At 43.1% G+C, this 72,089-nt stretch overlaps 1 protein-coding gene across 6 annotated transcripts; it reads left to right on the top strand.

Moving 5' to 3' along the window:
* Positions 1-13,038: 13,038 nt before the first annotated feature.
* Positions 13,039-47,352, top strand: LOC121576746 (kelch-like protein 25). Of its 6 annotated transcripts, XR_006002519.2 has the most exons (5): positions 13,039-13,376; positions 16,251-16,362; positions 17,962-19,813; positions 46,384-46,461; positions 46,839-47,352. XR_006002519.2 is itself a non-coding variant. In XM_041890152.2 (4 exons), exons 1-3 carry the CDS (start codon positions 13,371-13,373, stop codon positions 19,773-19,775), a joined length of 1,932 nt encoding a protein of 643 aa, XP_041746086.2. In that variant the 5' UTR covers positions 13,039-13,370; the 3' UTR covers positions 19,776-19,813; positions 22,594-22,623. The 6 variants fall into 6 exon arrangements, 2 of the variants coding, with proteins under 2 accessions (XP_041746086.2, XP_041746085.2); XR_006002520.2 differs by lacking the exon at positions 16,251-16,362; XR_006002521.2 differs by lacking the exon at positions 16,251-16,362 and having other exon boundaries at positions 13,039-13,368.
* Positions 47,353-72,089: the final 24,737 nt, after the last annotated feature.

Raw genomic sequence — 72,089 nt, forward strand, 5'->3', positions numbered from 1 at the left:
AAATGCCCTGTCCGCCTCAGCTGACCACTGCAAGCGAACGGACCCCCTTTAGCAGGGGACGTAATGGGAGCTGCAACCTGTCCAAAGCCCCGGATAAACCTCCGGTAGTAATTAGCAAAACCCAAAAACTGCTGCACCTCTTTTACAGTGGTTGGAGTTTGCCAATTACGCACGGCCGACACACGGTCAACCTCTATCTTCACACCAGACGCGGACAACCGATAACCCAAAAAGGAGATGGACTCCTGGAAGAACAAGCATTTCTCTGCCTTGACATACAAGTCATGCCCCAACAGTCTCCTCAACACTCGGCGCACCAGGGCTACATGCTCGGCTCGTGTAGAAGAGTACACTAGGATGTCGTCGATGTATACTACCACACCCTGCCCATGCATGTCCCGGGAAAATCTCGTCAACAAAGGATTGGAAGACTGAAGGAGCATTCATTAACCCGTATGGCATGACGATATACTCGTAATGACCCGAGGTGGTGCTAAATGCTGTTTTCCATTCATCCCCCTCCCTAATGCGCACCAGATTGTACGCGCTCCTGAGATCCAACTTTGTGAAGAACCGCGCTCCGCGTAATGATTCTGTCATAGTCGCAATCAGTGGAAGAGGGTAACTGTACTTAACCGTGATCTGATTGAGACTACGGTAATCAATACACGGGCGCAAACCCCCGTCCTTCTTCTTCACAAAGAAGAAACTCGAGGAAACCGGGAAGTGGAGGACCGTATGTATCCCTGTGCCAAGGGACTCGGCTATGTAAGTCTCCATAGCCGCTGTCTCCTCTTGAGACAGGGGGATACACACGGCTCCGTGGAAGTGCCGCTCCTGTTTGGAGATCTATCGCACAATCCCCCTGTCTATGAGGTGGTAGCCGTGTTGCCCTCGTTTTGCTGAACACAAGTGCTAAATCCTCATATTCAGGGGGAATGCGCATTGCGGGCACTTGGTTCGGACTCTCTACCGAGGTCGCCCCTAAGGAAACACCTAGACATCTCCCTACACACTGGGCAGACCACTCCATAAGAGCCCTCTGTTGCCACGCAATGGTAGGATCATGGGTGCTTAACCAGGGAAGCCCCAGCACCACGGGATACGCAGGAGAGTCCATCAGATAAAACTGAATGATCTCCTCATGACCCCCCTGCGTCGTCATCTTAAGTGGTGCTGTGACTTCTCTGATCAACCCCGACCCCAACGGCCGGCTGTCTAGGGCATGAACAGGAAAGGGGGCTTCTACCGGCCGAAGGGGAATGCCTAACCTATAACAAAATGCACGATCAACAAAATTCCCAGCTGCGCCTGAATCTACTAGCGCCTTATGCTGGGAATGAGGTGCCACCTGTGGAAATCTCACAGGTATACTCATGTGACCAACAGAGAGCTCTGGGTAAGTGGGGCGCCTACTCACCTGAAATGACTCCCCAGTGCGTGACCTGTTGTCTCCTCTCCCAGGAGACCCTCCCCAGCACCTGGCCGCGGTGTGTCCTCCACGGCCACAGTTGGTGCAGGGATGGCCCCCTCTCGGGTTCTCTCTCCTCCTCTCTCTAGCGCCAGCACCTCCGAGCTCCATGGGAATCGGCTCGGAGGTGCTGGAGGGTGGAATGGACGACCCCCACTCGGGACGTCCGCGGGTAGCCAGCAGGGTGTCGAGACGGATGGAGATGTCCACCAACTGGTCGAAGGATAGGTTGGTGTCCCTGCAGGCCAGCTCACGACGAACGTCCTCTCGTAGGCTACACCGGTAATGGTCGATGAGGGCCCTCTCATTCCACCCCGCATCCGCCGCTAGAGTCCCGGAACTCCAGGGCGAACTCCTGTGCGCTCCTCTTCCCCTGTCGGAGGTGGAACAGATGCTCCCCGCCGCCCCTCCCCCTCAGGTGGATGATCGAAGACAGCCCTGAAGCGGCGGGAGAACTCCGCGTAGGTGATGGTAGCGGCGTCTATTCCCCTCCATTCGGCGTTGGCCCACTCCAACGCCTTGCCGGATAGACAGGAGATGAGGGCGGAGACGCTCTCGTATCCCGAGGGCGCTGGGTGTATGGTGGCCAGGTAGAGTTCCACCTGCAGGAGGAACCCCTGACACCCGGCTGCAGAACCATCATATGCCCTCGGGAGCGAGAGCTGAATGCCACTGGGCTCCGGTGCTGGGAGAGGAGGACTGGCCGTTGGTGATGGTATGGTGTGGGAAGGCGTGGGCACCTCTCCTGTAACCAACCGGCGCAGAGTGTTGGACACCTCGTTCATGGCGGCCCCAAGTTGCCGGATCATGGTGTCTTGGTCGCTGATCCGATCCTCCAGCGACTTGGGTGCCGCCGCTGCTCCTGCTGACTCCATACTGGTGTGTTGTTCTGTCAAGGCTGAGGTGTATGTGGTGTGGGAGTCAGGCGCAGGACACCGAAGCTTAGTCCAACAAAGTTTACTTGTGAACTACAAGGCAAAGATACAACGATCGGCCTCAAAACAAAACAGAGGCGAGCTATTACGCAAACCATGCGTAAAACAATAAAACAACAAAACAGAGAAAAAACACGCAGCACTACGGACAGGCGAAAACAACACACAACCTAACCAGTACAACACAGGCAACTTATAGAACACGTAATCAGACACAAACGGACACAGGTGTAACAGACAGACAAAAGCAATCAAATATAGAAACATTCAACGGTGGCAGCTAGTACTCCGGGGACGACGAACGCCGAAGCCTGCCCGAACTAGGAGGAGGAGCAGCCTCGGCAGAATCCGTGACAACGTGGTACCTTCAGGCGTTTGGAAATTGCTCCCAAGGATGAACCAGACTTGTGGAGGTCTACAATTTTCCCCAAGCTATTTAAAGGCATAGTCAACTTATTGTATGTAAACTTCTGACCCACTGGAATTGTGATACAGTGAATAATAAGTGAAATCTGTCTGTAAACAATTGTTGGAAAAATTACTTGTGTCATGCACAAAGTAGATGTCCTAACTGACTTGCCAAAACTATAGTTTGTTAACAAGACATTTGTGGAGTCGTTGAAAAACGAGTTAATGACTCCAACCTAAGTGTATGTAAACTTCCGACTTCAACTGTATGTATGTATGTATGTACAGTGGGGAGAACAAGTATTTCATACACTGCCGATTTTGCAGGTTTTCCAACTTACAAAGCATATAGAGGTCTGTAATTTTTATCATAGGTACACTTCAACTGTAAGAGATGGAATCTAAAACAAAAATCCAGAAAATCACAATGTATGATTTTTAAATAACTAATTTGCATTTTATTGCATGACATAAGTATTTGATACATCAGAATAGCAGAACTTAATATTTGGTACAGAAACATTTGTTTGCAATTACAGAGATCATACGTTTCCTGTAGGTCTTGACCAGGTTTGCACACACTGCAGCAGGGATTTTGGCCCACTCCTCCATACAGACCTTCTCCAGATCCTTCAGGTTTCGGGGCTGTCACTGGGCAATACGGACTTTCAGCTCCCTCCAAAGATTTTCTATTGGGTTCAGGTCTGGAGACTGGCTAGGCCACTCCAGGACCTTGAGATGCTTCTTACGGAGCCACTCCTTAGTTGCCCTGGATGTGTGTTTCGGGTCGTTGTCATGCTGGAAGACCAGCCACAACCCATCTTCAATGCTCTTACTGAGGGAAGGAGGTTGTTGGCCAAGATCTCGCGATACATGGCCCCATCCATCCTCCCCTCAATACGGTGCAGTCATCCTGTCCCCTTTGCAGAAAAGCATCCCCAAAGAAAGATGTTTCCACCTCCATGCTTCACGGTTGGGATGGTGTTCTTGGGGTTGTACTCATCCTTCTTCTTCCTCCAAACACGGCGAGTGGAGTTTACACCAAAAAGCTATATTTTTGTCTCATCAGACCACATGACCTTCTCCCATTCCTCCTCTGGATCATCCAGATGGTCATTAGCAAACTTCAGACGGGCCTGGACATGCGCTGGCTTGAGAGGTGGACCTTGCGTGCGCTGCAGGATTTTAATCCATGACGGCGTAGTGTGTTACTAATGGTTTTCTTTGAGACTGTGGTCCCAGCTCTCTTCAGGTCATTGACCAGGTCCTGCCATGTAGTTCTGGGCTGATCCCTCACCTTCCTCATGATCATTGATGCCCCACGAGGTGAGATCTTGCATGGAGCCCCAGACCGAGGGTGATTCACCGTCATCTTGAACTTTTCTAATAATTGCGCCAACAGTTGTTGCCTTCTCACCAAGCTGCTTGCCTATTGTCCTGTAGCCCATCCCAGCCTTGTGCAGGTCTACACTTTTATCTCTGATGTCCTTACACAGCTCTCTGGTCTTGGCCATTGTGGAGAGGTTGGAGTCTGTTTGATTGAGTGTGTGGACAGGTGTCTTTTATACAGGTAACGAGTTCAAACAGGTGCAGTTAATACAGGTAATGAGTGGAGAACAGGAGGGCTTCTTAAAGAAAAACTAACAGGTCTGTGAGTGCCGGAATTCTTACTGGTTGGTAGGTGATCAAATACTTATGTCATGCAATAAAATGCAAATTAATTATTTAAAAATTATACAATGTAATTTTCTGGATTTTTGTTTTAGATTCCTCCGTCTCTCACAGTTGAAGTGTACCTATGATAAAAATTACAGACCTCTACATGCTTTGTAAGTAGGAAAACCTGCAAAATCGGCAGTGTATCAAATACTTGTTCTCCCCACTGTATATGGGGCATACAACAATCTCAGCTCTGTAGATTTTGCTGCGAAGAGAAAGAATCACTACATAATTTGTTCTGGTATTGCCCCATGTTGCTTGTTTCTGGTCACAGGTTCAGGAATTGTAAAAAAAAATATACACTCCTTTCTTGAAACATTATCTTGACAGCCTTTATAGCTATTATAGACTTGTATGTGCAGTTGCAAACCTATAGGCCTTCAGTGTGTGACAGTTTCACGATTCCGAAGGACAGCAACCATAATACCAGCACACTCATGTAGGAGGGAGTACACTTTTTGTAAAACACAAAAGGCCAGTGGTTTAGTGGAGGGTATACGCAGGTATAAACCGTATACCCACTTGTTTTTCAGTGGGCATTGCGTATACTCACTTCGTAATCCCTACTGATTCGTATCAAAGTACTGTAGTGGAGGTATACGACTTATCAATTATGTAGTACAATAGAGAAATCATGCACAAAGTAGCCTACACAATCGCAAAGCACGTGAAATATATTCACATGCGCCGCACACAGCCTAATTTCAGAGGAATATCATTTGCAGGCAGCAAGAGCGTGCAGCTCTCAAATGGTTTTGGCATGGAGCAGCTCTCAAATGGTTTTAGCATGGAGCAGCTCACAGAAGAATGACATCAGTAGCCGGTAGGGTAGGAAAGACGTTTCAATTTATGATATCTACCAGTAAATGCTAACTAAAGGCAACAATGGGTATGTAAACCAGGTATTGAAAATGTTTAGTCTCGAAGTGTTAGTTAGTAGGCTATTTGTGATGCACAATTGTCGTCATGAGCTGTTTGCATCAGGGGCGTAGACATGGATGGGCCTGGTTGGACAGAGGCCCACCCACTGGGGAGTCAGCCCTGACAGACCCACCCAATCAGATTGATGTGGTTTAAGCATTGTTGTGGACTTAGACCATCACTTTTTTATTTTTTTATGTGTGATTTTGAGAGTGAAAATCAGAAAAATCTATAGAAAAACTTGTTTAAAAAACCATAGCAAAACATAGGATTTTTCACACAGGGGGTGCCTTTCCTTCGCTGGACGGGCCATTAGCTAACTTTTTGGCAAAATTAGAGACAGCAGTCACAGACAGCATGATTTTAAAGGATAAGCAATCCATAAACTAGGACATAATGAGCCAGTAGGTCCCAATCGTAAGAATACAAAAACACAACCATTAAGCATTTCCCAATTGAAATGTACAACTATTACTTCCCATTGCGAAAAGTATTTCACGTTTAGCACACAAAGTAACCGGTGACCTAAAGTTTAAAGTGGAACTGACAGCGTTTTAACTACTTTGCAGATATGAAACAAACAGACAGTCATAATATCAGTAAAAAATATCAAATTCCCAGTTTATGCTACAAAACCAAATTTATAAGAGGTTTAGAAAATAGGTTATATTTGACTTAATGTTCCATGACGTACACTAAGGCATTGTTGGCAGAATAGATGGACGCAGTTCAATGCATGATTAATATAATTCACCAATACATTTCTTGGTAGTCCAAACAATATTGCTATCAGGTTGTAAATCACAGCTGGCCTGGTACATTGTTTGCTGCCTCCATTGGGGATGCACTGTTTCAGTTTCAATTACTCAATATTCTGGACAAAAACAGACTAATCTAACTAACGCTGGGAATGTCAATACAATCAAACTAGCGAGGGCAATGATCACAAGTCAGTTATAAGGTGGCTAATAGGCTAGTGTATCTATTTATATAGCAAGCTAAAAACACAGAGCCTAACGTTAGCTAGATAGCTAGCTAGGAGGATGTCATTCCATTGGAGGAGTGGGTGAGTGACTGACTTTTTCCCCTCATATCGTTTTTCGGTGGCTATACACAGCTAGAGATGCAGGTGTCATTTGGTTAGCTAGCAAGAACTTGAACGACTGTTATCCAGTTAGCATATCTCTTGCGTTCGCAAATTCACTCTGGCTATGTACTCCGATTTCAGAGCACTCTCGTCTGAGTGTGCCAGAGCGCAGAATAACTGATGAATTACGAACGCGCAACACCCGCTGAACATGACCGGTGTCAGTAAACGTAGACAGAAAATACTATAGTTAGTCAAGAACGCGCTAGATAACATGTAAACAGCATAACCAGCTCTGCTACAGCGAGTTAAATGGTCAGAGTGAGGTGTTCTCTCATGTATGTCTGGAAGTAGCTAGCTAGCAAACTAGCCAACTTTAGCCAATTAGCTTGGGTGCTTGGGTTGGGACAAGCATGCATTGGCAGGCAAGCTGCAGAAGAACGAGGAGGCTACAATTCCCCATCGTTTATAAGTGCAATTTTGAAGGCCAACTTGCTGAAAAAGTTTGCGAGGGTATATCTAATGTTCCTATCATTAGATTTTAGCTCATCTTGCTCTGGCTAGCATTAGTTGTTGATCTTGTTGTTGTTGATGTGCATAACTTAGGGAGAGAGAGCCTACCTTTTCATGGCTGTTTGATCAATAGGACTGTATAGTTTCCAAATATAAGAGGACTCCTGTGGTGTTTAAATATTTTCAAAAATCCATTCAGGTGTATTTTGTGGCTTTTTGCGAATGCGTTCTAATGCCTGTAAACACACAGTAAGGTTCAAAGTGAATGACGGCAGGCCCATGTGGCAAATTACTTGTTTGTATAAAGGCCTACTGTAGCTCTGATTGGCTAAAGCCCACCAAGACAGATGTTTTTATTCGTTTTTATTTACTGCAGTGTCTATTCATTGTCCAAACGCACAGCCGCTTTCCCACTCTATATTGCTATAGAATGTTCACAAATGCCTTAGTATAATTCCCAAACATTCTAAGAATTTATGAAAATTACCTTATCTAAGTGTTTACGTGTCAGAAAATGTTTGTTTTTTAAGTGTCATATTCTTTCTGTGGGTGTATATGAACAGATTTGAATACAATTTCATGTTGCTAAACTGCTGTCAGTTCCACTTTAAATGCAACAATGTTTCACACACAAGTTATTTTCAAAGAGATGGCTCACAACAGCAAGTGCGCTGCATAAAAAAAAAAGTTCCACTCACCAGATGATGATCATTTGAAATGTAGCTTCTTGTGAAAGTTATTCTTGAAAAGGGAGAAGCTAACAAATTAGCAACAACATCCTCTTTGATAACACCTGCTGCAGCTGCTGCAAACTAGCCGGCAACAAAAGCTAGCTAGCTAGACCGTGGGAAACTACTGCTCGCTATTGCGCAGTGACCTACCTGTTGGCCTTCAAGAAGGCAGAAGTTTCCATACGCTTTTGTAAAAACAGTCCCTCCCATTAAGTCAAAATGTGATTGGTTGATTCTACTTTCACTCCAAAATGTTGCCCTAATACAGTTGAACGGCAGATTACTTTATCTAGCTTCTGATGGCCTAGCCCATGGCTGATTTAGCTAGCTAGATTTATCTCCCCAGAGACCAGCAAAGAAAAATCCTGATTGGACCTTTTTTTTTCTTCAGCGTTAACCTTTTCCTTTCCAACAAAAACTGAAGAGATTACATCAGAACATCATTGACAATAATATCATTATCATTATATTATCATCATTATTTTATTAATCCTTCGCTCTTCTCTGAAGGCATAGAAGGCCCCCATGCAATTCTGAATGTCTAAAGAATCCATGTTGTTCTGAAATATGACCACAGACCTAATGGACATTTTGAAATCTTATTATGGTGGTGATTTGACAAAATTACAATCATGATCTTGAATTGGACTTGCATTTTTCTGGTCTCGGTCTTGTCCCCCTTCCGGTCTTGGTCTTGACTCGGACTCGATTTTCTCCAGTCTTGGTCTTGAATCGGTCTCGCCTTTAAGTGGTCTCGAACACAACACTGGTTTATACCAATCTAAAACGATGCAAAAATCTGCGATGCTTTAGGCTAGAAACAAGCTGTAAAAACGCCAGAGGAAGACTTGACTGATGCACATGGGAATATCGTTGGTTTGTCTCCATGACATTCAGAGGCTGAGCTACGACCTTCTAAAGTTGAGATGTCAAAGAAATTGGACTTTGCTTGGAAAGTAATCTTATACAATGTATGACTGTCACTATCAATTGATCTATTCACTTTCTGTAGAAGAGAATATGTAAAATGAAATTGAGGGTTCATTTAAATTATCATAAAACATATTTGGTAGCGGAATAACATTTGGGGAAACGGGTCATTACTTTATTTTCCTTATCCATTATTATTATGATTATTATTATTATTATTATTATTATTATTATTAAATAGCCTAACTAATCTAAAATATATAATGAGTCTTGTAGAATTGCAGGAAATGAGCTTCAAAATAACAGCATTTTCCTAGGTCCTCAAATTAAACAAAATCAAGCTGGTGGTGTATTTAATATAGGCTATCTCAATAAACAATGATAAAAATTTGAAAAAGGAGACCCTGGGGAAAAAAGGTTGGGAACCCCTGCTCTAGTCTACTGAATCAAATGAAACGACCTTGGGATAACTGCCCTCTAGTCTACTGAATCAAATGGAACGACCTTGGGATAACTGCCCTCTAGTCTACTGAATCAAATGGAACGACCCTGGGATAACTGCCCTCTAGTCTACTGAATCAAATGGAACGACCCTGGGATAACTGCCCTCTAGTCTACTGAATCAAATGGTAAGGGTTATTGTCCCTGTCTGGATTAAACTAAATACCAAATACTGGCAAGCAAATGTGTCTGTAAGGCAGAGTCAACATATTGTACATAATTATCATGGATAACCAGAACACCATTGTCAATCACAAATATGAGAATCTGTTCACAAACTATGAGCCACGCAATGAAGCCTTTATGGAATAAACATTCGTTCTGGAAAAAAAGGACCATTGGTGCCAAATCGGCTGTATAATATGGCAATCATGCAACTGAAGGTGCAAATACCCCTCCCAGCTGTTCAAATCTCGCCTACTTCCATAGATTTATTTTGATAATCCATCTGGTGCCAGATCACAGGCTGTTCTCAACACATTATTCAGTTTCACTGATAGGTATCAGACATCTAAATATGGGACTGCTGCAAAACCACAACGAGCTCAATGACCTGAAATGTGCTACTTTACTATCAGCTGTGAGAAATACCCCACTCAGTATCTCTAACCTAACCTGATCCAGTATGGCTCTAAGAAGACTGCTGGGGCCATATAATGACCAACAACTTACTGCACTATTTGGGAGCACACCTCGGTCTGCTACTACAGCACATATCAAGCGTTGTTGTGTTATGGGGGTCACTGTGCTGCTAACAGCTTAGCTTCCTCCGCTGTCCGACTGCCCCATACTGGGCTCGAACCACTGATCCTCTGCTTCGCAACACACGTGACCGCGCTCCTTGACAACATGTAAACGAATTGAGCCAAACAAAAGGTATCTTGTGGATGGCTGCATCAGCGACATTTCAAGCTAGCTGTGGAGTGAATTTACAGTATGTTCTTAACTCTTACAGTTGCTCACCTCCCATTAGCAGTTTCATTCGGTCTACTAACAACGAAGAGTTAGGGGGCCAAAGGGAAGGGTTGGTGTTTGTCGCCATGTCCTCAAATGTATCCTCCATCATCATCCTCCCCCCTTCTGTTTTTTTTCATGCTATTATGGCCAACCACTGAGGTTTGAAAATGGCTTGGTTGTGTCCCACTGGACACACCACGTCATTTCAACGTTGGATTTTGGGTGATTACATTAAATTGAGATTACAATAAAAGTACATAGTGCAAGTGATCAATACTGTTCGAGATTCTGCACAGATTATTATAGCAATTGCGAAGATCTCCACAGACCTACGACTTGCTATCTTGAACATGCAGGCTTTCTATGATTACATAAGAAGACATTTATAGTAACAGTAACCTCAAATTGTGGCCATGGATGTGTTACTCATTTTGAGGTTGAATAAATACTCTTACATTAGTTTGCAATATAGCCTTAACTTTAGGGTTTCTACTGTATTATGAAATTTCAAAAGTAATAATGAATTGTGTTTGGTTGACAACGCAACCAAATATCAACATTTAAATAATTGATTTAAAGTGCATTTAAAGTTTGATTTGATTTAGTTGAGGAGCAGGAGCAGTGAATCCAACATATAAATTATTACTTTGTAGACAAACTGGAAATAAAGCCAGCCTAAGTCAGTGGCATAGATGGCACTATCCAAGCAGTAGATACAGTGCATTCAAAAAATATTCAGACCCCAGACTGAAGCCACTCATCAGTAAAAGGCACTTGACAGCCCGCTTGGAGTTTGCAAAAAAGGCACCTAAAGACGCTTGTAGCTTCATACCCAAGAAGACTTGAGGCTGTAATCACTGCCAAAGGTGCTTCAACAAAGGACAGAGTAAAGGGTCTGAATACTTATGTAAATGTCATATTTCTGTTTTTTATTTTTAATACATTTGCAAAAATTTCTAAAAACCTGGTTTTGCTTTGTCATTATGGTGTATTGTGTGTAGATTGATGAGGGGAAAAAATAATTTTATCAATTTTAGAATAAGGCTGTAATGTAACAAAATGTTGAAAAAGTCAAGGGATCTGAATACTTTTCAAATGCACTGTAGATACATCTCCTTCAAATGTTGACATTTGGTTGCATTGGCAACCAAACACAATTCAATATCCAGTTTGTTTACAAATGAATAATTTATATGTTGGATTCACATCTCCATCTGAACCAAAAATCTAAGTTAAAGAATAGAACCAAATCAAATCAAACTTTAAAGGCACTTTAAATAAAGTTGGATTTGATTTAATCCTATTCTTTAACTTAGATTTTTGGTTGAGATGGAGACGTAAATCCAACATATTAATTTTTAACGTGAAGATTACATTTGAAATCAACCAAAGCTTGAAACCCTAGGCCTATATGTATTGTGTATTTTTAGTTGAACTCTGGGTTGAGCTGTTAATTACTTTGCAAATGCTATATAGGCCTAGTATCATTAAGCAATAAGGCACGAGGAGGTGTGGTATATGGCCAATATACCACGGCTAAGGGCTGTTCTTACGCACGACGCAACTTGGAGTGCCTGGATACAGCCCTTAGCCATGGTATATTGGCCATATACCACAAACTCCAGAGGTACCTTATTGCTTTTATAAACTGGTAATGTAAAATAAGTGTTTTGTCATACTCGTGGTATACGGTCTCATATACCACGGTTTTCAGCCAATCAGCATTCAGAGCTTGAACCATCCAGTTTATAATTGATGATATATGACTTATAAAGTATAGTTACGTTTCATTTGCTCTGTTAAATCTACCCTTTGAAATGACTTCAATAGCAGTGAATCTATTTAGCTTTTAAGGGATCTCTCAATAATCATTCTCACAATAACACATTGGTACTAGTCAGTGACAAATATCAAAGCTAAGCAGGGCTGGCCTTAGTTAAAACCCTGGATGGGATACCAAATGGATAGCTGTAGATAGATTAACTCTCTCAGCTTATAATTTTTTTCTGATAGTGGATATAACGTTGAAGATCTGACCTTGTTTCAAAGGTACAAATTAAACATATTTTATACAAAGTTTGTGTTGAAAAATTGGTAACCATGATGACATTATCCTGTGGTTAAAATGTTACCTTCAAAACAACAGCTTACATTGATTACTTGATCTCCAGTGTCCCTAATTAGCAAGTACCAGTATTAGGGATGTTTCTCTGCTGCGCTCTGGCATTCAAGGGATTTCATTGCAGTTCTATACTAATTCCTCCTAAAACTGCATTTGACTCTATTCTTCTGTAGGCCTATCTCTATTGGACTGCATAATGTACCTTGCTTGCTTACCTCCTTCTGAAGTGCTTTATTAATTCCCTTGAAGATGGCTTTTCTGTGAACAAAGTTAAGTTATATTTACTCTAGGCTATATGCAGTGGTGTACAGTTGTAGACCTACTTCCACTAGAGGGAACTCTACACTAGACAAAGGCAAAATTATAGACATGAAGCTACACCAAGTAAAAAAAAAAGTAAATGTAGTGCAAAACATGAACCGAATGAAAATACCTACCAGTCTCGCATGTATTTTTCCTTGTTCAATGGTTGAACTTCAATGTTCATTTTCATTGTTGAGTTGATGTGGCATATTTTAAAATACTTGTCTTTAGAGTAAAATCATGGCTAGGGAGAGAGGGAGTGCCCTAACCTTTGTGAGAAGACTTGAGGAAAACAATAATTTAAGACTACAATTATGAAAGAGGTTGAGGCGAGAGGGGAAGGGTTAAATGCAGAAGACACATTCATTGTGCAACTGACTAGGTCTCCCCTTTCCCTTACAAATTATCTCTGTACTGTAATTGTCAGCGGGCGTGCTATTGTTTTGCTGTTCAAGTCAAGAGGAGGAGGGCGGATCCCACTTCGTCGTTTAATCCGATTGGTCTATTAGTTGTCAAAATCGCACCCAAATGTCTACTTTTATTGGTTGTTGTGCAAATTTGCATGAAATAGATACACGGAATTGGGTAAAGAGACACCAATCACTTGCAAGAGAGACACCACTGGATACGCATTTTTTCTGATTTCCCACCTCCGACCGAACCCAGTTGCAGACAAAGTGGCTTGAAAGGACCTCAAATACTCAGAGTAAAATCATGGTTTAATCAATCAACCAGAAACAGTACACATTTTGGATTCCCGTTAAACAACCGTATGTATGTGAGTATACAGTCAAGTGTTATTAGGCTACTTTGCAAATGTTTATCTGGATAATGTTTGCTAGCTTGTCATCTGAAGTCTTGACAGAGGGGTAGCTAGGTACGTCGTTACTTCATCTAAAGTTGGTTTGTTTGTTTGCTACTTAGTTAGCTAGCTGGCTGGCTGGGTAAATTAGCTGTTAAAGTTATTTGCATATATAGAATAACTAGCTAAAATAGGGTTAAACGGGTTTCTTTGATACCACTTTGTGGTACTATAGAAATCGTTTATTTTCTAACTCATCTAACGAGCTAGCTAGTTAGCTAGCTGGTTAGCTAGTCCTTTGGCGAAACCATCGATAATTAGTTAGCTAGATAGCGCTAACGTGCAAGGCCTGACCAGATCAGTCTGAAAATATAAAGTTTTGGCTATGGCTGTCAGCAGTCAGGTTAACTTGCCTTAACAATGTGAGCGTTTCAATTCATTTCGCAATCGTCATAATCGGACTGTTCATTAGCTAGCCTTCAGTGCAACATGTATTGGTATGCCAGTTTTGATGTCATGGCCTGATGGCCACATGTGGCTTGTGTTCGATTGTCTGAAGGAAATCGATGGCACTCTCCAGTGGCTACTCGCTACAGTTCTGCCAGATTTGAAGCTATCTAACCACACCACCTTTGGATGTATTGAATTCACCTTATTGTACTTTTATAGGAGTTTTAAAATGGAAATTGATTCACTCAACAGCTGTTGTAGCCTAGGTGATACTTTTAACTTGATAATTATTTCACAGATATTTGTTTGGGTGGAAGTGGCTAGCCGCCCACCACCCAGTGTTTCAAGATGATTTATCAGTGTAGCTACATCTTGCTGGCTGGCACATGTCTCTGTTTAATAATATTCATAACACACTAAACAGGATTGTTTTCTATACATAAATAGGTTGGTCTACTGAGACGTTGAAAGCAAAATGCATAATTCCAGGGCTACAGCAAAATAGGCTATAAGCAAACTGGAACCTTGGTGACTCAGAAAATAAAGCTAAAGTTAGTGCTGCAGTAAAACGAAATAGCTTTATTAGACTTAGTTGTGGAAAATGGGTTCATTTACAATGACCATTGACAACACAACTTTTACAATTAAAATCTTCCTTTTCCAAGTCACACCAGACCAGACACATTATTAAATTCATCCCACTTTAGATAGGCGATTCGGTCCAAAATATAATTGTTATTTCTGTTTTAGATGTGCTAAATGGTCCATTGGGAACAGGAGGGCAAAGTGGCCTCCATAACCATTGTTTCTCATCCATGAAGGATTAAGTCCCTCCTAACTCCTCACACCCCCACCCCCCCAAAGACACACATCTATTCTACTAAGAGGAGAATCTCATCTTTGAAAGCTCCTGGCTTGAATGTCCCTGACTCCCTGGAGCTGTTCTTTCAAACACTTTTTCATTACTCACTCACTGGCTTGTCAAAGTAGTGTGAGGGTTTGAACCCACATGCCCTCAGTTGCACAGACACCAGCCATTTCCCAATGTGCCGTTGGGTCTGTGTCGAGTCCCTGCGGATTGATAGAAGCTCTTGGTTATTAGGACAGACTGCAAACCAGCTGGTGATCCAGTCAGCATCACAAATGCAGAGAAGTTCCTTGCTTCAGACTCCTGAAAAAGCCCCCCGTCCTCCTCCATCCTCCCTGTGTCTGACATAGAGGAGTAGCACTGGAATGCCAACACTATGTGAAAAGATCCTGGAAAGGCTTTTAGACAGAAGGGCTGAGATGTTTACGGAGGGAAGAAACAAGATGGAAAATGGGGACCTTTTGTTTCCGAGTTGCCTGGTGGCAATCAAATTAAGAGGTCCCATTCATATGTGAATGTCCTGGAAGTTTGGTAGTTAGTCTCACAGAGAATGATTCAGCATCGTCTCGATCACTCTTGGCATGACTGGCAGTAATAGCTGATAAACAGGTTCTATCCCCAGGCCATCAGACTGCTAAACAGTCATCACTAGCTGGCCTCCGCCCAGTACCTTGCCCTGAACCTTAGACTGTCACTAACCGGCTACCAGCTAGCACTCTACCCTGCACCTTAGAGACTGCTGCCCTATGTACATAGTCAACACTGCTCACTTTAATAATGTTTACATACTGTTTTACCCACTTTATATGTATTTACTGTATTCTAGTCATTGCTCATCCTATATGACTACTGCTGTACACACCTTTTCTATTCATATACTGTCTATACACACCATTCACATGCATATATATTTATATTCCAGACTCTGATATTGCTTGTTCTGATATGTCTTAATGTTTTTTTTTTTTTTTTTTTGGGGGTTATGTGTGTTATTGTTTTGCTATATATTACTGCACTATAGGAGCTAGAAACACAACCATTTTGCTGCACCTGCAATAACATCTTCAAAACTGTGTGCGACCAATAAACATTTTATTTGAATAACATAAACCACCACACTAACTATTTTGGCCATTTTGTGGTTCCCCGGTCTAATTAATGTCCGAGCTCAAAAGCTGCAAAGCATTTTTCCTCTGACTTAAAACGCTTTGTGTTGACTGTCTATGCTACAACTGGACGATATGGCCATAAATATATATATCACAATGAAACTGCCGCTGTGTTGGAAGCATGCTGAAATCTGACAATATACACATCTGTATTGCACTTATCCTTATCGTAATATTGATGAATTTTGGCTACATGAAATATTCCCCAGCCCTAATCCATTTGATCAATAATTGTTGGGTGAACCTTCTGTTAGAAAACAACTTTCCTGAGGCTGAATAGACAGATGAGAAGCGAGTCAGGCAACCCCACACAGGAAAGGCACAAATGGAAATCATGTGTTTTTTTATTCCATCGTCCCTCAGACTTCACAGCAGCTCTATCAGCCCGGCCTCTACACTTTTTGGGACCTGATGCAGACCCCCCCTCAGATCCTCACAGTCAGTGCCTGCGCCTGGGTCAGCAGTTTTTGCCGGCGTAAGTGGTACAGGACAATTGGCCACCAACCCCCCCTCTGCATTTGCTCAATTGCATGGCCTGCTGTGTGCCCCATCTTTTGTGACTGATCTGCTGCATTGTGTTCCCTGTCAGCCCGACATTGACATTCTAAACACCCTGCTGATGTGTGTTTGCCTGCCTGTGACCCCCCCCCCCAAACCTGCCACAACTGACCCCAAACCTCTGTCTGCTATGGACCCCAAACTGCATGTCAGCGCACACACACACACAGAGAGACACTTGAGCTGCTACTATAAAATTCAGTTGCTGAAACTGGGCTTTTATATACTCTTAGTTGTCTGTCTGTTTCCAGGCCATGTAGTTAAAAGAAGACTTGATCCTTTTGGGATTTGAGTGTTGCTATGCGGTAGAAATACTAACAGTGAGTGAGCAGTAGTGATTGAGCAGCAGTGTACACCTCACAAGATTCCCCTCTGTTAGGCTACAGGATTAAAAGAAACACATTCTAATGGATATGATTGGAATGACTTCACTAAGCGAATGCTCTGTGGTATAATAATAGTTTGAAAGCTCTGAAGAGGTTTGTATGAATTACTGTTATACTACTTTGAGGGCACGTGGGAGAGACAGTTTTAAAAGGGATGCCCTGTGTTGACTGACCATTAATAAACCGGCTCACAACTGTAGATTTGCAGATATGCTATGAAATAAGTGCATGGGAGTCCGCTTAATATGATTTAAAATGCATGTAGGCCATATATAATACAGTATCTAGCCTATGTAATGTCTCCTCTACTACAATTCAATAAATAGGATTTGGTTACTTTGAAGTATGGTTGATTTTTGAAAGGCTTTTCCACAAACTCTTAACAATTAGGTGTGCTTTACTCAGGAGATTAATTAAGTGGATTGATGGTGCAATATAGCTGAGGATCACATTCTGCCCACATTACTCAGTGGGCCTTCTCTGCAGTATGATATGAGCTCTGTTAATAAAGAATGCTGAGACTGCTGAATAATTTCAGACATCAAGCGATAAATCTCATCTTAATGTTGTACCTACTAAGCACAGTTCATTTAAATGAGAGAAATAGTGTTGACTTTGATTTTTTTTTTAATACAGTAATTGGATTGATTTAGAATAGGCCTATGATTTTGCAAGTGCCAAGGCTAACTTGTTTTGATTTAAATAGGCATATGCACTTTAGGATGATCCATTTTCTGTAATTAGGCTTAGAGCGGTGTTGTAATAATAGGCCTTATTCCAATGTAGGAATGGCATTCAAATAAGCAGCATGTTATCACATGATCTAGATGTAGCCTAGAAATTTAAGTTATACAATGAATACATTTCCCCCATTTGGTTGTTTACGATCAAAGTTGTATCAGTAATACATAAATAATATTTTGTTTTTATCTGAATGATGTTATTTTAAGTCCGCTCTTAACTTTTGGAGAATGAGTAGATGTAAAGAATCCGACGAAAGTTGTTTCTTTGATTAACAATAAATCCCTATTGAGATCAGCTTTAGAAGTAAATTGTATCTTGGGAAAAACATATCCACCAGTTTGTTCCGTATCTCATTTTCTTTTTCTGTTTTTGTTGTTTTTCCGTAGTTGGAGAAATTAGGACAAGCGACTCCCTGGAGGTCTCTGAAACCATGTCAGTCAGCGTCCACGAAAACCGCAAGTCCCGGACCAGCACGGGCTCCATGAACATCTCTCTGTTCCATAAGCCCTCGCATCCAGACAGTGTGCTCACCCATCTCAACACCCTCCGCAAGCAGTGCATGTTCACTGATGTGACGCTGTTGGCGGGGGACCGCTCCTTCCCCTGCCATCGGGCGGTACTGGCCGCATGCAGCCGCTACTTTGAGGCCATGTTCAGTGGCGGGCTCCGTGAGAGCCTGGACAGTGAGGTGAACTTCAGAGACAGTGTGCATCCAGAGGTGTTGGAGCTGCTGCTGGACTTTGCCTACTCGTCACGTGTCATCATCAACGAGGAGAACGCAGAGTCGTTGCTGGAGGCGGGAGACATGCTGCAGTTCCACGACATCAGAGACGCAGCCGCAGAGTTCCTGGAGAAGAACCTGCACTCGTCCAACTGCCTGGGCATGATGCTGCTGTCTGATGCCCACCAGTGCAAACAGCTGTATGAGCTCTCCTGGAGGATGTGCCTGGTGCACTTTGAGGCGTTGCGGGACACAGAGGACTTCTACGGCCTCAACAAAGACAAGCTGCTGGACCTGATCCTCAGCGACGAGCTGGAGATCGAGGACGAGCATATCGTGTTCAACGCTGTGATGCGCTGGGTGCGCTACGACCTGGACGGCCGCAGGGACTACCTCCCTGAGCTGCTGGGTGGCATCCGCCTGGCCCTGCTGCCCTCTGAGTGTCTGATCGAGGCGGTGGCCTGCGAGGAGCTGGTGATGTCAGACAAGAGGAGCCGGCAGATAGTGGAGGAAGCCATGCAGTGCAAGAAGAAGATCCTGCAGAACGATGGGGTGGTCACCAGCCCCTGTGCTCGGCCCCGCAAGGCAGGCCACACGCTGCTCATCCTGGGAGGACAGACCTTCATGTGTGATAAGATCTACCAGGTGGACCACAAAGCCAAGGAGATCATCCCCAAGTCAGATCTGCCGAGTCCCAGGAAGGAGTTCAGTGCCTGTGCCATCGGCTGTAAGGTCTACGTGACTGGGGGAAGGGGTTCTGAGAACGGGGTGTCCAAGGATGTTTGGATCTATGACACGATCCACGAGGAGTGGTCTAAAGGCGCTCCCATGTTGATAGCACGGTTCGGCCATGGTTCGGCTGAACTGGAGAACTGGCTGTATGTGGTGGGTGGCCACACTGCCATAGCAGGCGTCTTCCCTGCCTCCCCCTCAGTCTCCCTCAAACAGGTAGAGCGGTATGACCCGCTCACCAACAAATGGACCATGATGGCGCCGCTCAGAGATGGTGTTAGCAATGCGGCTGTGGTCAGCGCCAAGCTGAAGCTGTTTGTGTTTGGTGGCACCACCATCCACAGAGACAAGGCCTCCAAGGTGCAGTGCTACGACCCTCTAGAGAACCGCTGGGCCATCGCAGCAGAGTGTCCACAGCCGTGGAGATACACGGCCGCTGCTGTTCTGGGCAGCCAGATCTTCATAATGGGCGGAGACACGGAGTTCACCGCCGCCTCCGCCTACCGCTTTGACTGTGAGACCAACCAGTGGTCTCGTGTTGGGGACATGACTTCTAAAAGAATGAGCTGCCATGCGGTGGCCTCTGGGAACAAACTGTACGTGGTGGGGGGCTACTTTGGGACGCAGCGCTGCAAGACTCTAGACTGTTATGACCCCACGTCTGATAGCTGGAACAGTATAACCACAGTGCCTTACTCGCTAATTCCCACTGCGTTCGTAAGCACCTGGAAACATCTACCTGCCTAGCAGCCTCGACATGAAAAAAGAGAGGTCTCCAGAACTGGGTAAGCAATAAGAATATTGTTTTGTAATAGTACAAAAAAATTAATATATATATTCAGCAAAAAAAGAAACGTCCTCACTGTCAACTGCGTTTATTTTCAGCAAACTTAACATGTGTAAATATTTGGATGAACATAACAAGATTCAACAACTGAGACATAACCTGAACAAGTTCCACAGACGTGACTAACAGAAATTGAATAATGTGTCCCTGAACAAGGGGGGGTCAAAATCAAAAGTAACAGTCAGTATCTGGTGTGGCCACCAGCTGCATTAAGTACTGCAGTGCATCTCCTCCTCATGGACTGCACCAGATTTGCCAGTTCTTGCTGTAAGATGTTACCCCACTCTTCCACCAAGGCACCTGCAATTTCCCGGACATTTCTGGGGGGGAATGGCCCTAGCCCTCACCCTCCGATCCAACAGGTCCCAGACGTGCTCAATGGGATTGAGATCCGGGCTCTTCGCTGGCCATGGCAGAACACTAACATTCCTGTCTTGTACGAAATCACGCACAGAACGAGCAGTGTGGCATTGTCATGCTGGAGGGTCATGTCAGGATGAGCCTGCAGGAAGGGTACCAGATGATGGAGGAGGATGTCTTCCCTGTAACGCACAGCGTTGAGATTGCCTGTAATGACAACAAGCTCAGTCCGATGATGCTGTGACACACTGCCCCAGACCATGACGGACCCTCCAGCTCCAAATCGATCCCGCTCCAGAGTACAGGCCTCGGTGTAACGCTTATTCCTTCGATGATAAACGCGAATCCGACCATCACCCCTGGTGAGACAAAACCGCGACTCGTCAGTGAAAATCACTTTTTGCCAATCTTATCTGGTCCAGCGACGGTGGGTTTGTGCCCATAGAAAACGTTGTTGCCGGTGATGTCTGGTGAAGACCTGCCTTACAACAGGCCTACAAGCCCTCAGTCCAGCCTCTCTCAGCCTATTGCGGACAGTCTGAGCACTGATGGAGGGATTGTGCGTTCCTGGTGTAACTCTGGCAGTTGTTTTTGCCATCGTGTACCTGTCCCGCAGATGTGATGTTCGGATGTACCGATCATGTGCAGGTGTTGTTACACATGGTCTGCCACTGCGAGGGCGATCAGCTGTCCGTCATGTCTCCCTGTAGCACTGTCTTAGGCGTCTCACAGTACGGACATTGTATTTTATTGCCCTGGCCACATCTCTAGTCCTCATGCCTGCTTGCAGCATGCCTAAGGCACATTCACGCAGTTGAGCAGGGAGCCTGGGCATCTTTTTTTAGGTGTTTTTCAGAGTCAGTAGAAAGGCCTCTAGTGTCCTAAGTTTTCATAACTGTGACCTTAATTGCCTACCGTCTGTAAGCTATTAGTGTCTTAACGACCGTTCCACAGGTGCATGTTCATTAATTGTTTATGGTTCATTGAACAAGCATGGGAAACAGTGTTTAAACCCTTTACAATGAAGATCTGTGAAGTTATTCTGATTTTTACGAATTATCTTTTGAAAGACAGGGTCCTGAAAAAGGGATGTTTTCTTTTTTTTTACTGTGTGTGTGTATATATTACACACACACACACACACACAACCATTCAAAAGTTTGGGGTCACTTAGAAATGTCCCTGTTTTCCATGAAAACATACATGAAATGAGTGTGTGTATAAATAATAACAACACACACACACACACACACACAGTACCAGTCAAGTTTGGACACCTACTCATTCCAGGGTTTTTATTTTATTTTGAATATTTTCTACATTGTGGAATAATAGTGAAATCATCAAAACTATGAAATAACACATATGGAGTCATGTAGTAACCAAAAAAAGTGTTAAGCAAATCAAAATATATTTTATATTTGAGATTCTTCAAAGTAGCAACCCTTTTCCTTGATGACAGCTTTGCACACTCTTGGCATTCTCTCAATCAGCTTCATGAGGTAGTCACCTGTAATGCATTTCAATTAACAGGTGTGCCTTGTTAAAAGTTAATTTATGGAATTTATTTCCTTCTTAATGCGTTTGAGCCAATCGGTTGTGTTGTGACAAGGTAGGGGTGGTATACAGAAGATGGCCCTATTTGGTAAAAGACTAAGTTCATATTATGGTTAGAACAGCTAAAATAAGCAAAGAGAAATGACAGTCCATCATTACTTTAAGACATGAAGGTCAGTCAATCTGGAACATTTCAAGAACTTTTAAAGTTTCTTCAAGTGCAGTCGCAAAAACCATTATGATGAAACTGGCTCTCATCAGGACCGCCACAGGAAAGGAAGACCCAGAGTTACCTCTGCTGCAGAGGATAAGTCCATTAGAGTTACCAGCCTGAGAAATTGCAGATCAAATTAAATGCTTCACAGAGTTCAAGTAACAGACACATCTCAACATCAACTGTTCAGAGGAGACTGTGTGAATCAGGCCTTCATGTTCGAATTGCTGCAAAGAAACCACTACTAAAGGACACCAATAAGAAGAAGATACTTGCTTGGGCCAAGAAACACGATCAATGGACATTGTTCTTTGGTCTGGAGTCCAAATTTGAGATTTTTGGTTCCAACCGCCGTGTCTTTGTGAGACACGGTGTGGGTGAACGGATTATCTACGCCTGTGTAGTTCCAACCGTAAAGCAAGGAGGAGGTGGTTTTATGGTGTTGTGGTGCTTTGCTGGTGACACGGTCTGTGATTTTATTTAGAATTCAAGTCACAATTAACCAGCATGGCTACCACAGCATTCTGAAGTGATATGCCATCCCATCTGGTTTGGCCTTAGTCCCACTATCATTTGTTTTTCAACAGGACAATGACCCAACACACCTCCAGGCTGTGTAAGGGCTATTTGACTAAGGAGAGTGATGGAGTGCTGCATCAGATGACCTGGCCTCCACAATCATATGTGGGAACTCCTTCAAGACTGTTGGAAAAGCGTTCCAGGTGAAGCTGGTTGAGAGAATGCCAAGAGTTGAAGAATCTCAAATATAACATGTATTTTGATTTGCTTAACACTTTTTGAGGTTACTACATGACTCCATATGTGTTATTTCATAGTTTTGATATCTTCACTATTATTCTACAATGTAGAAAATATTAAAAATATAAAGAAAAACCCTTGAATGAGTAGGTGTGTCCAAACTTTTGGCTGGTGTGTGTACTACGCTTCAAAAGTATGGGGTCACTTAGAAATGTCCTTGTTTTAGTAAGAAAAGCACAATTTTATGTCCATTAAAATAACATCAAATTGATCAGAAATACAGTGTAGAGATTGTTAATGTTGTAAATGGCTATTGTGGCTGGAAACGGCTGATTATTAATGGGATATCTACATAGGCGTACAGAGGCCCATTATCAGCAACCATCAGTCCTGTGTTCCAATGGCACGTTGTGTTTGCTAATCCAAGTTTATCCTTTTAAAAGGCTAATTGATCATTAGAAAACCCTTTTGCAATTGTTAGCACAGCTGAAAACTGTTGTGCTGATTAAAGATGCAATAAAACTGGCCTTCCTGAGAATAGTTGAGTATCTGGAGCATCCGCAATTGTGGGTTCTATTACAGGCTCAAACTGGCCAGAAACAAATAACTTTCTTCTGAAACGCGTCAGTCTATTCTTGTTCTGAGAAATGAAGGCTATTCCATGCGAGAAATTGCCAAGAAACTGAAGATCTCGTACAACGCTGTGTACTACTCCCTTCACAGAACAGCGTAAACTGGCTCTAACCAGAATAGAAAGAGTGTGAGGCCCCGGTGCACAACTGAGCAAGATGGCAAATACATAAGGGTATCTAGTTTGAGAAACAGACGCCTTACAGGTCCTCAACTGGCAGCTTCATTAAATAGTACCCGCAAAACACCAGTCTCAACGTCAACAGGGATGCTGACCTTCTAGGCAGAGTTGCAAAGAAAAAGCCATATCTCAGACTGGCCAATAAAAAGAAAAGATTAAGATGGGCAAGAGAATACAGACACTGGACAGAGGAAGGTTGGGAAAAAAGTGTTATGGACAGATGAATCGAACTTTGAGGTGTTCGGATCACATTTGTGAGACTCAAACCAAATGAAAAGATTCTGGAGGAGTGCTTGATGCCATCTGTCAAGCATGGTGGAGACAATGTGATGGTCTGGGGGTGCTTTGGTGGTGGTAAAGTGGGAGATTTTGTACAGGGTAAAAGGGATCTTGAAGAAGGAAGGCTATCACTCCATTTTGCAACGCCATGCCATACCCTGTGGACGGCGCTTGATTGGAGCCAATTTCCTCCTACAACAGGACAATGACCCAAAGCACAGCTCCAAACTATGCAAGATCTATTTAGGGAAGAAGCAGTCAGCTGGTATTCTGTCTATAATGGAGTGGCCAGCACAGTCACTGGATCTCAACAGGCCAGTACATCAGGAGACGTGGAGGAGGCCGTAGGAGGGCAACAACCCAGCAGCAGGACCACTACCTCCGCCTTTGTGCAAGGAGGAGCACTGCCAGAGCCCTGCAAAATGACCTCCAGCAGGCCACAAATGTGCATGTGTCTGCTCAAACGGTCAGAAACAGACTCCATGAGGGTGGTATGAGGGCCCGACGTCCACAGGTGGGGGTTGTGCTTACAGCCCAACACCGTGCAGGACGTTTGGCATTTGCCAGAGAACACCAAGATTGGCAAATTCGCCACTGGCGCCCTGTGCTCTTCACAGATGAAAGCAGGTTCACACTGAGCACATGTGACAGACGTGACAGAGTCTGGAGATGCCGTGGAGAACGTTCTGCTGCCTGCAACATCCTCCAGCATGACCGGTTTGGTGGTGGGTCAGTCATGGTGTGGGGTGGCATTTCTTTGGGGGGCCGCACAGCCCTCCATGTGCTCACCAGAGGTAGCCTGACTGCCATTAGGTACCGAGATGAGATCCTCAGACCCCTTGTGAGACCATATGCTGGTGAGGTTGGCCCTGGGTTCCTCCTAATGCAAGACAATGCTAGACCTCATGTGGCTGGAGTGTGTCAGCAGTTCCTGCAAGAGGAAGGCATTGATGCTATGGACTGGCCCGCCCGTTCCCCAGACCTGAATCCAATTGAGCACATCTGGGACATCATGTCTCGCTCCATCCACCAATGCCACGTTGCACCACAGACTGTCCAGGAGTTGGCGGATGCTTTAGTCCAGGTCTGGGAGGAGATCCCTCAGGAGACCATCCGCCACCTCATCAGGAGCATGACCAGGCGTTGTAGGGAGGTCATACAGGCACGTGGAGGCCACACACACTACTGAGCCTCATTTTGACTTGTTTTAAGGACATTACATCAAAGTTGGATCAGCCTGTAGTGTGGTTTTCCACTTTAATTTTGAGTGTGACTCCAAATCCAGACCTCCATGGGTTGATACATTTGATTTCCATTGATACTTGTTGTGTGATTTTGTTGTCAGCACATTAAACTATGTAAAGAAAAAATATTTTTTATAAGATTATTTCATTCATTCAGATCTAGGATGTGTTGTTTAAGTGTTCCCTTTATTTTTTTGAGCAGTGTGTGTGTGTGTATGTATGTGTATGTATGTATGTGTGTGTATATATATATATATATATATATATATATATATATATATATATATATATATATATATATATATAAAAACACTACCGTTCAAAAGTTTGGGGTCACTTAGAAATGTCCTTGTTTTCCATGAAAACATAGATGAAATTAGTTTGAATAGGAAACATAGCAAAATACAATATGTATGATATATATATATATATATATATATATATGTGTGTATATATATGTGTGTTTGTACATACATACATACATACATACATACATAGTGAGGGGGAAAAAGTATTTGATCCCCTGTTGATTTTGTACGTTTGCCCACTGACAAATAAATGATCAGTCTATAATTTTAATGGTAGGTTTATTTGAACAGTGAGAGACAGAATAACAACAAAAAAATCCAGAAAAACACATGTCAAAAATGTTATAAATTGATTTGCATTTTAATGAGGGGAAATAAGTATTTGCCCTCTCAATCAGAAAGATTTCTGGCTCCCAGGTGTCTTTTATACAGGTAACGAGCTGAGATTAGGAGCACACTCTTAAAGGGAGTGCTCCTAATCTCAGCTCGTTACCTGTATAAAAGACACCTGTCCACAGAAGCAATCAATCAGATTCCAAACTCTCCACCATGGCCAAGACCAAAGAGCTCTCCAAGGATATCAGGGACAAGATTGTAGACCTACACAAGGCTGGAATGGGCTACAAGACCATCGCCAAGCAGCTTGGTTAGAAGGTGACAACAGTTGGTGCTATTATTCGCAAATGGAAGAAACACAAAATAACTGTCAATCTCCCTCGGCCTGGGGCTCCATGCAAGATCTCACCTCGTGGAGTTGCAATGATCATGAGAACGGTGAGGAATCAGCCTAGAACTACACGGGAGGATCTTGTCAATGATCTCAAGGCAGCTGGGACCATAGTCACCAAGAAAACAATTGGTAACACACTACGCCGTGAAGGACTGAAATCCTGCAGCACCCGCAAGGTCCCCCTGCTCAAGAAAGCACATATACAGGCCCGTCTGAAGTTTGCCAATGAACATCTGAATAATTCAGAGGAGAACTGGGTGAAAGTGTTGTGGTCAGATGAGACCAAAATCGAGCTCTTTGGCATCAACTCAACTCGCTGTGTTTGGAGGAGGAATGCTGCCCATGACCCCAAGAACACCATCCCCACCGTCAAACATGGAGGTGGAAACATTATGCTTTGTGGGTGTTTTTCTGGTAAGGGGACAGGACAACTTCACTGCATCAAAGGGATGATGGACGGGGCCATGTACCGTCAAATCTTGGGTGAGAACCTCCTTCCCTCAGCCAGGGCATTGAAAATGGGTCGTGGATGGGTATTCCAGCATGACAATGACCCAAAACACACGGCCAAGGCAACAAATGAGTGGCTCAAGAAGAAGCACATTAAGGTCCTGGATTGGCCTAGCCAGTCTCCAGACCTTAATCCCATAGAAAATCTGTGGAGGGAGCTGAAGGTTCGAGTTGCAGAACAGAAACCATATGGAAGTATGTATGAAAATGTATGCACTCACTAACTGTAAGTCGCTCTGGATAAGAGCGTCTGCTAATTGACTAAAATGTTTTTTTTTTAATGAAGTGGGAACAAGGAAAAGTACAAACTGCAGGACCTGGATGATGATGATGTTGATGATGATGGCTTCTGGGAGTGGTAGCTTGTACTATAGTAGCAGTAAAGGCTAGAAGGTTTATCCAGGGGGAAATCCCTGTGCCTCTTAGTCAGGATCAGCAGAGCAGTGGGAGCAGTAAGCCACTCAGACATTGATTTGTGAGCTGCATTACAGAGGTTTTCCAGTCAATTGGCTATTAGCCTAGCTGACAAGCTGGAGAACACGCTGGGGCTCAATCAGTTACAGAGAGACCAGAGAGAGCTACTCTAATGGGGGCGGGTGCTGATCAGTTGTGAAAGCCAGTAGGTCCCAAATGTACCTTTACCCCATTTTTAAATATAGTCTAAAGTACAACACTAATGGTTTCCTAAACTGACATGATGTCCTTTTTTTATCATGAATAAATGAGACCATCGCAGGTATTTACGGTTATGCGTGTGCCTGAATTGTGCAGTGTTATTGAACATAGCATTGGGTTTCCTATAGTCTATGGTTATCTTATCTGAGAGGTATCTTATCTGTGTGTTTGCTGGTGCTGAGCTGCTATAGTGGGGTTGGGGACCGGGGTATTGCTAAAAAGACCATCAAACCCAATAACCCCTGTAGTCTTGTTGGATGATGTTGGGACAGGGGGGCTCAAGTCAGTGTCTAGTCATCTGCCAGGCTGGTGAGAACAGCAGCAACTATCTCTAACTTAGTTCAGAGACCTTACCCCTGTGTTGTGAGCTGAGGTTTAGCCTGTTTCGCTATGAAGGGTTAATGGCTGCTCCTTCCTTCTTCAAGATCCCTATCACTCCATTTTGCAATGCCATGCCATACCCTGTGGACGGCGCTTGATTGGAGCCAATTTCCTCCTACAACAAGCCAATGACCCGAAGCACAGCTCCAAACTATGCAATAACTATTTAGGGAAGAAGCAGTCAGCTGGTATTCTGTCTATAATTGAGTAGCCAGCACAGTCACCGGATCTCAACCCTATTGAGCTGTTGTGGGAACAGCTTGACCGTATGGTACGTAAGAAGTGCCCATCAAGCCAATCCAACTTGTGGGAGGTGCTTCAGGAAGCATGGGGTGAAATCTCTTCAGATTACATCAACAAATTGACAACTAGAATGCCAAAGGTCTGCAAGGCTGTAATTGCTGCAAATTGAGGATTCTTTGATGAAAACAAAGTTTGAAGGACACAATTATTATTTCAATTCAAAATCATTATTTCTAACCTTGTCAATGACTACATTTCCTATGCATTTTGCTATATTTCCTATTCAAACTCATTTCTTGTATGTTTTCATGGAAAACAAGGAAATGTCTAAGTGACCCCAAACTTTTGAACGGTAGTGTATTACCTCAATAACCTCAACTAACCGGTGCCCCCGCACATTGACTCTGTACCGGTACACGCTGTATATAGCCTCCCTACTGTTATTTTGCTGCTGCTCTTTAATTATTTGTTATTTTAATTTTTTACTTAACACTACTTTTTCTTAAAACTGCATTGTTGGTTAAGGGCATGTAAGTATTTCACTGTGAGGTCTACACCTGTTGTATTCGGCGGATGTGGCAAATACAATTTTATTTGAAGTCAGTACTCATTAGGCACATTTTATGCCAGGAGTGCGTATACTAATCATTTTAGACTGACTGGAGCCTCTTATCAGAGACATATTTTAGTACCCCAAGCTCAAATCTGACCATGAGCTTAAAGCTGGCCATTAGCCTCTTACACTTAATTAGATCTCAGGGCTTGAAGCTCACATATTTAATGGGGACTTAGCAATAACCTTATCTGACCTTGTTTGTTCCGCTGACTACAAGCCAGCCCGCGAGGAGGACTAGGGTTACACTGTGGATGGTTATGGGTGGTCGAATAGTCACGCTTATTAATCCAATCCGAGGAATTTTTCGATATAATTTAGGAAATGTAGAATCATTGGTCCATAATATAAATAAAAAAAAGTAAAGCCTTTGATACCAACATGGTAGAAACACTGTATGGAAAATGTTTCTGGCGTACTGATATGATTAATTTCGCCAGCCAGCGTGAATGTGTCTGCGTGAAGAATGCTGTAAAGCGCTCTTCACACCGATACATTCACCCTAGCTGGCCAAATTAATCATATCAGTACGCCAGATACATTTTCCATATGGTGTTTCTACCATGTTGGTATCAAAGGCTTTGCCCTCCCAGTACTCAGTGTCGTTTTGGCTCTTAATGAATGTCAATAGGGAGGTGTAGGCCTATTAGAAAACTCTCTTGGCACAGGGATGATGCCTCTTTCTGCTCAGCTGTGTCCCAGGGCTGACTCTTCTCCTCAGAGCTCAACACGGTGGCTGTACAAAGGCCTGTATCCTCTCCTCATTCCTGACATTTGTTTGTGGAAAACACAGTCACCCAAAGGGCCTTGAGCTGATGTTTTTTATTGCCTTGAGTGTGGCTTACAGCTGACTCCTGTACAATGTGATACAGGACAGTGGTTGGTTGTGGGAGGAAGAGAAAAAATAGAAGAGTGGAAAAGTGTCAAAGCTATGAAGAGGTGTCTGTCTGTGGCTTGTCTGTCTGTGGCTTGACTTGCTTGGAGATGGGCGATTTCCCACTCAGTGGTTAGGCTACACAGTGAGTTCAGGTTTAATTGAATTACGCCCGAGCAGAAAATAATGGGATACTATAACATTGTGATTGCTTTCACTCTCAGCAAACTAAAGTAGCCTAGTTACAGTACTGTATGAATCAAGGCACTGCACTAAAGGTCTTCTGCTCCCACCTTATGCTATTATATTTTAACGTCTGTTTTTATGAACCTATCAGACCCAGAGGCGACTATATAATGATGGTTGACCATAACATTCTGAACAGAAATACAGGAATGGTGTCTTTCTATAATGAATCAATCTGTGAGTTTACCACCAATACCCTGGGCAATTTGACAAAGTGGCAGCAGAGATGTATGACTGACTGGGTGCCGGGGATCTGTCCTATCACAGACATCTGAGCTCCACTACAGTCTATGGTCCTCAGAGAGAGAGCCTGCCAGGCTGCTACACACCTCAGGCTACAGTCTGCCTGTTCTTTCACCAGAACTTTCCATCCCAAGCATCCACACTGTAGAGAAGACTTAATGGCTGTACTAAATGGGGAACATTAAAGACATGGCTATTTCCTCTGCTTTAGTTTTACTGTTAGTGCTGAACGATTAGTGCTTTTTGAGGTCTGTTCGGTTTCTATCTACAGTACCAGTCAAAAGTTTGGACACACCTACAGTGGCTTGCGAAGATATTCACCCCCCCTTGGCATTTTTCCATTTTTTTTTGCCTTACACCCTGGAATTAAAATGGATTTTTTGGGTGTTTTGTATCATTTGATTTACACAACATGCCTACCACTTTGAAGATGCAAAATATGTTTTATTGTGAAACAAACAAGAAATAAGACATAAGAACAGAGAACTTGAGCGTGCATAACTATTCACCCCCCCAAGAAATTGGCCACCTTTTGCAGCAATTACAGCTGCAAGTCTCTTGGGGTATGTCTCTATAAGCTTGGCACATCTAGCCACTGGGATTTTTGCCCATTCTTCAAGGCAAAACTGCTCCAGGTCCTTCAAGTTGGATGGGTTCCGCTTGTGTACAGCAATCTTTAAGTCATACCACAGATTCTCAATTGGATTGTGGTCTGGGCTTTGACTAGGCTATTCCAATACATTTAAATGTTTCCCCTTAAACCACTCAAGTGTTGCTTTAGCAGTATGCTTAGGATCATTGTCCTGCTGGAAGGGGAACCTCCGTCCCAGTCTCAAATCTCTGGAAGACTGAAACAGGTTTCCCTCAAGAATTTCCCTGTATTTAGCGCCATCATTCCTTCAATTCTGACCAGTTTCCCAGTCCCTGCCAATGAAAAACATACCCACAGCATGATGCTGCCACCACCATGCTTCACTGTGGGAATGGTGTTCTCGGGGTGATGAGAGGTGTTGGGTTTGCGCAAGACATAGCGTTTTCCTTGATGGCCAAAAAGCTCAATTTTAGTCTCATCTGAGCAGAGTACCTTCTTCCATATGTTTGGGGAGTCTCCCACATGCCTTTTGGTGAACACCAAACATGTTTGCTTATTTTTTTCTTAAAGCAATGGCTTTTTTCTGGCCACTCTTCCGTAAAGCCCAGCTCTGTGGAGTGTACGGCTTAAAGTGGTCCTATGGACAGATACTCCGCTGTGGAGCTTTGCTGCTCCTTCAGGGTTATCTATGGTCTCTTTGTTGCCTCTCTGATTAATGATCTCCTTGCCTGGTCTGTGAGGTTTGGTGCTTTTCTACTACATATAAGGTGTATGTAAACTTCCGACTTCAATTGTATGTGTGTGTGTGTGTGTGTGTGTGTGTGTGTGTGTATATATATATATATATATATATATATGTGTGTATGTACAGTGAGGGGAAATAAGTATTTGACCCCTCTGCAAAACATGACTTAGTACTTGGTGGCAAAACCCTTGTTGGCAATCACAGAGGTCAGACGTTTCTTGTAGTTGGCCACCAGGTTTGCACACATCTCAGGAGGGATTTTGTTACACTCCTCTTTGCAGATCTTCTCAAAGTCATTAAGGTTTTGAGGCTGACGTTTGGCAACTCGAACCTTCAGCTCCCTCCACATATTTTCTATGGGATTAAGGTCTGGAGACTGGCTAGGCCACTCCAGGACCTTAATGTGCTTCTTCTTGAGCCACTCCTTTGTTGCCTTGGCCGTGTGTTTTGGGTCATTGTCATGCTGGAATATCCATCCACGACCCATTTTCAATGCCCTGGCTGAGGGAAGGAGGTTCTCACCCAAGATTTGACGGTACATGGCCCCCTCCATAGTCCCTTTGATGCAGTGAAGTTGTCCTGTCCCCTTAGCAGAAAAACACCCCCAAAGCATAATGTTTCCACCTCCATGTTTGACGGTGGGGATGGTGTTCTTGGGGTCATAGGCAGCATTCCTCCTCCAAACACGGCGAGTTGAGTTGATGCCAAAGAGCTCGATTTTGGTCTCATCTGACCACAACACTTTCACCCAGTTCTCCTCTGAATCATTCAGATGTTCATTGGCAAACTTCAGATGGCCCTGTATATGTGCCTTCTTGAGCAGCGGGACCTTGCGGGCGCTGTAGGATTTCAGTCCTTCACGGCGTAGTGTGTTACCAATTGTTTTCTTGGTGACTATGGTCCCAGCTGCCTTGAGATCATTGACAAGATCCTCCCATGTAGTTATGGGCTGATTCCTCACCGTTCTCATGATCATTGCAACTCCACGAGGTGAGATCTTGCATGGAGCCCCAGGCCGAGGGAGATTGACAGTTCTTTTGTGTTTCTTCCATTTGCGAATAATAGCACCAACTGTTGTCACCTTCTCACCAATCTGCTTGGCGATGGTCTTGTAGCCCATTCCACCCTTGTGTAGGTCTACAATCTTGTCCCTGACATCCTTGGAGAGCTCTTTGGTCTTGGCCATGGTGGAGAGTTTGGAATCTGATTGATTGCTTCTGTGGACAGGTGTCTTTTATACAGGTATGTCACGCCCTGACTCAGGGGACTCTTATATGTTGAGTCAGGGTGTGTGTATTCTTTGTTTGTGCATATTCTATGTGGGTGTTCTAGGATGTGAATTTCTATGTTGGCCGGTGTGGTTCCCAATCAGAGGCAGCTGTCGCTCGTTGTATCTAATTGAGGGACCATACTTAGGCAGCCTTTTGGCACTAGTGGGTTGTGGGATCTTGTTCTGTATGAGGTTTGTTGTGTGTTACCTTAGGACTTCACGTGTCGTTAGTTTATTGTTTTGTCGTGTGTTTATTCGTGTTAATAAACATGTTTGCATATCACGCTGCGCCTTGGTCCGTCCCGTCCGTCAACGAACTTGACAAGGTAACAAGCTGCGATTAGGAGCACTCCCTTTAAGAGTGTGCTCCTAATCTCAGCTCGTTACCTGTATAAAAGACACCTGGGAGCCAGAAATCTTTCTGATTGAGAGGGGGTCAAATACTTATTTCCCTCATTAAAATGCAAATCAATTTATAACATTCTTGACATGCGTTTTTCAGGATTTTTTTGTTGTTATTCTGTCTCTCACTGTTCAAATAAACCTACCATTAAAATTATAGACTGATCATTTCTTTGTCAGTGGGCAAACGTACAAAATCAGCAGGGGATCAAATACTTTTTTCCCTCACTGTATGTATGAGTGAAGCTTTTATTGAGAGGTTTAATGCTTTAATATTTACAGGGTAAAAATCTGTCGTTCTGCCTCTGAGCAAGGCAGTTAACCCACTGTTCCCCGGGCGCAGATGACGTGGATGTCGATTTAAGGCAGCCCCCCGCACCCCTCTGATTCAGAGGGTTAAATGCGGAAGACACATTTCAGTTGAATGCATTCAGTTGTACAACTGACTAGGTATCCCTCTTTCCCTTTCCATTCCCTTTAATCATTTTAGCCCCCCAAACTCATTCATTATATAAATAGGCACGTTTATTTTTGTCTGGCTTAGCATTCCAAATAAAGTGACATTTTTTGCTCATATGATTTTAAAAATGAGTCGTCTGGGATAGGCAGCACCATTAGTAAGTAGGGTAACTGTGATAGGACCAAAGAGTTAATCAATGTGATTTTTCCATAAATAGACATGTATTTACCTCTCCATGGTGACAGAATCTTCTCTATTTTTGCAAACTTTCTATTGAAATTGTGGTAAGTATGTCTACTTCACCCTATTACAAGGTATTGTGAACATTCTTTTAACGATCCAATATGTACAGTGCATTCAAAGTATTCAGACCCCTTGACTTTTTCCACATTTAATGTTACAGCCTTATTCTAAAATTGATTAAATTGTTTTTTTTCCTCATCAACACACAATACCCCATAATGACAAAGCAAAAACAGGTTTAGAAATGTTTGCAAATTAATGAACTGAAATATCACATTTACGTAAGGATTCAGACCCTTTACTCAGTACTTTGTTGAAGCACCTTTGGCAGCGATTACAGCCTCAAGTCTTCTTGGGTATGACGCTACAAGCTTGGCACACATGTATTTGGGGAGTTTCTCCCATTCTTCTATGCAGATCCTCTCAAGCTCTGTCAGGTTGGATGGGGAGCGTTGCTGCACAGCTATTTTCAGGTCTCACTAGATATGTTCTATCGGGTTCAAGTCCGGGCTCTGGCTGGGCCACTCAAGGACATTCAGAGACTTGTTCCGAAGCCACTCCTGCGTTGTCTTGGCTGTGTGCTTAGGGTCGTTGTCCTGTTGGAAGGTGAACCTTCACCCCAGTCTGAGGTCCTGAGCGCTCTGGAGCAGGTTTTCATCAAGGATCTCTCTGTACTTTGCTCAGTTCATCTTTCCCTCGATCCTGACTAGTCTCCCAGTCCCTACCGCACCACCATCCTTCACCGTAGGGATGGTGCCAGGTTTCCTCCAGATGTGACGCTTGGCATTCAAGCCAAAGAGTTCAATCTTGGTTTCATCAGACCAGAGGATCTTGTTTCTCATGGTCTGAGTCTTTAGGTGCCTTTTGGCAAACTCCAAGTGGGCTGTCAGGTGCCATTTACTGAGGAGTGGCTTCCGTCTGGGCACAAGGTCTGATTGGTGGAGTGCTGCAGAGATGGTTGTCCTTCTGGAAGGTTCTCCCATCTCCACAGAGGAACTCTGGAGCTCTGTCAGAGTGACCATTTGGTTCTTGGTCACCTCCCTGACCAAGGCCCTTCTCCCCCGATTGCTCAGTTTGGCCGGACGGCCAACTCTAGGAAGAGTATTGGTGGTTCCAAACTTCTTCCATTTAAGAATGATGGAGGCCACCGTGTTCTTGGGGACCTTCAATGCTGCAGAAATGTTTTGATACCCTTCCCTAGATCTGTGCCTCGACACAATCCTGTCTCTGAGCTCTACGGACAATTGCTTCTACCTCATGGCTTGGTTTTTGCTCTGACATATACTGTCAACTGTGGGACCTTATATAGACAGGTGTGTGCCTTTCCAAATCATGTCCAATCAATTGAATTTACCTCAGGTGGACTCCAATCCAGTTGTAGAAACATCTCAAGGATGATCAATGGAAACAGGATGCACCTGAGCTCAATTTCGAATCTCATAGCAAAGGGTCTGAATACTTATTTTTAATATATTTACAAAAATGTATGAACAATTTTGCTTTGTCATTATGGGGTATTGTGTGTAGATTGCTGAGGATTATAATAAAAATATAAAACATTTTAGAATAAGGTTGTTACGTAACAAAATGTGGAAAAAGTCAAGTGGTCTGAATACTTTCCGAAGGCACTGTAATATGGTACACTTGTCATAATTAGGTTTTAGTCCAGAGAGGCTAGAAAAGTGATCAAGATCTTCAATGAGACTGTGCAGGGACCCAGATTGCGGACTTAAGAAAAAACATATTTTAACCCCTGGATTTCTAACCCCTTGATGTTCTTGTTGGACTTAATTTTAATAGCTAGCATTTCGATGGCCATAATAAATAGGTATGGAGATAACTGACAGCCTTGTTTTACTCCTCTTAAATGCTCAATACTTTCTGAGAAGTAACCATTATTTACTATTTTTTCACCAATTGTATAAGAGATTCACCGAAATTAAAGTATTCCAGTCATTTATATATAAATTCTAGTCGTACTTTATCAAACGCCTTTTCGAAATCCGCTGTGAAGACCAGGCCTGATGTTTCATAATGTTCCATTGTTTCAAGTAATTGTTGTATACAGTGGGGAGAACAAGTATTTGATACACTGCCGATTTTGCAGGTTTTCCTACTTACAAAGCATGTAGAGGTCTGTAATTTTTATCATAGGTACACTTCAACTGTGAAAGACGGAATCTAAAACAAAAATCCAGAAAATCACATTTTATGATTTTTACGTAATTCATTTGCATTTTATTGCATGACATAAGTATTTGATCACCTACCAACCAGTAAGAATTCCGTCTCTCACAGACCTGTTAGTTTTTCTTTAAGAAGCCCTCCTGTTCTCCACTCATTACCTGTATTAACTGCACCTGTTTGAACTCATTACCTGTATAAAAGACACCTGTCCACACACTCAATCAAACAGACTCCAACCTCTCCACAATGGCCAAGACCAGAGAGCTGTGTAAGGACATCAGGGATAAAATTGTAGACCTGCACAAGGCTGGGATGGGCTACAGGACAATAGGCAAGCAGCTTGGTGAGAAGGCAACAACTGTTGGCACAATTATTAGAAAATGGAAGAAGTTCAAGATGACGGTCAATCACCCTCGGTCTGGGGCTCCATGCAAGATCTCACCTCGTGGGGCATCAATGATCATGAGGAAGGTGAGGGATCAGCCCAGAACTACACGGCAGGACCTGGTCAATGACCTGAAGAGAGCTGGGACCACAGTCTCAAAGAAAACCATTAGTAACACACTACGCTTCCTGCAGCGCACGCAAGGTCCCCCTGCTCAAGCCAGCGCATGTCCAGGCCCGTCTGAAGTTTGCCAATGACCATCTGGATGATCCAGAGGAGGAATGGGAGAAGGTCATGTGGTCTGATGAGACAAAAATATAGCTTTTTGGTCTAAACTCCACTCGCCGTGTTTGGAGGAAGAAGAAGGATGAGTACAACCCCAAGAACACCATCCCAGCCGTGAAGCATGGAGGTGGAAACATCATTCTTTGGGGATGCTTTTCTGCAAAGGGGACAGGACGACTGCAGCGTATTGAGGGGAGGATGGATGGGGCCATGTATCGCGAGATCTTGGCCAACAACCTCCTTCCCTCAGTAAGAGCATTGAAGATGGGTCGTGGCTGGGTCTTCCAGCATGACAATGACCCGAAACACACAGCCAGGGCAACTAAGGAGTGGCTCCGTAAGAAGCATCTCAAGGTCCTGGAGTGGCCTAGCCAGTCTCCAGACCTGAACCCAATAGAAAATCTTTGGAGGGAGCTGAAAGTCCATATTGCCCAGCGACAGCCCCGAAACCTGAAGGATCTGGAAAAGGTCTGTATGGAGGAGTGGGCCAAAATCCCTGCTGCAGTGTGTGCAAACCTGGTCAAGACATACAGGGAAACGTATGATCTCTGTAATTGCAAACGAAGGTTTCTGTACCAAATTTTAAGTTCTGCTTTTCTGATGTATCAAATACTTATGTCATGCAATAAAAATCAAATTAATTACTTAAAAATCATACAATGTGATTTTCTGGATTTTTGTTTTAGATTCCGTCTCTCACAGTTGAAGTGTACCTATGATAAAAATTACAGACCTCTACCTCATGCTTTGTAAGTAGGAAAACCTGCAAAATCGGCAGTGTATCAAATACTTGTTCTCCCCACTGTATTATCTCCAATATATCGTCCATGTAAAAAACCTGTCTGATCAGGATGAACATTATCTGGTAAAACCTTTTTTAAATTATATGTGCTATTCATTTCACCAGGATTTTCACATTACATTTAAGTGTAAGAGGCCTCCATTTTTTTTTCTAAATGGACTGGATCTTTATACTTATCACCTAGGTCCTGTTTCAGTAGCAATGAAATCAGACCTTGTTGAATACCTGAAAGTCTACAATTTTTATAGTAGTAATTAAACATGCTAATACTGGAGCTTTTGAGTACATTAAAAAAATACCTCTACTGGTATACCATCAAGCCCTGCTTTTTCCAGACTGAAAATATGTAATTGCCTCAAAGTTATTCCTGTAAGTTGGCCTTCACACAGGTCTTTCTGTCAATTGGTTAATTTTACAGTTGTTATTATTAGGAAATAAATCCTTACAGTTAGCATCGTTCAGTGGAGGAGACTGAAAAGAAAACATATGCTTAAAATATTTTGCTTCCTCTTTCAAAATATCATTTGTTGAATCATGGATGACTCCGTCATTTGTAACGAGTTTCTGTAAATTATTTTTGGTAGCATTTCTATGTTGAAGATTCAAGACAAATGTAGTGCATTTTTCACAATTTTCCATCCAATTTGCTTAATTTTTTTGTAATAAATTACACTTTGATTGTTCTTAAATAAGTTCCTCCAATTAGTTTTTCCTCTAACCTATTTTGTGCCTCTAAAGTACAGTTTCCATTACCATCTACCTGCATTATTTCCTATTTTCTTCTTTTGACCAAAACTGCTTTTGTTTTAATGAGTATTGTATTGAATGGCCTCTAAGTACATTTTTAATAGTGTCCCGTACAATAAGGGGATCTGCTGTACCTATGTTGTGCAGAAAAAGTCAATTATTAATTATTTTGTCTTAGTTAAGAACAAATTGTCATCCAGTAGGCTTTCATTATATTTCCATTATCCCCTTCCACATAGAATTCTGTAAGGGTTATGTGGAGGCCAATTAGATGGTGGTCCGATCGCATTCGGTCTCCTATTAATACTTTTAAAACTTGATGCCAGCAAGAATGAGACCAGGAAGTAGTCAAGACGGCTAGCTTGATTAAGCCTCCTCCATGTATATCTCACTAGGTCAGGGTTCTTCAGCCTCCATATATCCACTAGGGAGGGGGTGGAATAGGCTAACCAATTATTATTTATTTATTTATTTTTGTTATTTAGCAGACGCTCTTATCCAGAGCGACTTACATGAGCAATTAGGGTTAAGTGCCTTGCTCAAGGGCACATCGACAGATTTTTCACCTAGTTGGCTAGGGGATTAGAACCAGCGACCTTTCGGTTACTGGCACAACGCTCTTAACCACTAAGCTACCTGCCGCCCTCAATTATAAATGCCACTAGCAGTTTGCAAAGTAGGGTCATCAGTAACGGTACTTACCACAGTCACAAAGTCATAAACCCTGCCTGTTTCTAAAATGTTGCTTCTTAAAATCTGATTTTAAACCTAACCCTTAACCACACTGTTAACTTTATGCCTAACCTTAAGACCAAAAAGCAATTTTTTTTATTTTTATGACATAGCCAATGTTGACTTTGCGGTTGTCACTAGTTACCACAGCCAAAGTAGCCTAAGCGGAAAATGACGCAATTATTCCAAAACTGCAGCTCATTGTTGGAAGTCATATATTTCCCTTCAGTCAACCAGTCCATTTTTGAATGTGATAAAACTGCCATCAATTGACAAGGAATGTAACTTGTGTATCCCACCAGTTACATACTTTTGGCCATGAAGTGTATGTGGACACCCCTTCAAATTAGTAGATTTGGCTATTTCAGCCCCACCCGTTGCTGACGTGTATAAAATCGAGCACACAGCCATGCAATCTCCATAGACAAACATTGGCAGTAGAATGGCCCGTACTGAAGAGCTCAGTGACTTTCAATGTGGCACCGTTATAGGATGCCATCTTTCCAACAAGTCAGTTCGTCAAAACCTTTCCAAGGTGAATGATCACTGGGGCGAGAGTTCTCCTTTTTAAAAGTGCTACAATTACGAGTATCAATCAGTTGGTCAGTAAAGTCTGACCATACTGTGACAGTTCTCATAGCCATCCGTAACATTTTTATCATGGCCTTTTGAAAGGTATTACATTCAGCTTTGGGTGTGTGGAATTTTGGTAATAGCCATCATTATATATTTTAATTATATACTGAACAAAAAATATAAACACAACAATTTCAACGATTTTACTGAGTTACAGTTCATATAAGGAAATCAGTCAATTGAAATTGGGAGACTGGCCCACCCACTGGGGAGCAAGACCCAGCCAATCAGAATGTTTTTTTTTCCCCACAAAAGGGCTTTATTACAGACAGAAATACTCTTCAGTTTCATCAGCTGTCTGGGTGGCTGGTCTCAGATGATCCCGCAGATCAAGAAGCTGGATGTGGAGGTCCTAGGCTGGCGTGGTTACACATGATCTGCAGTTGTGAGGCCGGTTACACGTGATCTGCAGTTGTGAGGCCGGTTGGACGTACTGCCAAATTCTCTAAAATTACATTGGAGGCGGCTTATGGTAGAGAAATTAACATTACATTCTCTGGCAACAGCTCTGGTGGACATTCCTGCTGTCAGCATGCCAATTGCACGCTCCCTCAAATCTTTAGGCATCTGTGGCATTGTGTTGTGTTACAAAACTGCACATTTTAGTGGCCTTTTAGTGTCCCCAGCACAAGGTGCACCTGTGTAATGATCATGCTGTTTAATCAGCTTGTTGATATGCCACACCTGGCAGGTGGATGGATTATCTTGGGAAAGCAGAAATGCTCACTAACAGGGATGGAAACATTTGTGCACAAAATTTGAGAGAAATAAGCTTTTTGTGCATATGGAAAATTTCTGAGATCTTTAATTTCAGCTCATGAAACATGGGACCAACATTTTACATGATGTTGCGTTTTATATTTTTGTTCAGTATATTTTTCTCATGGCACTGGCGGAGCTTTGCCAGTTAAAGATGCGCTATGTAGAAATCGCTCCACCAATTCCTGGTTGCAAAAATTCTAATGGTTCACCTAATTTCAGTTTGACTAAACAAGCAAGTATAGTGTAGAGAAACATTGTACCATATAAACCGCTGTGAAATATATTTTCCAGCTGTTTTGAAGCTGGTGTACAAAACTAAAAGTATAAGACAAAAAAACGAGACTTAACGGGAATCATAGAAATGGCACACAGAACAGATCTTCCGCTTCTTAGAGTTGCTTTCAATGAGGATAAAAGATCTATAACACACATTTCTATGTGAATTTGGTGGGGACGCCCTAAAAGTTGCATATTGCAGCTTTAAAGCAAAATTTGAGCTCCATGTGTGTCCTAGTCCCACCACGTGACATTGTTTTTAAGAGCAGGGTACAATGTATGTTACTGCTTCTCTTACCTCCAGTCCAGAGGTATTGGGCAGCTGCATTGTGACTGTGCCTAGATCAGTAATCCAGTTAATTTGCCAGAACGAACAGTCCAGACACCATGCCAACCAGCACCCCCTGCTTCCTGAAAGACTAAACCAGCTAATTGTGTGGCTGTTGCAGCTACATTAGATTGTGTGGATATTAATCTGCTCTCTCTTTGTGGCACATTACATGTTACTGTCGCAGGAAACATGGTGTTTTGGCCCAATGTACTGGTACTCCAACTGTAACGTCATGCAGCTGGTTGCTAGACACAGTGAACAGAGGGCAGACTCTCCCTCACACACCCTGTCTACATACACATACATTAAACACAGCTTCCTCTCCCCAGAATAGTGGGGCTAAGCTTAGCTTGTTCAGCCTGCCCTATGTAAATTGGCAGGGGATTTGGGCAGTAATCTGAACAGGCTGACATGCATTGCACTGAACTTCCCTTTCCTGGAATCCACTGGCTCATTGTTATCCCTATCAGCCCTGAAATTTCAAACCTTATCATCGCATTAGGCAGCAGAGCTATGTTCATTCTGCTCTCCAGTCTAGACCGGTGTCTAGATAAGGATATCATGAGCCGTTATATAGCACAGCGGGCTCCCGAGTGCCGCAGCGGTCTAAGGCACTGCATCTCACTGCTTGAGGCGTCACTACAGACCCCCTGGATCGATTCCAGGCTGTATCACAACCGGCCGTGATTGGGAGTCCCGTAGGGCGGTGCACAATTGGCCCAGCATCGTCCGGGTTTGGCCGGTGTAGGCCGTCATACTAAATAAATATTTGTTCTTAACTGACTTGCCTAGTTAAATAAAGGTAAAATATTTTAATTTTTTTAAAACACTGTAATGGAAGGATCTCAGCCTCCTATCATACAATTACCAGGAACCGGTGATATGATATCCACTATTGTTTTTTCTATAAAGAAAGTTGCCTTTCTTCCACACTCTGAAATGTAGTTGTGGAGAGATGTTACAAACACAAAGCATTGATAGACTTGTTGATGGAGCCTTGTTGGTCTCAACTTCCAGGGCATGTTCCATATTGTCTAAGAGCCATACACAATAGTAGGCTGATGCAGAATGAGTTAAAAGATAATTAGGCGTAATTGTTTGTCTTCTTTACTCATTTTGATAGTAGACTTTGTCAGAAGCTGGACTGCATTCCTTTACAAACTTTGAAGGTTAATACTGCAGGATTATTCATGAAATATTGTCCTCTAAAGTGCTTTAACCCCTTTCATCACCAGAAAAAGCAAAACTTTCATTGTAGACATTGTAGATGCTGTTTATGTAGGGGTGGGCACGGTTATTCGAATATCCAAACGGACGAGAGTATTCATTTTTTAGATGAAAATAAATCTAGGCCTATTTTAATTAAAAGGCTTTGTCTTAAATGGTATTAAATTATCTGTGACATTGCTACATACAAGGATAGACTGATTTTATTTAAATTGAGTGCGCACCATTTATTTTTATTTTTTAACTAGCCTACACACTTTTCACGTGTGTAGCTTGTTATTGTCACTTAGTCAAAGCAGCACTACTGTCAGAGGCTCCATTTGGAGCAAGCGAAGTGGGAGATTTCTAAGCAATGCAACATTTTATTATAATTACAGAATTAATTTGGCTAAATGAGAAGGAGTATGCTACAATGATCAACCAACAGGTAGGCAGCAGTTTAATATGAATGGAGTTGTTGTAGACAGGGACTGGAAGCGCAGCAAAATAGCCTCAATTAGCCTTGCTAGCTAGCATCGATTTGATGCAGTCAAGATAGACACTACCAGACGAGAGGATAGATAACCTATCCCAGCAACAAGTTTGTCAAACTTGTGCAAGTAGGTTTGGCTACTTTCTCTCTCTCTCTTCCTCTGTGTCAGACACACCGGCCCCTGCTTCTTTGCTGCCCCTCCCCACCCTCGGGCTGAAACAACAAGCTCAGTGCACTGCCTCTCCTGAGTCGTGTGAGCATGTCCCCATTTTGAAGTTGAAAAAATATATACAAATCTTTCAAACATGTATTTCGACAATCCGGATATCAGAAATTATTATTTGAATAATCAAATAATTTAAAATGCCCATCCCTGCTGTTAAGCTTATTGACGCAATAGCAATATTTTTGACATAATTAAAACAACTTAGAAATTCCTGGAATTTCATTTCATTCCACATAGGCCTAGATGGGTCATGACTTATGTAGACCTACTAGGCTACATGTTCTCTTAATGCTTCATGCAACATGCTGTATGTTAGACTGCATGCTGCTGTTTTCCAATAAATATACCAACATGAGAGGGAAACCTTATGGCTTTATTCTTGAGTCTGTGAACAGATTTGAATGACATTAAAATGACAGGCTGTGATAAGCCCTCTATACTTAAAATCTGTAGTGATGATCAAAGAGGTGTGTAAGCACAGCATGTAGATTTATCCTTCCCCTAGCTACCTGGATGTGCTAGATAGTCAGTACACCGGTGTGCTCTGAAATTGTTTGATTGCTGATATTTAAAGGAACAATTCTGGGTTTTATTTAATACATTACAAGCATCCTTACATGTTCTGTAGTGAAAATACACCTGCTAAATCACTTAATCTCGTACCTTTTAAAAAATTAAACAGCATTTTCCCTTAACCTCCAAGATTGTGCAATCCTCTCCCCAAGCTTCCTCTGCCTTTTGCAGTTTCCTACATTTACCACAAAGCCTCTCACCATTCCGCTCTCTCACCCCTGGTTGCCACTAGTTATCACAGGCACAAAGTCAAAATTGGCTATATTGTAAACATTCATTAAAAAAATTGCTTTTTGGTCTTAATTTAAGGTTAGACGTAAGGTTAGCAGTGTGGTTAGGTTTACAATTGAAAATAATCTGACAATGGGTAGTTTGTGCACGCCGCCATGTTTAGTTTTTTCGTGTCAACCAAAAATAAGATGAGGAGACAAGATGAGTTTAATATTTTTGCAGTATGCACTTCCGGAAGTTTACTCGAAAGATGGGTGACCATCCCTTCACCTGATTTTGTTATAACATTTTTGGTCTGACAGAAGTTTACGTGACACCCAGAATGCATGGTATAATGTCAACAAACATGGCAAATAGCTTAGCATTAGCTCATCATAATCAGTACAACCTTTAAAAAAGTATTTTACACATCAATGTGTCCATTACAATCTATGCAAGAATCGGAACGCATGATTTGTCACCAGTACTTGAAAAAAATTGAATAAAACTGTAAATACATTATGCTCCATACATGCATACATACTCTTACGCTACAACATGATATACAGTGAGGGAAAAAAGTATTTGGTCCCCTGCTGATTTTGTACGTTTGCCCACTGACAAAGAAATGATCAGTCTATAATTTTAATGGTAGGTTTATTTGAACAGTGAGAGACAGAATAACAACAAAAAAATCCAGAACAACGCATGTAAAAAATGTTATAAATTGATTTGCATTTTAATGAGGGAAATAAGTATTTGTCCCCCTCTCAATCAGAAAGATTTCTGGCTCCCAGGTGTCTTTTATACAGGTAACGAGCTGAGATTAGGAGCACACTCTTAAAGGGAGTGCTCCTAATCTCAGTTTGTTACCTGTATAAAAGACACCTGTCCACAGAAGCAATCAATCAATCAGATTCCAAACTCTCCACCATGGCCAAGACCAAAGAGCTCTCCAAGGATGTCAGGGACAAGATTGTAGACCTACACACGGCTGGAATGGGCTACAAGACCATCGCCAAACAGCTTGGTGAGAAGGTGACAACAGTTGTGATTATTCGCAAATGGAAGAAACACAAAATAACTGTCAATCTCCCTCGGCCTGGGGCTCCATGCAAGATCTCACCTCGTGGAGTTGCAATGATCATGAGAACGGTGAGGAATCAGCCCAGAACTACACGGGAGGATTTTGTCAATGATCTCAAGGCAGCTGGGACCATAGTCACCAAGAAAACTATTGGTAACACACTACGCCGTGAAGGACTGAAATCCTGCAGCGCCCGCAAGGTCCCCCCTGCTCAAGAAAGCACATATACAGGGCCGTCTGAAGTTTGACAATGAACATCTGTATGATTCAGAGGAGAACTGGGTGAAAGTGTTGTGGTCAGATGAGACCAAAATCGAGCTATTTGGCATCAACTCAACTCGCTGTGTTTGGAGGAGGAGGAATGCTGCCTATGACCCCAAGACACCATCCCCACTGTCAAACATGGAGGTGGAAACATTATGCTTTGGGGGTGTTTTTCTGCTAAGGGGACAGGACAACTTCACCGCATCAAAGGGACGATGGACGGGGCCATGTACCATCAAATCTTGGGTGAGAACCTCCTTCCCTCAGCCAAGGCATTGAAAATGGGTCATAAATGGGTATTCCAGCATGACAATGACCCAAAACACACGGCCAAGGCAACAAAGGAGTGGCTCAAGAAGAAGCACATTAAGGTCCTGTAGTGGCCTAGCCAGTCTCCAGACCTTAATCCCATAGAAAATCTGTGGAGGGAGCTGAAGGTTCGAGTTACCAAACGTCAGCCTCGAAACCTTAATGACTTGGAGAAGATCTGCAAAGATTAGTGGAACAAAATCCCTCCTGAGATGTGTGCAAACCTGTTGGCCAACTACAAGAAACGTCTGACCTCTGTCATTGCCAACAAGGGTTTTGCCACCAAGTACTAAGTCATGTTTTGCAGAGGGGTCAAATACTTATTTCCCTCATTAAAATGCAAATCAATTTCTAATATTTTTGACATGCGTTTTTCTGGATTTTGTTGTTGTTATTCTGCCTCTCACTGTTCAAATAAACCTACCATTAAAATTATAGACTGATCATGTCTTTGTCAGTGGGCAAACGTACAAAATCAGCAGGGGATCAAATACTTTTTTCCCTCTCTGTACAGAAAATAAGGCACTTACTTTGATAGGAACGCACACATGTCCAAAGTTATTATTTTAAAGGAAAACAATAATGAAGGCAATGCGAGCGCCAGCCATAAAATGTGCCGGGGGGGTGGGGGGAGTTTGTGCATGACTGTGCAAATGTCTGCATACTTGATCTGTGGAAGCACTGTGGAAGCGCTTAGACTCTCCTCGAAGAGAGAAGTTTGTCCGGCTCAGTAAAGCCTCAAACATAAATTGTCCGCAACAATGAAATGGGCTACTTCTATGTGAATTAATGAGGCGGAACACCTGACGCGAAGTTGGGGGACTGTCATGAACAGATGAACAGGGCGGGACCGAAGCTTTCCCCCAACTGAACTTAATGCAAATACTCCGACATCGCGTTGCTATTGACCAATCAAAGCTCACTATAGTTTCCAGCCCCTACTGGATTGGCTGATACCTAGCCTACTTGCAAGCACCAACATGAGGGCGAAGCAAGTGTAGCCATCTGAATTTACGCGTTAAAAGGATCTCGGTCATAACACGTCGGACATAAAAGCTAGCTAGCAGGTGTTTTCGTCCTGCACTTATAAGCTGTTTAGAGATGAACAACTAAACTAACTAATCGTAGATTCAGTAGTGTTAATTGTGAAGACCCGGACAGTTTTTAAATCATGAATTGGTGAACTTGCTAGCCAGCTAAACATGTGGCAAATTAGTTTTTCCCCCATTTTTTTTCAGGGACTAAAGAGGGCACCTGATTGCGATTCACGCAATTGGCTTGGCATGAGAAAATAGTCATGCCTGACTCGTTTGGAGGTAAGACATTTTAACATCTGATGGAAAAACGTAGTAAATGCAGCCAGCTGTGTTGTTCAATCTAGGCTTGCTAGCCAGCCAGCCAAGTTATTTGTGCATTCTGTTGAGTCTGTTTACCTAACGTTAGCTGACTTTCTCTTGTCACTATCCCTTCCACTATTGTGTTGCATCATTGGGTTTGGTGTTACTAGTTAAAATTAGAGGCTAAGTTATTCTACTACTCTTACAGTAAACAACTTGATCAAGCCTATAAATATGGAAAACTTTTAACAAAATGATTGCACATTAAGAGGTAGTTGTGGCTTAAGCAACTTGAACCAGCACTGACATTTGAGCAGTGAGGTTAATTTCTCCCCTCTTATCTGTGCTTGTTCCAGGTTGAAGGACATCCCACCCTGACACCCAGGCAGATGTCAAGAACCTAAGAACCTCCCAGCCACTAGGACAATCACCATATCCCAGGATTTTGTAACATCACAATGTTAGACACTTACTGCACTGTTGGAGCTAGAAAAATAAGCATTTCACTGCACCACCTATTACATCTGCTAATCTGTGTACGTGACCAATAAACTTTTATTTGATTTGAGATAGAAATAGATTCACCCAGGTTATTGTTTATCATGCAGATTGGTCAGGTCATTGTAATTTATGAAGCTCATTCTAAATTACATTTGTGATTTCTGTCCCAGGGGGATTGCACTGTGTGCAAGTCTTACATTTAGACCACAATTAGTTGAATGAGGTGTTGGTAAAGGGCTGGAACAAAAACCTGTAAACTCTTGTCCTATGACAATTTGCCCTCATTTACTGAACAAGGCCAAACTGAGCCACCCGAGTGGCGCAGTGGTCTAAGGCACTGCATTGCAGTGCTAGCTGTGCCACTAGAGATCCTGGTTCGAATCCAGGCTCTGTCGTAGCCGGCCGCAACCGGGAGACCCATGGGGCGGTGCACAATTGGCCCAGCGTCGTCCAGGGTAGGGAATGGCCGGCAGGGATGTAGCTCAGTTGGTAGAGCATGGCGTTTGCAAGGGTTGTGGGTTCGATTCCCACGGTATGAAGTATGAAATAAAATAATGTATGCACTCACTAACTGTAAGTCGCCATTTTTTTTAATGGCCTTGGTCAGGGAGGTGACCAAGAACCTGATGGTCACTCTGACAGAGCTCCAGAGTTCCTCTGTGGAGATGGGAGAACCTTCCAAAAGGACAACCATCTATGCAGCACTCCACCAATCAGGCCTTTATGATAGAGTGGCCAGACGGAAGCCACTCCTCAGTAAAAGGCACATGACAGCCCGCTTGGAGTTTGCCAAAAGGCACCTAAAAGACTCTCAGACCATGAGAAACAAGATTCTCTGGTCTGATGAAAGACAGATTGAACTCTTTGGCCTGAATGCCAAGCGTCATGTCTGGAGGAAACCTGGCAGCATCCATACGGTGAAGCATGGTGGTAGCAGTATCATGCTGTGGGGATGTTTTTCAGCGGCAGGGACTTGGAGACTAGTAAGGAGTGAGGGAAAGATTAACGGAGCGAAGTACTGAGAGATCCTTGATGAAAACCTGCTCCAGAGAGCTCAGGACCTCAGACTGGGGGCGAAGGTTCACCTTCCAACAGGACAACGACCCTAAGGACACAGCCAAGACAACGCAGGAGTGGCTTCGGCTAAAGTCTCAATGTCTTTGAGTGGCCCAGCCAGAGCCCGGACTTGAACCTGATCGAACATCTCTGGAGAGACCTGAAAATAGCTGTGCAGCGACGCTCCCCATCCAGCCAGACAGAGCTTGAGAGGCTCTGCAGAGAAGAATGGGAGAAACTCCCCAAATACAGTTGTGCCAAGCTTGTAGCGTCATACCCAAGAAGACTCAAGGCTGTAATCGCTGCCAAAGGTGCTTCAACAAAGTACTGAATAAAGGGTCTGAATACTTATGTAAATGTAATTTCAGTTCGTATTTTTAATAAATTTGCTAAATTTTCTACAAACCTGTTTTTGCTTTGTCATTATAGGGTATTGTGTGTAGAAGGTTGTAACCTAACAAAATGTGGAAAAAGTGAAGGGGTCTGAATACTTTCCGAATGCACTGTATGTACAGTACCAGTGAAAAGTTTGGACACACCAACTCATTCAAGCGTTTTTCTTTATTTTTACATTATAGAATAATCGTGAAAACATAAAACTATGAAATAACACATATGGAATCATGTAGTAACCAAAAAAGTGTTAAACAAATCAAAATATATTTTATATTTGAGATTCTTCAAATAGCCACCCTTTGACTTGATAACTGCTTTGCACACTCTTGGCATTCTCTCAACCAACTTCATGAGGTAGTCACCTGGAATGCATTTCAATTAACAGGTGTGCCTTGTTAAAAGTTTGTTTGTGGAATTTCTTTCCTTAATGCGTTTGAGCCAATCAGTTGTTGTGACAAGGTAGGGGTGGTATACAGAAGATAGCCCTATTTGGTAAAAGGCCAAGTCCATATTAGGGCAAGAACAGCTCAAATAAGCAAATAGAAACAACAGTCCATCATTACTTTAAGACATGAAGGTCAGTCAAAAATGGAACATTTCAAGAACTTTGAAAGTTTCTTCAAGTGCAGTCGCAAAAACCACCAAGCCATGATGAAACTGGCTCTCATGAGGACTGCCACAGGATTGGAAGACCCAGAGGTACCTCTGCTGCAGAGGATAAGTTCATTAGAGTTACCAGCCTCAGAAATTGCAGCCCAAATAAATGCTTCACAGAGTTCAAGTAACAGACACATCTCAACATCAACTGTTCAGAGGGGACTGTGTGAATCAGGCCTTCATGGTCGAATTGCTGCAAAGAAACCACTACTAAATGACACCAATAAGAAGAAGAGACCTGCTTGGGCCAAGAAACACGAGCAATGGACATTAGACCGGTGGAAATGTGTCCTTTGGTCTGGAGTCCAAATTTGAGATTTTTGGTTCCAACCGCTGTGTCTTTGTGAGACACGGTGTGGGTGAACGGATGATCTCCGCATGTGTAGTTCCCACCGTAAAGCATAAAGGAGGAGGTGTTATGGTGTGGGGGTGCTTTGCTGGTGACACTGTCTGTGATTTATTTAGATTTCAAGGCACACTTAACCAGCATGGCTACCACAGCATTCTGCAGTGATACGCCATCCCATCTGGTTTGGGCTTAGTGGGACTATCATTTGTTTTTCAACAGGACAATGACCCAACACACCTCCAGGCTGTGTAAGGGCTATTTTAACAAGAAGGAGAGTGATGGAGTGCTTTATCAGATGACCTGGACTCCACAATCCCCCAACCTCAACCCAATTGAGATGGTTTGGGATGAGTCGGACCACAGAGTGAAGGAAAAGCAGCCAACAAGTGCTCAGCATATGTGGGAACTCCTTCAAGACTTTTGGAAAAGCATTCCATGTGAAGCTGGTTGAGAGAATGCCAAGAGTGTGCAAAGATGTCATAAATGCAAAGGGTGGCTATTTGAAGAATCTCAAATATAAAATATATTTTGATTTGTTTAACACTTTTTTGGTTACTACATGTTTCCATATGTGTTATTTCATACAATGTAGAAAATAGTAAAAATAAAGAAAAACCCTTGATTGAGTAGGTGTGTCCAAACTTTTGACTGGTACTGTGTGTGTGTGTGTGTATATATGTGTATATATATATATGTGTATATATATATATGTATATATATATATATATATATATATATACACACACTACCGTTCAAAAGTTTGGGGTCACTTAGAAATGTCCTTGTTTTCGAAAGAAAAGCTATTTTTTTGTACACTAAAATAACATTAATTGATCAGAAATACGGTGTAGACATTGTCAATGTTGTAAATGGTTTTTGTAGCTGGAAATGGCTGATTATTAATGGAATATCTACATAGGCGTACAGAGGCCCATTATCAGCAACCATCAGTCCTGTGTTCCAATGGCACGTTGTGTTTGCTAATCCAAGTTTATCATTTTAAAAGGCTAATTGATCATTAGAAAACCCTTTTGCAATTATGTTAGCACAGCTGAAAACTGTTGTGCTGATTAAAGAAGCAATAAAACTGGTCTTCTTGAGACTAGTTGAGTATCTGGAGCATCAGCATTTGTGGGTTCGATTACAGGCTCAAAATGGCCAGAAACAAATAACTTTCGGTCTATTCTTGTTCTGAGAAATGAAGGCTATTCCATGCGAGAAATTGCAAAGAAACTGAAGATCTCGTACAATGCTGTGTACTACTCCCTTCACAGAACAGCGCAAACTGGCTCTAACCAGAATAGAAAGAGGAGTGGAAGGCCCCGGTGCACAACTGAGCAAGAGGACAAATACATTAGAGTGTCTAGTTTGAGAAACAGACGCCTCACAGGTCCTCAACTGGCAGCTTAATTAAATAGTACCCGCAAAACACCAGTCTCAACGTCAACAGTGAAGAGGCGACTCCGGGATGCTGACCTAGGCAGAGTTGCAAAGAAAAAGTCCAGTGTCTGTGTTCTTTTACCCATCTTAATCTTTTCTTTTTATTGGCCTCTCTGAGATATGGCTTTTTCTTTGCAATTCTGCCTAGAAGGTCAGCAGACATTTCCATATGTTTTCCATTCCATTTTATTTGGAACGGCAAGCCAGACAAAATTAAACGGGCCTATTTATTAAATGAATATGAATTCGGAGGACAGAAATTATTAAATATTAAAGCATTAGACCTATCACTAAAAGCTTCAGTCATACAAAAATTATACTTAAATCCGATCTGGTTTTCTAGCAAATTAGTTAGATTCTCACCCAATGTTCAAGAATGGCCTTTTTCCCTTTATTCAGATTACAACCTCTCACTTTCAGTTATTTGAAAAGGAAATTATCTCACAAATAACACTATTTCTAAAACAAGCCATAGAAAGTTGGTTGCAATTTCAATGTAATCCTCCAGAAATGACAGAACAAATAATGCAACAAATATTGTGGTTAAACTCAAATATACTAATTGATAAAAAACCTTTTTCTTTTGACAATAAAAAAAAAAAAGGTATTATCTTCGTAAATTATATAATTGGTACGACTGGTGGAGTTATGTCGCACATGTAGCTAACAAAAACATATGGAAATGTCTGCTCTACCCAAAATTACAACCAAATAATTGCAGCATTACCTCAAAAATGGAAGAGGAAAGTGGATGGGGGAAAAAGGAAGGAACTTGTCTGTCGGCCTTGCATTAAAGAACATAATTGGTTAAAGAAAATTGTGATAAATAAAAAAGTATACCAGTTTCATTTAAGGACCAAAGGATTGACAGCCGTCCCATATAGATTGCAAAATAGTTTGGAAGAGATTTTTGATGTATCGATCTCATGGCATAGTGTTTATTAACTGATACGCAAAACGAATTATTCAATCTAAATTATTATATAAAATTCTTGCTACCAATAGAATGTTATTTATATGGGGGATACAATTTCCCAGCTCTGCAGATTTTGCAACAGAATCATTAGATCATTTGTTTTGGTACTGTCCATTTGTAGCTTGTTTTTGGACACAGGTCCAGGAATGGCTAAAGGATTGCAATATTTACCTGGAGCTAACCCTGCAGATAGCATTACTGGGTGATCTGAAAAGTCATAGTCAACCGATCAATAATATAATAATACTTTTAGCAAAAATGTTTATTTTCAATTTACAATCTGTAGAAACAATGAGAATAGAAAGGTTCAGAACTTTTGTAAAACATCAGAGTACAGTTAAACTATATGGCAAATAGAAATCCAATATGGATGGTGTTAAGAGATAGATGGGTGATGTTGAATGGAGTTGAACGATGGGACTAATATCAACTAATAACAACAAGATAACTAATAATGTAAGCATACTGTGTCCATAATAAGTACAGTGGGGAGAACAAGTATTTGATACACTGCCGATTTTGCAGGTTTTCCTACTTACAAAGCATGTAGAGGTCTGTAATTTTTATCATAGGTACACTTCAACTGTGAGAGACGGAATCTAAAACAAAAATCCAGCAAATCACATTGTATGATTTTTAAGTAATTAATTTGCATTTTATTGCATGACATAAGTATTTGATACATCAGAAAAGCATAACTTAATATTTGGTACAGAAACCTTTGTTTGCAATTACAGAGATCATACGTTTCCTGTAGGTCTTGACCAGGTTTGCACACACTGCAGAAGGGATTTTGGCCCACTCCTCCATACAGACCTTCAGGTTTGGGGGCTGTCGCTGGGCAATACGGACTTTCAGCTCCCTCCAAAGATTTTCTATTGAGTTCAGGTCTGGAGACTGGCTAGGCCACTCCAGGACCATGAGATGCTTCTTACGGCGCCACTCCTTAGTTGCCCTGGCTGTGTGTTTTGGGTCTTTGTTCTCCCCACTGTATATAGGTTATAGGTTGAGAGCTTTTGTGAAAGAGCACAGTTAGAAAGATATGGCATATAGAAGCAAACCGGATGGACATCATGAAAATGATCAGAGAGGTTGAGGTTAGAGGAAGTTCAATAGTAAAAACAAACAAAATATAATTATTGTAAAATTGACTGTGTCCATAAAATGTATATAGTATGTATAAGCTGGAAGTATATATGCAAGAATAAAAAACATGGTGGATTGGAAGTGTTGCAGACAATTACATTGATGGAAGTTACAATCTATCTGCAATATTAAAGCTGATCTACCCCCTAAAAAATTGAAAAATTAGTCTCAAGAAGGCCAGTTTTATTGCTTCTTTAATCAGCACAACAGTTTTCAGATGTGGTAACATAATTGAAAAAGGGTTTTCTAATGATCAATTAGCCTTTTAAAATGATAAACTTGGAATAACAAACACAACGTGCCATTGGAACACAGGACTGATGGTTGCTTATAATGGGCCTCTGTAGCCTATGTAGATACAGTGGGGAAAAAAAGTATTTAGTCAGCCACCAATTGTGCAAGTTCTCCCACTTAAAAAGATGAGAGACGCCTGTAATTTCCATCATAGGTACACGTCAACTATGACAGACAAAATGAGAATTTTTTTTCCAGAAAATCACATTGTAGGATTTCTAATGAATTTATTTGCAAATTATGGTGGAAAATAAGTATTTGGTCAATAACAAAAGTTTCTCAATACTTTGTTATATATCCTTTGTTGGCAATGACACAGGTCAAACGTTTTCTGTAAGTCTTCACAAGGTTTTCACACACTGTTGCTGGTATTTTGGCCCATTCCTCCATGCAGATCTCCTCTAGAGCAGTGATGTTTTGGGGCTGTCGCTGGGCAACACGGACTTTCAACTCCCTCCAAAGATTTTCTATGGGGTTGAGATCTGGAGACTGGCTAGGCCACTCCAGGACCTTTGAAATGCTTCTTACGAAGCCACTCCTTCGTTGCCCGGGCGGTGTGTTTGGGATCATTGTCATGCTGAAAGACCCAGCCACGTTTCATCTTCAATGCCCTTGCTGATGGAAGGAGGTTTTCACTCAAAATCTCACGATACATGGCCCCATTCATTCTTTCCTTTACACGGATCAGTCGTCCTGGTCCCTTTGCAGAAAAACAGCCCCAAAGCATGATGTTTCCACCCCCATGCTTCACAGTAGGTATGGTGTTCTTTGGATGCAACTCAGCATTCTTTGTCCTCCAAACACGATGAGTTGAGTTTTTACCAAAAAGTTCTATTTTGGTTTCATCTGACCATATGACATTCTCCCAATCCTCTTCTGGATCATCCAAATGCACTCTAGCAAACTTCAGACGGGCCAGGACATGTACTGGCTTAAGCAGGGGGACACGTCTGGCACTGCAGGATTTGAGTCCCTGGCGGCGTAGTGTGTTACTGATGGTAGGCTTTGTTACTTTGGTCCCAGCTCTCTGCAGGTCATTCACTAGGTCCCCCCGTGTGGTTCTGGGATTTTTGCTCACCGTTCTTGTGATCATTTTGACCCCACGGGGTGAGATCTTGCGTGGAGCCCCAGATCGAGGGAGATTATCAGTGGTCTTGTATGTCTTCCATTTCCTAATAATTGCTCCCACAGTTGATTTCTTCAAACCAAGCTGCTTACCTATTGCAGATTCAGTCTTCCCAGCCTGGAGCAGGTCTACAATTTTGTTTCTGGTGTCCTTTGACGGCTCTTTGGTCTTGGCCATAGTGGAGTTTGGAGTGTGACTGTTTGAGGTTGTGGACAGGTGTCTTTTATACTGATCACAAGTTCAAACAGGTGCCATTAATACAGGTAATGAGTGGAGGACAGAGGAGCCTCTTAAAGAAGAAGTTACAGGTCTGTGAGAGCCAGAAATCTTGCTTGTTTGTAGGTGACCAAATACTTATTTTCCACCATAATTTGCAAATAAATTCATTAAAAATCCTACAATGTGATTTTCTGGAATGTTTTTTCTCAATTTGTCTGTCATAGTTGATGTGTACCTATGATGACAATTACAGGCCTCTCTCTTCTTTTTAAGTGGGAGAACTTGCACAATTGGTGGCTGACTAAATACTTTTTCCCCCCACTGTATATCATTAAAAATCTGCCGTTTCCAGCTACAATAGCCATTTACAACATTAACAATGTCTACACTGTATTTCTGATCAATATGATGTTATTTTAATGGAGTACAAAATGACTAGGACATTTGTAAGTGACCCCACACTTTTGAACGGTAATGTGTGTGTATATATATATATACAGTTGAAGTCTGAAGTTTACATACACTTAGGTTGGAGTCATTAAAACTCGTTTTTCAACCACTCCAAAAGTGTCTTGTTAACAAACTATATTTTTGGCAAGTCGGTTAGGACATCTACTTTGTGCATGACAAGTAATTTTTTACATACAGATTATTTCACTTATAATTCACTGTATCACAATTCCAGTGGGTCAGAAGTTGACTGTGCCTTTAAACAGCTTGGAAAATTCCAGAAAATGATGTCATGGCTTTAGAAGCTTCTGATAGGCTAATTTACATCATTTGAGTCAATTGGAGGTGTACCTGTGGATGTATTTTAAGACCGACCTTCAAACCCAGTGCCTCTTTGCTTGACATCATAGGAAAATCAAAAGAAATCAGCCAAGACCTCAGAAAAAAAATTGTAGACCTCCACAAGTCTGGTTCATCCTTGGGAGCAATTTCCAAACGCCTGAAGGTACCATGTTCATCTGTACAAACAATAGTACGCAAGTATAAACAACATGGGACCACGCAGCCGTCATACCGCTCAAGAAGGAGACGCGTTCTGTCTCCTAGAGATGAACGTACTTTGGTGCTAAGAGTGCAAATCAATCCCAGAACAACAGCAAAGGACCTTGTGAAGATGCTGGAGGAAACCGGTACAAAAGTATCTATATCCACAATAAAACGAGTCCTATATCGACATAACCTGAAAGGCCGCGCAGCATGGAATAAGCCACTGCTCCAAAACCGCCATAAAAAAGCCAGACTACTGGTTTGCAACTGCACATGGGGTCAAAGATTCATACTTTTTGGAGCCAGACTACTGGTCTGATGAAACAACAATAGAACTGTTCGGCCATAATGACCATCGTTCACGTCGGTACACGTCAACTATGACAGACAAATTGAGAAAAAAAAATCCAGAAAATCACATTGTAGGATTTTTAATGAATTTATTTGCAAATTATGGTGGAAAATAAGTATTTGGTCACCTACAAACAAGCAAGATTTCTGGCTCTCACAGACCTGTAACTTCTTCTTTAAGAGGCTCCTCTGTCCTCCGCTCGTTACCTGTATTAATGGCACCTGTTTGAACTTGTTATCAGTATAAAAGACACCTGTCCACAACCTCAAACAGTCACACTCCAAACTCCACTATGGCCAAGACCAAAGAGTTGTCAAAGGACACCAGAAACAAAATTGTAGACCTGCTCCAGGCTGGGAAGACTGAATCTGCAATAGGTAAGCAGCTTGGTTTGAAGAAATAAACTGTGGGAGCAATTATTAGGAAATGGAAGACATACAAGACCACTGATAATCTCCCTCGATCTGGGGCTCCACGCAAGATCTCACCCCGTGGGGTCAAAATGATCACAAGAACGGTGAGCAAAAATCCCAGAGCCACACGGGGGGACCTAGTGAATGACCTGCAGAGAGCTGGGACCAAAGTAACAAAGCCTACCATCAGTAACACACTACGCCGCCAGGGACTCAAATCCTGCAGTGCCAGACGTGTCCCCCTGCTTAAGCCAGTACATGTCCAGGCCCGTCTGAAGTTTGCTAGAGTGCATTTGGATGATCCAGAAGAGGATTGGGAGAATGTCATATGGTCAGATGAAACCAAAATAGAACTTTTTGGTAAAAACTCAACTCGTCGTGTTTGGAGGACAAAGAATACTGAGTTGCATCCAAAGAACACCATACCTACTGTGAAGCATGGGGGTGGAAACATCATGCTTTGGGGCTGTTTTTCTGCAAAAGTACCAGGACGACTGATCCGTGTAAAGGAAAGAATTAATGGGGCCATGTATCGTGAGATTTTGAGTGAAAACCTCCTTCCATCAGCAAGGGCATTGAAGATGAAACGTGGCTGGGTCTTTCAGCATGACAATGATCCCAAACACACCGCCCGGGCAACGAAGGAGTGGCTTCATAAGAAGCATTTCAAGGTCCTGGAGTGGCCTAGCCATTCTCCAGATCTCAACCCCATAGAAAATCTTTGGAGGGAGTTGAAAGTCTGTGTTGCCCAGCGACAGCCCCAAAACATCACTGCTCTAGAGGAGATCTGCATGGAGGAATGGGCCAAAATACCAGCAACATTGTGTGAAAACCTTGTGAAGACTTACAGAAAACGTTTGACCTGTGTCATTGCCAACAAAGGGTATATAACAAAGTATTGAGAAACTTTTGTTATTGACCAAATACTTATTTTCCACCATAATTTGCAAATAAATTCATAAAAAATCCTACAATGTGATTTTCTGGATTTTTTTTCCTCATTTTGTCTGTCATAGTTGACGTGTACCTATGATGAAAATTACAGGCCTCTCTCATCTTTTTAAGTGGGAGAACTTGCACAATTGGTGGCTGACTAAATACTTTTTTCCCCACTGTATATGCATCTGTTGGTCACAGATACCTTTAAAAAAAAGTTGTGGCGTGGATCAGAAAATTAGTCAGTATCTGGTGTGACCACCATTTGCCTCATGCAGCGCGACACATTTTGACACAGAGTTGATCAGGCTGCTGATTGTGGCCTGTGGAATGATGTCCAACTCCTCTGCAATGGCTGTGCGAAGTTCGCTTGATATTGGCGCTGTCGTACACGTTGATCGAGAGCATCCCGAACATGCTCAATGGGTGACATGTCTGGTGACTATTCATGCCTTGGAAGAACTGGGACATTTTCAGCTTCCAGGAATTGTGTACAGATCCTTGCGACATGGGGCCATGAATTATCATGCTGAAACATGAGTTGATGGCGGAGGATGAATGGCACGACAATGGGCCTCAGGATCTCGTCACGGTATCTCTGTGCATTCAAATTGCCATCGATACAATGCATTTGTGTTTGTTGTCCGTAGCTTATGCCTGCCCTTACCATATCCCCACCATGAGGCACTCTGTTCACAACGTTGACCTCAGCAAACCGGTTGTGAGGCCGGTTGGACGTACTGCCAAATTCTCTAAAATTACGTTGGAGGCGGCTTGTGGTAGAGAAATTAACATTTAAATTCACTGGCAACTGCTCTGGTGGACATGCTCACATTTTGTGGCTCTGTTGCTGTGGAGCTCACTGGCCCATTGTTCCCTGGGCTGCAGTTACTTCTGGCTCCAGCGCTGATCATGCCCCATGTGCAGGATCATCTGAACAATATGTGGAATGCTGACAAAGGGGTTTGGTTGGTGGGTGGAGGAGAGAGCGAAAGAGGTTGCCTCAAAGCCAAAACCAGAAGAATGCAACAGCAGATGTACAAACTGTGTGAGCCCGTTTTCCAGGAAAAGTAATGTGCCTCTTTCAATACTGCATACATCGTTTGGGGGGGCATTCACATGACGCGGGTCTGTTTGGAAAAAAGTGCACAACATGAATGTACAGTAATAATCTTGCACCTACAGAACTAAAACAGAGCAGCACGCCGTGCATTTAACCCCGTAAAGTCGATTGAAGCGTGGGTTTATGCTAGAGACTTAACGTTTCTTGTGGTGGCTTAATCCCCTCTTTCCACCGTTATAAAGTTTGCGCCCATTCCATAACATGGGGCTTGTGAAAGTGGCCTTTTTCTACACGAGAGGATCCGGCCAAGAAAATAGTCTTGATATAGCCTGTAAAACCCGAACCGTGTGAGCTACAAACTAATAACTAAGTCACCAATATCGAAAGGAGAGACTCCCACAAACGGGACAGTGTCGGTTGTTTGGCTCTACAACATCCACACGCTTTACGGCAGTCGTCTGAACTCTGTCGCGGACGTCCTGATTTCGAAGCGGTCTTCTAACAAAACCGACTCTCCAGACGGAACCGTTGGAGCTACAAACTAATATTTAACCAATGTCGGCAGGGGAGACTCATGAGCACGAACATGTCGGTTGATCTACTTTACGACGCACACAAGCTTCAGGGGAGGCATCTGAAGGTAACCCAGGACCGGGTTGTACAAATTGCGAAAAGTGCATATGGGGTAAAATTTGCCCAAAATAACTTGACCATTACATTTACATTTACGTCTTATCCAGAGCGACTTACAAATTGGTGCATTCACCTTATAGCCAGTGGGATAACCACTTTACAAATTTTTTTTTTGGGGGGGTAGAAGGATTACTTTATCCTATCCCAGGTATTCCTTAAAGAGGTGGGGTTTCAAATGTCTCCGGAAGGTGGTGAGTGACTCCGCTGTCCTGGCGTCGTGAGGGAGCTTGTTCCACCATTGGGGTGCCAGAGCAGCGAACAGTTTTGACTGGGCTGAGCGGGAACTGTGCTTCCGCAGAGGTAGGGGAGCCAGCAGGCCAGAGGTGGATGAACGCAATGCCCTCGTTTGGGTGTAGGGACTGATCAGAGCCTGAAGGTACGGAGGTGCCGTTCCCCTCACAGCTCCGTAGGCAAGCACCATGGTCTTGTAGCAGATGCGAGCTTCAACTGGAAGCCAGTGGAGTGTGCAGAGGAGCGGGGTGACGTGAGAGAACTTGGGAAGGTTGAACACCAGACGGGCTGCAGCATTCTGGATGAGTTGTAGGGGTTTAATGGCACAGGCAGGGAGCCCAGCCAACAGCGAGTTGCAGTAATCCAGACGGGAGATGACAAGTGCCTGGATTAGGACCTGTGCCGCTTCCTGTGTAAGGCAGGGTCGTACTCTCCGAATGTTGTAGAGCATGAACCTACAGGATCGGGTCACCGCCTTGATGTTAGCGGAGAACGACAGGGTGTTGTCCAGGGTCACGCCAAGGCTCTTCGCACTCTGGGAGGAGGACACAACGGAGTTGTCAACCGTGATGGCGAGATCATGGAACGGGCAGTCCTTCCCCGGGAGGAAGAGCAGCTCCGTCTTGCCAAGGTTCAGCTTGAGGTGGTGATCTGTCATCCATACTGATATGTTTGCCAGACATGCAGCGATGCGATTCGCCACCTAGTTATCAGAAGGGGGAAAGGAGAAGATTAGTTGTGTGTCGTCTGCGTAGCAATGATAGGAGAGGCCATGTGAGGATATGACAGAGCCAAGTGAATTGGTGTATAGCGAGAATAGGAGAGGGCCTAGAACTGAGCCCTGGGGGACACCAGTGGTGAGAGCACGTGGTGCGGAGACAGCTTCTCGCCACGCCACTTGGTAGGAGAGACCGGTCAGGTAGGACGCAATCCAAGAGTGAGCCGCGCCGGAGATGCCCAGCTCGGAGAGGGTGGAGAGGAGGATCTGATGGTTCACAGTATCAAAGGCAGCAGACAGGTCTAGAAGGACAAGAGCAGAGGAGAGAGAGTTAGCTTTAGCAGTGCGGAGAGCCTCCGTGACACAGAGAAGAGCAGTCTCAGTTGAATGACCAGTCTTGAAACCTGACTGGTTTGGATCAAGAAGGTCATTCTGAGAGAGATAGCAAGAGAGTTGGCTAAAGACGGCACGCTCAATAGTTTTGGAGAGAAAAGAAAGAAGGGATACTGGTCTGTAGTTGTTGACGTCGGAGGGATCGAGTGTTGGTTTTTTGAGAAGGGGTGCAACTCTCGCTCTCTTGAAGACGGAAGGGACATAGCCAGCGGTCAAGGATGAGTTGATCAGCGAGGTGAGGTAAGGGAGAAGGTCACCGGAGATGGTCTGGAGAAGAGAGGAGGGGATAGGGTCAAGCGGGCAGGTTGTTGGGCGGCCGGCCGTCACAAGTCGCAAGATTTTATCTGGAGAGAGAGGGAGAAAGAAGTCAAAGCATAGGGTAGGGCAGTGTGAGCAGGACCAGCAGTGCCATTTGACTTAACAAACGAGGATCGGATGTCGTCAACCTTCTTTTCAAAATGGTTGACGAAGTCATCCACAGAGAGGGAGGAGGGGGGAGGGGGAGGAGGATTCAGCAGGGAGGAGAAGGTGGCAAAGAGCTTCCTAGGGTTAGAGGCAGATGCTTGGAATTTAGAGTGGTAGAAAGTGGCCTTAGCAGCAGAAACAGATGAAGGAAATGTAGAGAGGAGGGAGTGAAAAGATGCCTGGTCCGCAGGGAGTCTAGTTTTCCTCCATTTCCGCTCGGCTGCCCGGAGCCCTGTTCTGTGAGCTCGCAATGAGTCATCAAGCCACGGAGCTGGAGGGGAGGACCGAGCCGGCCGGGAGGATAGGGGACATAGAGAGTCAAAGGATGCAGAAAGGGAGGAGAGGAGGGTTGAGGAGGCAGAATCAGGAGATTGGAGGGAGAAGGATTGAGCAGAGGGAAGAGATGATAGGATGGAAGAGGAGAGAGTAGCGGGAGAAAGAGAGCGAAGGTTGCGACGGCGCATTACCATCTGAGTAGGGGCAGAGTGAGTAGTGTTGGAGGAGAGCGAGAGAGAAAAGGATACAAAGTAGTGGTCGGAGACATGGAGGGGAGTTGCAGTGAGATTAGTAGAAGAACAGCATCTAGTAAAGATGAGGTCAAGCGTATTGCCTGCCTTGTGAGTAGGGGGGGACGGTGAGAGGGTGAGGTCAAAAGAGGAGAGAAGTGGAAAGAAGGAGGCAGAGAGAAATTAGTCAAAGGTAGATGTAGGGAAGTTGAAGTCATCCTCAGGAAAGGAACTTATCAAGGCGTCAAGCTCATTGATGAACTCTCCAAGGGAACCTGGAGGGCAATAAATGACAAGGATGTTAAGCTTAAATGGGCTAGTGACTGTGACAGCATGGAATTCAAATGAGGAGATAGACAGATGGGTCAGGGGAAAAATAGAGAATGTCCACTTGGGAGAGATGAGGATTCCTGTGCCACCACCCCGCTGACCAGATGCTCTCGGGGTATGCGAGAACACATGGTCAGACGAGGAGAGAGCAGTAGGAGTAGCAGTGTTTTCAGTGGTAATCCATGTTTCCGTCAGCGCCAAGAAGTCGAGGGACTGGAGGGTAGCATAGGCTGAGATTAACTCTGCCTTGTTGGCAGCAGAACGGCAGTACCAGAGGCTGCCTGAGACCTGGAACTCCACGTGGGTGGTGCGTGCAGGGACCACCAGGTTAGAGAGGCAGCAGCCACGCGGTGTGAGGCGTTTGTATAGCCTGTGCGGAGAGGAGAGAACAGGGATAGACAGAGGCATAGTTGACAGGCTACAATAATGGGAAGGAGATCGGAATGAAATGAACTAAACATCTGGGAAAGGAGAGAGCGGGGCCTCCCTCACCACAACACCCAAATATAACTCTCCCAACTTCCACCTCAGAAACTATAATTGTTGTAAACTACATTTAAGTCATTTAGCAGACGCTCTTATCCAGAGCGACTTACAGTTAGTGCATACATTACTTTTATTTTGTTTCATTTTTTATTTAGTATTTCTTTTTTTTTCATACCCCCCATGGGAATCGAACCCACAAACCTGGCGTTGCAAACGCCATGCTCTACAAACTGAGCTACATCCCCTGCCGGCCATTCCCTCCCCTACCCTAGACGACGCTGGGCCAATTGTGTGCCGCCCCATGGGTCTCCCGGTCGCGGCCGGCTACGACAGAGCCTGGATTCGAACCAGGATCTCTAGTGGCACAGCGATGCAGTGCCTTAGACCACTGCGCCACTCGGGAGATACTACAGCGGTTCAATGATTTTTAGGAATAGACTAACTTAGTTTATTCAGCTAGCTAACTTGGTACAGTATTCTTCCGTGAAAATCGTCCAGGGCACCTAGTCATAAGATGCCACAGCCAGCTAGCATGCCGGACTCCAACAACACGGTTTAGCACCAATACTCGGCCACAACAAACCACCAGTGTGTCAACACGCCAAGCAGATCGTTCGTGTCCGTGTCTAACGTTGTGGGTTAGTCCCGACAGCTTGAGCGAGTCCGTCGTCAACTTATTCAGCCAGTTAGTTAGCTAGAATAGTTAGCATACTAGCTAGCCATACCTGAGTTTTATTTAGACCATACCTGAGTTTTATTATATCTCTCAGATATAGGACAGACACTTCAAAACCTTGTTCCTTATTATATATATTTTTTACTCTCTGTTTTGCCATTTATGAATGTGTTATTCAATGTGTTTCTATGGGCTATAGCAGCAAAGGCTAAATGCAATGTTTCATCAAATTATGTTTTTATGTTTTTTTATACCAACAGTGAAGAGGCGACTCCGGGATGCTGACCTTCTAGGCAGAGTTCCAAAGAAAAAGCCATATCTCAGACTGGCCAATAAAAATAAAAGATTAAGATGGGCAAAAGAACACAGACACTGGACAGAGGAAGATTGGAAAAAAGTGTTATGGACAGATGAATCGAAGTTTGAGGTGTTCGGATCACAAAGAAGAACATTTGTGAGACGCAGACCAAATGAAAAGATGCTGGAGGAGTGCTTGATGCCATCTGTCAAGCATGGTGGAGGCAATGTGATGGTCTGGGGGTGCTTTGGTGGTGGTAAAGTGGGAGATTTGTACAGGGTAAAAGGGATCTTGAAGAAGGAAGGCTATCACTCCATTTTGCAACGCCATTCCATACCCTGTGGACGGCGCTTGATTGGAGAAAATGTCCTCCTACAACAGGACAATGACCCAAAGCACAGCTCCAAACTATGCAATGATTATTTAGGGAAGAAGCAGTCAGCTGGTATTCTGTCTATAATGGAGTGGCAAGCACAGTCACCGGATCTCAACCCTATTGAGCTGTTGTGGGAGCAGCTTGACCGTATGGTACGTAAGAAGTGCCCATCAAGCCAATCCAAATTGTGGGAGGTGCTTCAGGAAGCATGGGGTGAAATCTCTTCAGATTACCTCAACAAATTGACAACTAGAATGCCAATGGTCTGCAAGGCTGTAATTGCTGCAAATGGAGGATTCTTTGACGAAAGCAAAGTTTGAAGGACACAATTATTATTTCAATTAAAAATCATTATTTCTAACCTTGTCAATGACTACATTTCCTATGCATTTTGCTATATTTCCTATTCAAACTCATTTCATGTATGTTTTCATCTAAGTGACCCCAAACTTTCAGGGGAAATACATGTTAAAGTTATAAGCAGTTGTACTGTATTTACTTTGTATCTATGAAACACAATTCAGCCAGAATTTCATAATTTTTCTGACGTGGTCAGTCTGATGAGAACATTAATAGAAGAGTTCATGGGCACAGAGCTAAGCCAGCCAAGTAGTAGAAGTAGTCGTAGGAGGTGTCCACTTCACTGGCTGTAGCAACAACAATGCAAGAAATATGTTCTCATGATAGCTAAGATTCATTATTTAATGCAAGGTTTTTTGGAAGGACATTTCGGTCCATATATTTTATTTTGCTATAGGATTCAAAACACTTACTCTTGCAGTATGCTGCATCAAATGGCCCATTCGGTATTATCACTTGTATATAGAATCCCTCCTTCATGAGCACCAATATAAAGACCCTAAAGCTAGCCCAGTGAAGGCAACAGTAACAATAAACCTGACTCTGCTGAATATGTTGCCTGCCGAAATAAATGATTTAGGGTTTCATTCATAACTCAGTTTGCCTAGCAATCCTCTCTTCCCCGGGATACAAGGGTCTTATCCTGTAACGTTTGCACTGCTACAGCGAGAAGCTATTAGCATGACCCATTAGGCTGGGAGTGACAGGTGTGGAAGCGGACCACAACAGTGATATTTCCAGCTCAGTCCTGGCCCCTCAGGGAAAATAAATGCAAACTGTAGATTCTCTCTGCTTTTTTTTTTAACTGAAAGGAAAGTTTAAAAACAGAAGTATGGTCCCCGGACACTTTTTAAGTAGTCTAAATGGGAATATTCAATCTAGATGTCCACTAATCCTTATACCCGTCCAAATAATAACACCCACCCACACACAAATCTCTCAATCTGACACTCAGAGTGACAGTATGCCCACAAGGTCGTTGCGACTCTGTTTTTAGCTCATTACAGACACATTTACCCTCACCTCTAATCTGCCTGTGTGGCTGTCAGCCCAGAAGCTTTAAGAGGAATTCCAAAGGCAGCCAATGAAGGGCACAGGCAGGCATCGCCAGGCAGTGTAGCAAGCTCTCTGGGCAGGTGGAAGGTGAGTCCTCTGCCAGGAGAAGATCCCACCTGCCTCTCAGCCGTCTGGACAGACCACCTGCTGCCCTTCATCATCGCTGATATCACATATCATCCAAGATCACAAGGATGTGGGTTTGTCCTGCATGTGGAACTACTGTCAGATGTTAAATTGGGATGGCACTGTTCGTAGAGGCCTCCTGAGTGGCGCAGTGGTCTAAGTAGCTGTGCCACTAGAGATCCTGGTTCGAATCCAGGCTCTGTCGTAGCGCACAATTGGCCCAGCATCGTCCAGGGTAGGGGAGGGAATGGCCGGCAGGGCTGTAGCTCAGTTGCATGGCGTTTGCAATGCCAGGGTTGTGGGTTCGATTCCCACTGGGGGCCAGTATGAAAAATACAATAATGTATGTACTCACTAACTGTAAGCCGCTCTGGATAAGAGCGTCTGCTAAATGACTTAAATGTAAAAGTAGTTGATTTTCCATACTAATTTCAAACAGGAATGTAATCAATTCCCACTATATGCTGTTTTCCATCCTGAGAAGGTGGCACTCTGCGCAGGATGTCCCTTGTACAGTGAGGGAAAAAAGTATTTGATCCCCTGCTGATTTTGTACGTTTGCCCACTGACAAAAAAATTATCAGTCTATAATTGTAATGGTATGTTTATTTGAACAGTGAGAGACAGAATAACAACAACAAAAATCTGAAAAACGCATGTCAAAAATGTTATACATTTATTTGCATTTTAATGAGGGAAATAAGTATTTGACCCCCTCTCAATCAGAAAGATTTCTGGCTCCCAGGTGTCTTTTATACAGGTAACGAGCTGAGATTAGGAGCACACTCTTAAAGGGAGTGCTCCTAATCTCAGTTTGTTACCTGTAAAAAAAAAACCTGTACACAGAAGCAATCAATCAATCAGATTCCAAACTCTCCACCATGGCCAAGACCAAAGAGCTCTCCAAGGATGTCTAGGACAAGATTGTAGACCTACACAAGGCTGGAATGGGCTACAAGACCATCGCCAAGCAGCTTGGTGAGAAGGTGACAACAGTTGGTGCGATTATTCACAAATGGAAGAAACACAAAATAACTGTCAATCTCCCTCGGCCTGGGGCTCCATGCAAGATCTCACCTCGTGGACTTGCAATGATCATGAGAACGGTGAGGAATCAGCCCAGAACTACACGGGAGGATATTGTCAATGATGTCAAGGCAGCTGGGACCATAGTCACCAAGAAAACAATTGGTAACACACTACGCTGTGAAGGACTGAAATCCTGCAGCGCCCGCAAGGTCCCCCTGCTCAAGAAAGCACATATACAGGGCCGTCTGAAGTCTGCCAATGAACATCTGAATGATTCAGAGGAGAACTGGGTGAAAGTGTTGTGGTCAGATGAGACCAAAATCGAGCTCTTTGGCATCAACTCAACTCGCCGTGTTTGGAGGAGGAGGAATGCTGCCTATGACCCCAAGAACACCATCCCCACCGTCAAACATGGAGGTGGAAACATTATGCTTTGGGGGTGTTTTTCTGCTAAGGGGACAGGACAACTTCACCTCATCAAAGGGACGATGGACGGGGCCATGTACCGTCAAATCTTGGGTGAGAACCTCCTTCCCTCAGCCAGGGCATTGACAATGGGTCATGGATGGGTATTCCAGCATGACAATGACCCAAAACACACGGCCAAGGCAACAAAGGAGTGGCTTAAGAAGAAGCACATTAAGGTCCTGGAGTGGCCTAGCCAGTCTCCAGACCTTAATCCCATAGAAAATCTGTGGAGGGAGCTGAAGGTTCGAGTTGCCAAACGTCAGCCTCAAAACCTTAATGACTTGGAGAAGATCTGCAAAGAGGAGTGGAACAAAATCCCTCCTGAGATGTGTGCAAACCTGGTGGCCAACTACAAGAAACGTCTGACCTCTGTGATTGCTTTCAAGGGTTTTGCCACCAAGTACTAAGTCATGTTTTGCAGAGGGGTCAAATACTTATTTCCCTCATTAAAATGCAAATCAATTCATACTTTTTTTTACATGCGTTTTTCTGGATTATTTTGTTGTTATTCTGTCTCTCACTGTTCAAATAAACCTACCATTAAAATTATAGACTGATCATGTCTTTGTCAGTGGGCAAACGTACAAAATCAGCAGGGGATCAAATACTTTTTTCCCTCACTGTAACCCCCACACAAATTTACTCCTGACTACAGGTGTTACCACATAATAAACTACTCTACCTAACTACTTTCAGGCTGTGCACTTCCAAACTGCTACATAAAATGGTTTGTGTATGACTCTAATAGCATGCTGGCATTCACAGGGAGGTTGCGCTCTAATTGAAATGCAGCAGCAGAGTTGTTACAGGTTTTTTCCTAAGCTGCTTCATAATTGAGCAATCCTGAATCTTCACTCGTGGCTTGTGAAAGTATTCACCCCCCTTGGCATTTTTCCTATTTTGTTGCCTTACAACCTGGAATTAAAATGGATTTTTGGTTTTTTTTTATCATTTGATTTACACAACATGCCTACCACTTTGAAGTTGCAAAATATTTTTTATTGTGAAACAAACAATTTCCCTCCCCCCCCCACAGTCAATACTTTGTAGAGCCACCTTTTGCAGCAATTACAGCTGCAAGTCTCTTGGGGTATGTCTCTATAAGCTTGGCACATCTAGCCACTGGGATTTTTGCCCATTCTTCAAGGCAAAACTGCTCCAGCTCCTTCAAGTTGGATGGGTTCCGCTGGTGTACAGCAATCTTTAAGTCATACCACAGATTCTCAATTGGATTGGGGTCTGGGCTTTGACTAGGCCATTCCAAGACATTTAAATGTTTCCCTTTAAACCACTCAAGTGTTGCTTTAGCAGTATGCTTAGGGTCATTGTCCTGCTAGAAGGTGAACCTCCGTCCCAGTCTCAAATCTCTGGAAGACTGAAACAGGTTTCCCTCAAGGATTTCCCTGTATTTAGCGCCATCCATCATTCCTTCAATTCTGACCAGTTTCCCAGTCCCTGCCGATGAAAAACATGGTGTTCTCGGGGTGATGAGAGGTGTTGGGTTTGCGCCAGACATAGTGTTTTCCTTGATGGCCAAAAAGCTCAAATATAGTCTCATCTGACCAGAGTACCTTCTTCCATTTGTTTGGGGAGTCTCCCACATGCCTTTTGGCGAACACCAAACGTGTTTGCTTATTTTTTTCTTAAAGCAATGGCTTTTTTCTGGCCACTCTTCCATAAAGCCCAGCTCTGTGGAGTGTACGGCTTAAAGTGGTCCTATGGACAGATACTCCAATCTCCGCTGTGGAGCTTTGCAGCTCCTTCAGGGTTATCTTTGGTGTCTTTGTTGCCTCTCTGATTAATGCCCTCCTTGCCTGGTCCGTGAGTTTTGTTGGGCGGCCCTCTCTCGGCAGGTTTGTTGTGGTGCCATATTCTTTCCATTTTCTAATAATGGATTTAATGGTGCTCCGTGGGATGTTCAAAGTTTCGGATATTTTTTTATAACCCAACCCTGATCTGTACTTCTCCACAACTTTGTCCCTGACCTGTTTGGAGAGCTCCTTGGTCTTCATGGTGCTGCTTGCTTGGTGGTGCCCCTTGGTGTTGCAGACTCTAGGGCCTTTCAGAACAGGTGTGTATATTTTGAGATCATGTGACACTTAGATTGCACACAGGTGGACTTTATTTAACTAATTATGTGACTTCTGAAGATAATTGGTTGCACCAGATCTTATTTAAGGGCTTCATAGCAAAGGGGGTGAATACATATGCACGCACCACTTTTCCGTTATTTATTTTTTAGAATTATTTGAAACAAGTTATTGTTTTCATTTCACTTCACCAATTTGGACTATTTTGTGTATGTCCATTACATGAAATCCAAATAAAAATCTATTTAAATTACAGGTTGTAATGCAACAAAATAGGAAAAACGCCAAGGGGGGATGAATACTTTAGCAAGGCACTGTATATTTGAGCAAATCCACCCCTCTCTTCCCAGTTCAGAAAACCCTCAAGCAACACTTAAGTCTTGCTAAACTTCACAGGATTTCAAAGTGCAACGAATGCAAGATTTTATTTTCATAAAAGGCTGTTACATTGTACACAAATATTTTTTAGCATACTGTTTTTAATAAATAAATATCCTTGCATCAACAACTTTTCTTACGGTTCAGTCTCATTTCATGTTTTCTACCAGAATACACATGCTTTGGCATTGCATTTGCACAATGACTACATGCTAGAGTACATCCCCACCAATAATACAGCCAGCTACTGCTAGCAATAAAAATGAATTATTCCTCACTGTGCAATTATATAGGTACATTCATTCATATCAATCCTCTCTTGTCTTTCCTTTAGTGTTGTCATGTGTATCCATTTTAGATAATTGGCATAGGAGAACTTCCTTTGACAGCTAGTAAATCTTCTGAAATTATTCTGTTCATAAGGCTTGAACATGAACAATCCCTTGCCCCTGCAAGCTCCATGAAGCCGTTCACAGCTCTAGAACTCTGGGTGTCAACTAGTCTGATTAATCAGACTGTAACATACAATTAATTGTTATATACTGCCTGCAAAATCGTGTAAATGTTCCTTACAAGCCAGAATGTTTAATAAAATTACATTTGAACTTACTCTACCGGTTGTCTGTGCAGTTTGTCCTTCAGCTGCTTTACATTTTTACAAAATATCCACAGGAAAGTATTGTTTACCTGACTTTTTAGAGAGCTGGTAGGTATATCAGAGGAGGATGGAAAACAAGCAACACCTTTTTAAATGTTTTATTAGGATTTCAATATTCCCCAAAATCTCAAATTCACACAAAATAAATGTGTTGATTGTCTCCATCCTCCCCTGATTCATGGTATGCTTGGTTCAATAGCTATAGATGAGAGAAAACCGAATACCCAATATAAAACAAACTTTACCTCGGTGCGTAACCAAATCATGTACCTACCGGCTCTCTAAAAAGTCGGACAAACTGCACAGGCAAACTGCACAGGCAACCGTTGGGGAAAGTTTAAATGTAATTTGATTCAACATTATGGCTTGTAAGGAACACTTACACAATTTTGCAGGCAGTATCTCTCAATTGCCCTACTGTAAATGTGCAAGTAAAAGGATCTGATGTATACGGTGAGCCACACTGTGGATGACCACCATACTGTGGGCTATACTGTACATACAGTCAGGCTAATAACCTGGTTTGGCAGCTTCCCAGAAAGGTCATGAACATACACAGTACAGTTGAGTGGAGAAGCAATGCATGCCAGTGAGATAATAATTAAGCTGAACAAAAATATAGACACAACATGTAAAATGTTTCATGAGCTGAAATTAAAGATCCCAGAAATGTTTCATACGCACAAAAAGCTTATTTCTCTCATATTGTGTGCACAAATTTGTTTACATCCCTTTTAGTGAGCATTTCTCCTTTGCCAAGATAATCCATCCACCTGATAGTTACAGTTGTGGCATATCAAGAAGCTGATTAAACAGCATAATCATTACACAGGTGCACCTTGTGCTGGGGATAATAAAAGGCCACTCTAAAATGTCCAGTTTTGTCACACAACACAATGCCACAGATGTCTCAAGTTTTGAGGGAACGTGCAATTGGCATGCTGACTGCAGGAATGTCCACCAGAGCTGTTGCCAGAGAATTGAATATTCATTTCTCTACCATAAGCCGCCTCCAACGTCGTTTTAGAGAATTTGGCAGTACGTCCAACTGGCTTCACAACCGCAGACCACACGTAACCACACCAGCCCAGGACCCCCACATCCGGCTTCTTTACCAGGGGGATCATCTGAGACCAGCCACCTGGACAGCTGATGAAACTGTAGGTTTGCACAACCGAACAGAAACGGTCTCAGGTAAGCTCATCTGCGTGCTTGTCATCCTCACTAGGGTCTTGACCTGACTGCAGTTCAGCGTCGTAACCGACTTCAGTAGGCAAATGCTCACCTTCGATGACCATTGGCATGCTGGAAAAGTGTGCTCTTCCCAGATTAATCCTGGTTTCAACTCTACCGGGAAGGTGGCAGACAGCGTGTATGGCGTTGTGTGGGCAAGCGGTTTGCTGATGTCAATGTTGTGAACAGAGTGCCCAATGGTGGCGGTTGGGTTTATGGTATGGGCAGGCATAAGCTATGGACAACGAACACAATTGCATTTTAGTTATGGAAATTTTAATGCACAGAGATACCGTGACGAGATCCTGAGGCCCACTGTCGTGCCATTCATCCTCCGCCATCACCTTATGTTTCAGCATGATAATGCACGGCCCCATGTTGCAAGGATCTCTACACAATTCCTGGAAGCGGAAAATGTCAGAGTTCCTTCATGGTCTGCATACTCACCAGACATGTCACCCATTGAGCATGTTTGGGATGCTCTGGATCGATTTGTACGACACCATGTTCCAGTTCCCGCCAATATCCAGCAACTTCACACAGCCATTGAAGAGGAATGGGACAACATTCCACAGGTCACAATCAATATCCTGATCAACTCTATGCAACGGAGATGTGCTGTATGAGGCAAATGGTGGTCACACTAGATACTGGCTGGTTTTCTGATCCATGCACCTACCTTAAGAAAAAAAAAGATATCTGTGACCAACAAATGCATATCTGTATTCCCAGGTATGTGAAATCCATAGATTAGGGCCTAATTTCTTTATTTCAATTGACTGATTTCCTTATATGAACTGTAACTCAGTAAAATCTTTGTTGCATGTTGCGTTTATATTTTTGTTCTGCTGTTGGCTGCAGCAACATTGTGTGTAAGGGGTGGTTGGTGTTGTTGTCATTGTGGAGCAGAGAGCAGCAGACTAGGACTGGCATGACTTCACCACTGGGACTGGGAATGAGACTGAGAACATACAAACAGGAACAGTGGAGGACAAAACTACAATTACAACAAACCCTACACTGAACAGTAGGCTGCTACATAGATAGTGTTGTGTATTATTGTGTCTTAAATTTACTAGCTACCACATTCACAATGGGTCATACATTCATACACCTTT

Source organism: Coregonus clupeaformis, chromosome 11 (assembly GCF_020615455.1).
Source record: "Coregonus clupeaformis isolate EN_2021a chromosome 11, ASM2061545v1, whole genome shotgun sequence".
NCBI classification, from domain to species: domain Eukaryota; kingdom Metazoa; phylum Chordata; class Actinopteri; order Salmoniformes; family Salmonidae; genus Coregonus; species Coregonus clupeaformis.

Bases quoted from the DNA above. Each gene is read 5' to 3' on its own strand.
- LOC121576746 (XM_041890152.2), top strand. The intron at 16,363-17,961 runs GTAAGTGGTACA...GTTTTTCCGTAG, and splicing joins GGTCAGCAGTTTTTGCCGGC to TTGGAGAAATTAGGACAAGC.